Source organism: Enoplosus armatus, chromosome 16, assembly GCF_043641665.1.
Source record: "Enoplosus armatus isolate fEnoArm2 chromosome 16, fEnoArm2.hap1, whole genome shotgun sequence".
Taxonomy (NCBI): Eukaryota; Metazoa; Chordata; class Actinopteri; order Centrarchiformes; family Enoplosidae; genus Enoplosus; species Enoplosus armatus.
The window spans coordinates 9,617,099-9,668,667 of record NC_092195.1 but is presented as its reverse complement, the minus strand read 5'-3'; the positions used below and the strand labels follow the sequence as shown (position 1 = coordinate 9,668,667).

The 51,569-nt window shown below is 41.7% G+C and overlaps 2 protein-coding genes across 2 annotated transcripts; one reads left to right on the top strand and one right to left on the bottom strand.

Moving 5' to 3' along the window:
- The first annotated feature begins 1,495 nt into the window (after positions 1–1,495).
- On the top strand, positions 1,496–47,228 carry ctnnal1 (catenin (cadherin-associated protein), alpha-like 1). The gene is made up of 19 exons (XM_070921742.1): positions 1,496–1,670; positions 27,453–27,642; positions 31,794–31,981; positions 32,712–32,831; positions 34,218–34,307; positions 34,575–34,745; positions 35,700–35,900; positions 37,029–37,115; positions 37,428–37,586; positions 38,288–38,380; positions 39,911–40,061; positions 41,152–41,189; positions 41,278–41,331; positions 41,658–41,812; positions 42,171–42,219; positions 42,824–42,880; positions 44,203–44,322; positions 45,046–45,129; positions 45,603–47,228. The coding sequence occupies exons 1-19, from the start codon at positions 1,575–1,577 to the stop codon at positions 45,771–45,773; spliced, it is 2,274 nt and encodes a 757-aa protein (XP_070777843.1). The 5' UTR covers positions 1,496–1,574; the 3' UTR covers positions 45,774–47,228.
- Positions 47,229–47,330: 102 nt separating this feature from the next.
- abitram (actin binding transcription modulator) lies at positions 47,331–49,385 on the bottom strand. The gene is made up of 6 exons (XM_070922280.1): positions 49,258–49,385; positions 49,020–49,071; positions 48,420–48,549; positions 48,203–48,279; positions 48,050–48,119; positions 47,331–47,714 (listed from the first exon to the last, which is right to left on the bottom strand). Exons 1-6 carry the CDS (start codon positions 49,337–49,339, stop codon positions 47,577–47,579), a joined length of 549 nt encoding a protein of 182 aa, XP_070778381.1. The 5' UTR covers positions 49,340–49,385; the 3' UTR covers positions 47,331–47,576.
- Between the last annotated feature and the right edge of the window lie 2,184 nt (positions 49,386–51,569).

Here is a 51,569-nt window from a genome sequence, read left to right as displayed (position 1 = left end):
ATAAAATGTCATCCTGTCATTCCTCTCAGGAACATATAATGTTAAGCAAAAATAAACCTGTTTGCAAAGTCTTTATTGTGCATCAAAATACTCAACATCAACATAGACTCAAAGGTCCATTGTATTGCTGATGTGTTGGTTTTTCCCCTTTTGCATCAAGTTTCTTTTTAATTTTTTTCTCATCTTGAGATCCGTATTGTGGAAGTAGTTTGGGGAAATTGGGTAATGTGCGGGTGTGTCGACGGTTGGTAATGGGTAAACAAGGTGTACCGTTTGCATCACATCCTTCTGGCCATAAACAGTATGAAAAAGTAATAAAATAAAATAAAATAATAAAAGTCTACTAATCCACAACTCAAACACACGCCTCTAATTGAAATGATGGGTTTTATTGATGGCTTCATGCTCAGCTTTAGTAAAAAGATTTTCAGCACTTCTATTCAAAATCTGTCTGCAGAGGATAATTCTCTTTTAGTCTGAGCAGAAAAAAATCCAGATCTGTGTCATAAATAAACACTTACCACTATACATTGTCATTGTCATTATACTTTAAGGGACCCCTCCTCAGTTTTGTACCATGGGTAACCTGCAGAACATCAGATGGTTAAGATCATGAGAATGAATGCTTTCTCCAGACATGACAAAAGGTAAATTTGGCAACTTCTTTTAAGATAGGCTGTCCCATGTGGCTCAGTGCTGCCGGGTGTGATTGGCATATCTGGTGTGTATTTGGAGAGGATGATAAGGGATTGTCAGACTCCAGGGGATAATGTGGGATTCTTTGTCTCAGGGATCAAACCAGAGCTGTGCAGCGAGGAAAGCATCGCTCCTCTCTCTGGAGGGCACTGGATGCAAAGTCCTCTGAGATCTGCATGGATGGATGGATTATGAATTTTTAAACCTATATAACATCCTCTGAAATTTGCATGAAGGGTTGATTATTTTTTAAATCTTATACTCCTGTATAACACCAAAGCATCCTTTTTTTTGCATGCAATGGCAAAACATATAGAAGCTGATCCAAGAGCGTTTGAGTTGACGGATAGGCTAACTGTTTAGCCTTGAATTGCGTGGGGTGAACAGGTGGATTAAAATCAAAGTGATCATCCTGATTGTCAGTGTGCAAAATGATGAGCTGCACTGAGCTGCAAACAAGCAGCAGCCAGCAGTGAGAACCTGAAGGTGTGTGTGTGTGTGTGTGTGTGTGTGCTGTGGTGCGTGTGTGTGTGTGTGTGTGTGTGTGTGTGCTGTGGTGCGTGTGTGTGTGTGTGTGTGTGTGTGTGTGTGTGTGTGGTTGCCCACAGTGGTGTGCTGCAGTCCGCTCCCTGCCGCTGGTGAGTAACTACATGGACATTAGCGGGCGCAGCGGCACAACCACCGAGCCAGAGTGGATTAAAACAGAGTGCGTGCGCGGAGAGACGCTCGATACACGACTGTGTAACCAACTGAGAAACCCCGGTGTGTAACGGCAAGTCCGTTACACGAGTTTGCAGCCGCGAAACCGCAAAAGAAAGCCTCTTGGCGAACTCGGTAGTGCCGTGCATTGTGTGTCAGGCAGGGAGAGCTCGGCGGGAATGGCTTCATCTCCGTGCGGCAACAGTAACTTTGATTCCGGTCTGGAAATCAAAACTCGCTCGGTGGAGCAGACGCTTATTCCTCTAGTATCGCAGGTGAGTACCCCGTGAACGCAAAACAAGTCGCTATGTTGCTATTTGTGAACATGTTGTACTTTAAAACGTACTTTGGCTTCACAACAACAGCCGTGTTCGGACACATGAGGCTAACTTTGATTCTCGTGTTTACCTGCTCGTGTGCGGAGACTGCATGTTTCCTTCTCGTGCCGTGTTTAAAGTCTGTCCCACGTGTGGAGAATTTACTGTGAGTTGTTACATTGTAACTACTGTGATTGTTGTTATCGATATTTGTAATTCATTACAACATACTATTAAGTCGACGTGTTAGAAGTTGCACACAGCAAAGCCTTAACAACTGAGCTGAGCAAAACTTTCAACATGTAAAATGAGACTAAAGACACATTTGTTGTTGTTAGGCAGAAGTAGGCTACAGAATTACATAACAGACTATACTGTAATCCGAATGGGGAAGTAATTATGGGAGCAATTAAACCAATGATCAGCCATCCAACAAAAAACAATAAAACAATTGTTTAATCCCCTATTTTGCTTGAGATCACCAGAAACTCTCGTGTGAAAATACTTTTCAAGAGGGCATAAATGTTTCCCCCAGAAGTTGTGTGCCCCTCTTCGCCGGTCCTGAGCTGCACTGTGACTCCCACTTCTCTAATTGGGCCACTTTGAGGCACGTGTTTTGTTTTCCAATAAACAGAAGAAGATGAAAGACCCACTTAAGGCCACTGCACTCTTTCAACAACTCCTGTCTTGCACACTCCAAACAGTAGTCCCAGCTTTAAAAGCATGGAGTTTAGGTCAATTAGTTAATTAATCATTTTATTGTTGAACTATAAGGCTGTTTTGTAATGTTTTTCTTTTTTTTTTTTAACAATAATGCCACTTTAGACTTTTAATTTCCATTTTAGTAACAACAGCAGATGATTCCTTTTACAAAGCTTCTGCTTTTAACATGAGCTGTTTTTCTCTGTGGTTTCCAGCACTCTGCTTAGGACGGGAGGTGGGTTGCATCCCCTGAATAGGGGGATGACTCCCAGTCTTATAAATGCTAACATCCCTTTGCTGTGCAGGGGGCTGAAGTGCCAAAGACCTGTAAATGTCCTGTTGTTTCCACTTAGAGAGTGGGAGAGAAAGGCACCTCACTGCTGGGTTAGTGAGAGTCTGGACAATACCACGACGGAAGGTCCCTGACACTGTCCTTCCCCCTGTGAACGCTGAAAGCCTGCTTCCTCCCTTTCATTGCGCTGGCTCATTTGAAAGATATAAGGTCATCCTGTGCTGAATGACTATGCGTTAGTTATCAGAAAAGGACATCTGTCAGGGGATGTGCTCTCTGAGTAGGCTGTTCGTATAGATTTTCAGTCATTCATAAGTACACCAAAAAGAAATTTTGGGAGGAAATCAGGATTGAATCCATGTAAGGTTACAACAGCAGTCTCTGTAAAAATATAGTGGGCACTGCTGTAATAGTAAATCTGCTGCTCTGCGTTATCTTAATAATATTTACGCTGCAGCAAACTTATGGTGCACTCCTGCCCGCTGAGAAAGACTGGCTGAGCTCCAGTCTATAGCGTAGAAGAATGTGCTGTATACTGTAACGGCATTCAGCATATTACAGTCCACGGCTGAATCGTGGGCCTCAAGGACAATCTTTCCAAACTTTCTTTTTCTTTTTTTTTTCTCAGTGTGAGGCATGTCCCCATAGCAACAGAGCTCTGCAATGCTGAAAGAAACAACATTTCCAAGGACCGTTAACTGCATATGTTATGTTTTTGTTGTTGTTGTAATGTCATCAGAAGGACGGTCACTCAGTCGGTGCTGACCGGTACATTAGTTTCCCCTGCTGTGAGTACTTTTCATCTAGTGTGGTTACAAGCACATAAACCGCTCAATTACAGCAAATGTATGTTGCTAGAGCTAAAACGATCAGTTGATTGACAGATATAACAACAACTATGATAACTGAGTTAAGTTTTCAAGCAAAAAAAATTGTAAAACATTTTAAGATTTCTCCATGAGCTCTGGGAACTAATGAAAATGATCATTAGTTGTAGCCCTACATGTTTCATAGTAACTTGATTTCCCTAGTGACTTTCATGGATTTCACATGATAATGTATGATTGTTGGGTTAATATCCAGAAACAGGTGTGTACTACTGTGTAATGGGAATTCACATGAAGGGACTGCTATCTATTGCAGTTACAGAACAACTTAAACCTTATTACTAGTCGTGTTTGAGGCATGTGCACGGAATCAAAACTTCAAAAGAAATCTGTCTTACTTGTGTACATGCCAGTGGTCATTAGAAATATGGATGTTTAACTCAGCTGTGGTACTCCGATTACTGCCCTAATGTGAGTAAGATAACTGAGTTAAGGTGTTTATGTGACGGTTCTGAGTATCACTATTGGCTTACATGGCTTGTAATTGAATTATTATAGTCAGTGTAGATGCACTGACTGTGTGGGCTGTGTTGTGCGGCCTTTTTTCTAAAGGAGTATGTATGTATGTATGTGTGTGTGTGGGTATGCATGCTTGTGTGCTGTAGGGGTCATTAGATAACTATCTAGGAGGAAATGAAAAAGCAGCGTCAGTGAGAAAAGCTGGTGTTTGATAAGGTATCATGTTGCGCACTGTCCCCTTCTTATATTATGTATCTCCTCTTCTCTCCTTGCTATGACGTTGATATCCTCAGGCCTCTGTTATCAGCTTCACTCCCACCAGGGTGTAATTATAGGCCTGGGAGTCTCCCGGCCTTGCACTACGTAATACACGCACCAGGTACATACACATGCACGGAGTCCCACCCGCCGCTTCTCTTTTCATGCTAGTATGTTCACCTGTCTTATTGAGTCCTTGTGTGTGCACTACTCAAGAGTTTTTGCAGTTTCAATTATGTCTGAATCCTATTTTTCTAATGTGGCCACCTGGATGTTTTCTAGCTGCATCATTTTGACCATTCGCTTCCTTTTTCAAAACAGAAGGGGCTCTTACCTAATTTAACAGAAGCACTCTCCTCAGCCAGGAATTCACTAATGTGCTTTTGCTTCACCACTTCTGCTACAGCCATCTCCATACCAATGGACGTGCACTGTGAGGGGCATATTGAGGGTAATGAATTGCGCTAGTGGTAGTCAAAAATGTAATGGGCACCACACGTAGAGAAGGGAAACTAAGTGAATGTGTCGGCTGTTGTATGTGTGTCCTATCTGTGATGTGCTCCACAGCCAGCTGGAAGGCAGTTAGCGATAATCTGGCTGCCTTTTCCTTGAGATGTTATTCCTGTTTTGAAGTGGTGATTAGCGAAATAACAGTTCTGTTCCTGGGTTTTTATAATTGCGGTGTGTTCCTAGTAAAAACACACCAGCCCTGTCTGGGTACGGACATGGTGGTCCTCAGGCTGACGAGGTGTAAGGGTGTTGTTCTGAGGTAAAGATGTGTGGGAACGAATAAGGGCCAGGGAGTAATATCTGAGACTTTGATCAGATCGGTGAACATTTAAACACTTGTGACACATTGGCCTTGTGATTACACAGCTATGCCGGCACCATAATTTTTCTGCAGGGCTAAGCCAGGAGTTTCTTAAAAGATTTTCTACTATAATTGGGTCTGGAAAATCCGTTCTCTGTCCAAGTTTGTTAGCGTCGACTTTGTCATGCTTCCAGGGGTTCTGTGGTGCTTGCAGTTTTGCCTTCTGATGTGCTAAAATGGACTGTGAAAAAAAAAAAAAAAAAGTAGCAATTCCACATTGATTTTGCTCACCAACTGGATTGAGATGGCATATTTATTACCCAAACAAAAGCTCAGTGGCAGGTTTGTGGATATGATTTGCTCAGGGCATTAGCATTTTGTCACATAAATTCCACATTAAACAAAATGCTGACAAAAACAGCTCTCCATAAACACGCTCCTCACTTAACAGCTCTGTAAGCACGACCATCAGTCAAATTTTCACCCCTCTTTCTGGAAATATTGGAAATTGAGTTTTATTGAGGTACGAGGCACTATTCCCCTCTTAATGTCCCTGGTCCTGTGGTGGGGTGACATGACAAACGTCCAGGTAGTGAAGTTGTTTTTTATACTCAGACAGAGAGGCATTACCGTTGCCACGAGCCCTAACAGATCTGCTTCCTCCAGCAGCATGATGATAATGAAGACAAATAGGTCCCTGGCATGAAGGTGAAACCACATGAGGATTACAGTGTGCTACGAGCAGGCATGCGCGTGCATACACACACACTCGCAGACCAAAATATACTTACCTCCTGGGAATGAGACAAAATAAGCCTTTATTTTGTGTGTGTGGAAGAAGTAGGGGGGGGGGGTTCCAGTGTGTTTTGTGTGTCTTTGTTTCTGCATACTTTGGTATGTGTGATTGTTTGCTCATGGACGACAGAAACTAAATGAATCTGTGGTGCCGGTGTTTGAGGTTTCATGTGTTGTCACCTACATTTTTTGTGTGCTTTGTGCTGCCACCATGACTTGTCACCTTATCAGCCTTCAAGCCTTTGAGGCCTCGGCCAAAACAACAGTGTTTCTTATAACAAATTTTCAGCGCAGGTCAAACGGCACCGCAAGGCCACCATTATTCCTGTTGTGCCATTATCAGTGGAAGATTTTCGAAGAATGGCCAATGTATACCCTAACACTCACACTCATTCATTTTCCCATATACAGTAGTGATCTTTCTTCTTCTTGAGTTTTAGACTGGCAGAGTGTGTGGTTCAGTGTTTTGTTTCAGCCAATCCCCCCCGACTCAAACATCAAATATATGAATCAAAGTGAGCCTGACTCATATTATTGTTGTGTAAATGAGGATCTGAGGCAAGTTCTTGCTCAGTGGTAGGTAATATACACCGGCAGTCAACAACCCTGTGTCATCAAATTGAAATGAGGTGTAATTTCACTCAACTCCCCCTGTTTTCTATTAAAGTGGTTGGATTAGTCAGCTAATTTTGTCAGTTTATAGAATTCAGATTCTCTCTCTGAACCTCCCACCCTCATTCTCTCTCTCTTATATTTTTTTGTATCTCTCTGGCACACACACACACACACACACACACAAACACAAACGTAAACACACGTGCAAGGCTTGCATGACCAGTGTTTCCACCTTATCCTTCCTCTTACACTCTTCTCACTATTGCTATCAGGGGAGTCATTACAGATCGCTGTTCTCTTTAAGTGCCGATAAAAGGGTCTGCCTCACATGTCGATCCATTGACCTCTCCCTGGCTAATATACTTCCAGATGAGAAAGGTGTGTATTTGTGTGAGTGTATGTGATTGTACGTGTGTGCCCCTGAAACCTCCAAATAACCCAGCCTAAAGGGATCAGTCACCTGGGGAGAACAGCACAGTTAACTTAATGGTGAAAAAAGCTATCTTGCCCCCTGCCATTTAAGTTATCTGAAGGCTGTGGCTAATAGTGATAACTGCTTTTAATTGTCTCGAGGAAAGCTTCTGCCTCCAACCAAGACGTATTGCTATAGCTGGGAGGTTGATAAAGTATTGATTAAACATCCGTCCCATTATCAGAGAGCCTCATTGTGGTACTATCTGTGCTTACATAGCGCAAAGTCTTGAAATGTCAACTGAAAATGTAAAGCAATTTCAGGGACCTGTTCTCTATAAAGTAAGGTCCTGTAGTGGCTTTCGGTCACATAGATAGTTGTGGTTGAATTGTCCAGGTTTTGAGATATGTCACATTGAGATTTCTGCCAAAGAAGTAGTCCCTAAGAAATCTGTTGATAGTGAGTTTGTATAAAAACTAACCAGGACATTAACTCTGTAAAGATGCTATTGAATTTTTCAAATGTAATTTAATTCTGTTATCGCCTTAAACAAAATTAGATTAATCTCAACTACCTGTTTAAATGATTCTTCACCATGCTCAGCCCTATATGTATCCTATGTAAAGGGTCCTCTAAGACTGTAAAGGCTATTAGAGGCTTAGCATTCTTGTTTACTATCAAGTGACTGTTTGGCCCATTACCAGCCTTTACTTACAGTATATTCTTAGTTTATGATGATTAGATGCGACATCTTATAAGCGTGAGCACACAGGAAGAGATCTCTATCAGCGGGGATGTGGTGCCTAATGTAGCGTGATGTTTTGTGTTGTCCAGCCTCACTGGAAGCACCCTGTGGATTGAAACAGATGCATAAACACACGGCCAGAAGCACAAACAAGGTCATACTTATTGACATTAATTACTCTGTAGTCACACAGAGGCCATCTGTGAACGTCAAGGAAACAGCACAGCAGTTTCCCTGCCAGTCCTTCTGTAGCTGTACGTAGATAATATTTCAATAACAACAAGTCATTATAAAGGATGTACCAGATAAGATGGCTTCCTCCTTACTGCACTGAAAGCAGGTACAGAGATATGAAGATAGACAGAATCATGAGGCGTTACCGTACATGCTGTCAGGACTGAGGAGACTGAAGAGTGCGAAAGGACAGCCCACTTACTGTAATCTTGTAGACATGTACCCTCCCACACGTCTTGTCATGTATTGCCAGAGATATCACACAACGTGTCTATATTGTCTGCTGCCTGGACAACCACAGGTAAACAAATCAGCATTTGGCAGGCAGCTGTTTGTATCCCATTGCCTTTCTGTTGGCGGTTTCTTGGCTCGGTGGAGTGATAATTCCAGTCTTGAGCGCATGACATTGACTAGGACAGTTGTTCTCGATATGGGGTCTGGGCCTTGTTAGGGGAAGCTCTGCAAATCCTGGGGGAGACAGGAAACCTTGACAGTTGTGAGGTTGTCTAAAAATGATTCATAAAATTGCAGTAACGGTTCATCTTTACATAAAGCTAAGTCCCTTTAAATATCTTGCTTCACATTTTGTCTTCAATCAAAATATTACAGCACTGTGACTTATTCTCTCTAAGAGAATGGCTCCCTCAGACAAAATTGAGACAACCATGTTAAAAAAAAAAGGTGTGGCAATCAGGCTCTGAGGGTTTTAGTGCTTTAAAGTACCTTACTTGCCTTTCACCTCATGTAATATCTTTGCCTCACGTCTCTCACTCTGCGTCCCCCCCCCCTCAACTCTCCGGCGCCCCCTGGGTAGTGGACCTCACAGTTTGAAAACCTCTGCTCTATGAGATGGACCAATCCTATACTTTATAAATCAAAGGGAATAGCAACATTTCTAAGAGACAAAAAACACGGTTTTCTAAGATGGAATGAGGAAAAAGGTAGGGAAGCACTGGATTAGGATATCTGGAATGATACTGAAATAGAAACTTTGCTGTTGGTAAATACTGTTGTAGCTTTGGATATGAGTATAAATTCTTGAAGTATAATTGTCCAACGATTTCTATCTTTAAATTTTATACAAAACAGAAATATCTGATGTACATCCCAAAGCTCTCGTCATCATGTTTGTTCTTCCCTCCCTCTCCAGCAGCAACATTGCTGACTGTACCACAGAGGAATCCTTCAGTCTGGCTTGTATGTGTTAATTGCTTTCTTCGAGCGTCTTTGAACTTCTCCCCTCTCGATAATGAGTTCTTTTAAAGAGATGAGGTTTGACATGACAGAACAAAGAGAGTGTGAAGGACACAGAGAACACAGAATACCAAACGTTTTCTTATCTTCTCTAATTCTGAATAGTACGAAATTTCAAATATTTAAAGTTTGCTGTGTTATTACAACCTTCTTCCCATGGTATAACTTCTGTATATGAGAATGTATTATTTCTACACTATTGTTATTGCAAATGTTGACCAATGACACTACTGACCTTGTGTAACTGTATCACTTTCAGTGTGAGGCTGTAAAACTTAAAACTTAAAAGTACTAGTAATACAGAGCACACGCTGGAATCCTTCACTTTATGATGCGAGTTGCTATGTTGTTGTGAGGAAGAATCAGTATGTAAGATGCTATAGCACCTTGTTTGTATGCCTTCCACCCTTCCTCTGTTGCTCTGCCCAATTTCCCAATTTTGTTTTCTTGTCACACACTTTACTCTCTTGCTCTTTCGTTCTGACTTCAGCCTTGTGCTTAGTTTCTCCCCATCTCTCTCACCTTAGCCCCCTGTTTTCTCACTTTTAATCTCAATCTCTCCAGAGAGTGTCCCCGTATCACCTCATTAATTTTGCAGCCTACTGAAAAGTTAGCCAAAGGCTACAGGTACAGTAGTGCACAGAGCTGAAAAGTTCAGCCGCACAATTTCTCTTAGGATCTTTTACCTTTTTTTCTTCAGTGGAGTAAACTGAGACATAATCCTCAGCCCTGCACCTATTCTGAAGAACAGTAACAGGAACAGCATGTAACCAGCTCAGCCAGATTTGGCTGTCCCTTTCTTTGACATAGAATATTTGAGAGTGATCAAGAAGCTGGTATTCTTACCATCTTTTGTCTGATCGTCACATATCTTCAGGGGAAATGTTTTTGGAAGCCAATGCAGTGTTGAAAGCACAATTGTAAGCAGATATGATCTTAAACATTGTGAAAAGACTTACGGTGGTATGCTGTTTCTGAACAAATAGGTTTTGTTCTCAAATATTGTGCAAGATGGAGCTGTATTTAAAGTAGCCAGATTTCCACAGGCCATTTTAAAGTTGTCTTTTCAAATGACAGCTTCAGCAGGGGTATATCTAACAGGTCAGCAACTGTGAAGAAGAGACGCAGTGTTGTAAATCCTCGTTAGATTGTCCCATTATATAAACCAGATTATTTACGTCACATTTCATGGTTTGAATGCAAATGAGTCAGGAATATAAATTGTCCCAAAAAAGTCTATCAACCTCAGATTCAGCCTGTCGCTGATGTATTTGTCCTGTCGTCCAACCCTGGTGATGCTCTTCCCCGAAGCACCCGACACTTAGCTAGATACAGTATGGGGAGGGTGTTCTTATCTTGTCACTGTTTCTGGGTGAGTGGAGCTGGTGGGTGACATCTTGGGGCCGAAACACAGCCCAGTGGGGGTGTACTTACACACACACTCCCAGTGCCAACCCCTATAAATAAGTTAAAGTCACTCACCTTCTATAAATAATGTTCCGGTTGTTCTGGTGCGTGTCTGTTATCTAAAGGGCTGAAAGGACCTTTTTGAGTTGCTGATGAGATGAAAACTTTACTTTTGTTTGGATGTGAGAGTTACTGTTTGGGATTGTATGAGTATTTATTATGGGTGGGACTTTATTTTCCTGTTTAGATTGGATTGCTGCTTGTGAATGTAGAGGGTCCTGGTACTGGTTCAAATAAATGGTTTTGAAGTTTAAATAGAGGCCTACTAGAACTTCAAATATGTAGTACCAAAAAGTAAAAGCATGTTCCCCAAGCCCCCCATGAATGTGTGTGAGAGAGTCACTGTGTCACAACACAGGCCATTATGTGGTTTGAAGTCGGGGGGGTGGCTGCATTCCTTCACAGGGCTCATATGTCGAGCTTCTACAATGTCTATCGTGTGAATGCTGTCTGAGATTGAGTCTATGTATTCTTTATAGGGGCATCACGGCGACGGTCAAAAGTCAAAGTCTCAAAGACCTTATGCACTCTGTACTGGCTGGTATGCACGAGTTAGTGCCCGCCCTCCAAGGACTTGAACTTCGCCTCATTTCGTTCGCTCACCACTTTCATCAGTGAATCATCCTGCTCAGCCACTTTCCCTTTGCATATAGGGTTTTGATGTTTGGTTTGACACACTTCATTGATTTATTATTGAAGTCATTCACTTTTTAAAGTCCCTTTCTTCTCAAATGTCAAACCTTCAAGACCACATTCTTAGAAATACCTTTTTTTTCTACTTCTGGGTGAGGATTTGTCTTGCTCTGGGGATAGTTTGCAGTCATTCTGACTTTCTGTTTAGAATTTTCAGTGGCTCAAAAATTGTGGAGGTAGCTTGTGAGAATTATTTCTTTCATCAGGCACTTTTTTTATTTGATTTGTGCCTCCAATAGGTGACTCGGAACCAAAGCCCATTTTTCTTTGTCACTTTGCTTCTTCATTTAAGAAAAACAAGCCTCATTATTTTAGAAGCAAGTCAGTGCCTTTGTGTCAGGTGTATTAGCTCAGTGTCCTCCGAGCAGCCACTGCAGTCATTCTGTTTTTTTTCCTGCAGAACATGCTATCACTGTGGGAGGCTGTCACATAGCCTGGTTAAGCCACTTTCACACACTGTTCACTGCACACTATTATTTGTCCATTACTTGTAATTACCCATCATGATGACTGATGGAATGTTTTTCGAGGCTGAGTTGGCAAGCAGTTAGGATTATCCTGTTGAGGACTTTATATAATTACCCAGTCATTAAACACGGCTCTGTGTGAATACAACCTGAGGGGGGCAACATGCCAATGGCTGGGTTGTTGTGGTCGTACCTCCAGGTTGTGGAAGCAGCCTGTTGTTGTCATGCTATGTTGCATCCAGGAAAGTGACTCTAGGACAAATGTTGTTGGATCTATGGCTGCTGCATCGTGTCAGTGTGGTCTGCAGCCGTTGAGACTGAACTGACTGAACGCTTTTCTTTGGAGTTTAGAAATCTCCAACGCTGGTATTTTACTCTCAGGGAAATGCTTTGTGAAGCCTGTTTTACAAACCCAGCTGATGATGATGCTGACGAGAGGATGCAGGCTCTAATTGTCTTGATTGTTTTGGATTGGACTTGTGTGTTCATCTAAGTGATGCCGAGTGATGATAGATCTAGAGATAGTTCCGCGACAGGTTGCATCGATTTACAGTTCCACCTCTTTGGGTTTTACACAGGTACTCATCAGTCTTTACTGGCTGCCCAGGAGATCCTTACTGAGATAATTGAGGGGCAGAATGTAGAATACAATAGAGCCTCATCAGGAACTGGAGTATGCCCTTTTCAAGTGCTTTCATATCAAGTTTGAACAACACAAAGAAATCATGAAGAGGGACAATCAAAGTTTGGAGTCAGATAGCAAGAACAAAGTAGAACAGAGCTCTTGGCCACATTGTATTTTTTGGTGGGGTCCAGAGGTTTCAAAGAGAAAGATTTGTTACAGCCCATGCGCATTTTTTAACATTTTTTTCTTTGTTTCTTTTGAAGGTGCGTCATCTCAGGGTTAGGATCTAAATGATTCGACTCGTAGGAAAATTGTTTTCATGCTTGACTTTGTGGAGCTTGTCTGCACTGCCTGCTCAATACAGAATACCATTCACCTTGCAATTGTAGGGTTTAGTTATTCATTCTTTGCAAATTTTGGTATGTTTATGCGCACCAACAACAGGCCATGTCTGCTGATGAAACCTTCCACTGAAATGTTTTTGTTTGTTTTCTTTGCCTCTTCTCTTCCTGGATTGTAACCACTTGCCTAATACAATTATATGAATATTCTATTACAGAGCTGCAAGTCTCATTCAATTAGTGAAAGAAATATGACTTCAGTATCCAGGCAAAGGCCTTCTTATGAGGCGCGCTGTTTGGAAGTTATAAAACTTTCCCTGAATGTTGCCAGGAGCCGAATCTGATGGAGAGATTGGAGACCTCACATGTAGATGTAATATTTGATGTCTCGATGTTTTTCCTGCTGTGTTTTGCTTCCTTTGTTATGTTTCCTTGCCAAATTAAACAACTGCCATATCCCTGTAAAAGATTTATTCCCAGGCAAAAGTATGAAGGAGAAGTCTCTATGAAATAACCTGGTCTTCTATGGAACAAAGAGCCCACTGTAGCCTAGAGAAATGTGTAACTGCATACGGTGTACATTTCCAAATGGGTGGGATCTCATCTGCATTGCCCTGCTGCCTGGGCCAGAGATGTCTTTGATATTATGTCTTGGATGTTTTGCGAAAACTTACTTGGATCAAAGATGTCTGTGCTGCTGGCCTGGCTGTCTTGGTTTCAGTATGATAACAGTTAGATTCAAGTAAAAAATCTGTGTGTTGTCAGTATCCTGTGTTTTATTTTTATCTGTTTTAAGTTTGTTACAACTTGCTTCACACTCTGGGACCCTGTTAATGATGTATGATTTGCCTGCTGGCTATTTTCAAGGGGTTTGGGTTTTTGAGACATTAGTATTTTACATCTGTTTGAGATAAGCATGAATATACATGTTTTGGTAGCGCATTGCCTCTGAAATATTTGTTACACCCTTAGCGAGATGTTGTCAGTGGTATTCAGCTGCCAGCAGATGTCCACAATTCCAGGTACATCACTATTAACATCACCCACACACTGGTAGGAAAAAGTTGAGCCCATCTCCAGCATATAGGCTGGGGCTACACTAATGAAACACCAAGGGAAACATGTTTGATTTATTGATTTATTATTTATTTGACAGCAGAACCACTCCTGTATTATGTTTTGCTCAAAACAAGTACAGAAAAGATCCCTTTCAACCACACACTCTCAGATGATCTTGGTAGAATGAGAGCTTTTGAGCGTTACTGTAATGTTGTACAGGTTATGTTCATGTAATTAACATGAACTAAATCAGGTATCACATTTTAACGCACTAAAAGCCTTTGCTAGTGAGATAAATGTATTTACTTCTCACACTTTGCAGCAAAAACTAAAAATGAACTTGAGATGTTACAAGATATTGTCACGTATTTATGTTTGACCAACATTCACAATGAGATTAAATCAGTTCTACAAAAGAGGTACTTCGACATTATGGTAAATACTCTTGTTTTCTTTGTTCCCCAGAGTTCTTTTGTATACGGTAAATATGAAGCTAACAGCCAGGAGCATCTTAGCCTAGCTTAGCACAAAGACTGGAAACAGGTGGAGATAGCTACGCTGGCTCTGTCCAAAGGTGAAAAATCCGCCCACCAGCACCTTCAACACTTGCTATTCAACTTGTTATATCTCATGTGTTTAATCCAAACGAATTCTTGAGGTCACTGTGCCTGGCCAAGAATTAGTCCAGTACATAACCCCCTGTAAAACTACAACTTGGTGTTTTTACAATTGAGTTTTAGTTGGGATTAAACCAACAAGATAAAATTGGTCAGTTAGTGAGCTTTATAGGTGCTGGTAGATGATTTTTGTTAGATTTGGACAGAGCCAGGCTAGCTGTTTCCCTGTTTTCATTCTTTATGGTAACTGGCTGCTGGCTGTAGCTTCACATTTGACAGGCAGTTAAATGAGAGTCAAATCAATTTTATTTACAAAGCCCAACATAACAAATCACAATTTGCCTCAAGGGGCTTTAGAGTGGTGTCAAACTTCTCATCTGACGCTCAGTAAGAAAGTGCATAAGTGCATTTCTCAAAATGTTGAACTATTTCATTCAATAGCTCATTAATGGTAGTTGATACAAATTCAACTGTAACATCTAATGGCTGCATGTGCAGAGCAGTGGAGGAACTGCAAGTGACAGCAATGTAGGAGTCTTTTGATAAGACGTAGCGTTTGAATCATTCTAATAAAGGGCTTCGTCTCCCAGTGCCCCTGGGTTCTGTGTTAATTCGATATTGGCATTAAATTAGTTAAAGTCTGATTTTTTTTAAATTCACTATTCTCCCGCCAGCAACTGTACAGAGCTTTAAAGAGAAACAAGGTCGGTGAACCACAACAGAAGTTTGTATCATGGTCTGGTGCTCTGCAAACAGAAGAGATCGATTCCCTCTGCTCCCCTTCCCATCTTAGTTAACCTTGGATCGTGGTTAACAGAGCAAAAATTGATCCACAGCCATGTTGTGTTTGTCTACCCCCAAGCAAGGACCATTGAATCAGAGGTCACTCTCACTCACACTGTCTCCTCTCGTCTATCCCCAGTGTTACTCTTAACTGAAGGAGAGCAATTTCTTTAAAAGTTTGTACTGTAGAGAGAGCTGGTAAATACTCATTTAGCCTTGTTTCCTCTGTAGCTCCTCTTAGCCATGCCTTCTGGTTTTCTCCATCTTAGCTGTCCACCCTCTTTTCTTATTTACTGTATGCTCTCTGCCATTCTCCTGCCTAGCTCTCCATCACAGCTGTCCATCTGTTTTTCTCCCAGGTTTGTTATTATCTCTTATCAGCTGCTGCTGGTTCCTCTCAGCTTCCTGCACCTCATATCAGCCTGACTGATTACACTGTAGATTATTTGTTACTGTCAGTGTACTAACAAACCAGGTCAGTGGGGTCCCGTAATAACGTTTTTTACTCCAATGAGTAATACATCCACTCAGATATCAAGCACAGTTTTCATGCATATGGGAGCAAAACATTTGAATAAAAGTGTGTTATGGTCATTACTGATAAAAGATCAATATATATAATATTTATAAAGAATAATTTAATCTTCCTTGTCAAAATTTGTCATATGGTAAACTACAACCAGCTCAGGTCAGAGTGACTGTGGAGAGCGCGCTGCTCAGCACCCTCAGTGGGCCCACTTAAGACTTGATAGATTTCCTATTACATTTAGACAGCCATGATGGAGCACCAGGTAGCACACAGCCTGTTCTGCTTTTCTTTGAGCTTCTACTTCCTGAGTGGAAACACTCCCCTGCTATGGCACATGAGTGGTAAGCCAGTCTGCTGCCAAGCCCCAGAGATGAATACTTCTCTTCATGTGAAACAATCACAAATATGTAATCTGGAAACCCAGGGCCATGTTTCCATCCCTCTATTTGGAAATCTGTCTCAGAGAGGCTATGAACACTTGAACCGTGGCAGAGCACCAAGGATCGATGCCAAGCTGTAATACCAGGCAATAAGTGGGATTATATTTGTCGTTTATTTGACAGTGAATGGTCCCTTGGAAAATATGGGGCGAGTTTATTGGTTCTGTCTACCGTGTGCCAACCTTACAATCTATTCTGTTTTGTCTTGGATTCTCCGCATACATGTGGACAGGCCGAGCCAATTGACTGTCAGAGCCAACAGCCAACTGCCCCTCATAGTCATACTGTAGCAGTAGCAGAAGAAGCAACTGAAGGCAGAACAGATTCAAAATATGTTTAAGTAACACAAGCAACATTTTACTTGCTGTAGCATTGTATGATTTATATTCCATTCAACAAAGTCTACTACTAAGTGCTCTGTTAGGTAAAACATATCTGCATTTTTCATTATATTCAAGGGGCTCCTTGGTGAGTCAGCTAATCTGACCAAGCTTGAATTCCTTACACAAAAATGATGATGCACACTGCAGCAGTGCTTGCTGTTGTGCCGTGGTGCGACAAAATCTGGAACAGGAGAGAAAGAGTATAGTGTTTGACATGTTGCCACGCTGTGAGTCATACGAAGAGCCTGGAGCAAACATTGCAGTTGACTACTCAAGGGTTAGGTGCCACCTCAGCTTTAATGGGAAAGTCACGGTCACCTGCAGAGATTTAACTGCAAAGAGAACAAATACGACAGTTTAGTTAGCAAATCTTGTTATTCCCCTGACCATGAAAATACACAGTGAAAGCAGCTGAAATCTCAGTTCTGTACTAGAATAGTGATCAAGAATACGAAAAAGAGTGTCAAGCTGGTTTTAGAACCTCAATACTATTTCAGTATCAAGTAGAAATGTCTTATCATGAATATCAAAAGTTGGCATTGAAAGCTTGGTCAGATTCTTCTTAAGTCCTTACTTATTTTCTGGCGTAAGCCAGGAATCAGGAACAATTGCTAATTTTAGTATAATTGTTGCTTATGTTAAATAGGAACAGTTCAACATTTTGGGAGTTATATGAGAGGATCTTAGCTTAGTTTAGCATAAAGACTGAAAACAGTATAGACATGTGAGTGGTATCGATCTTCTCATCTATCTCTCAGCAAGAAAGCAAATGAACGTAATTCCCAAAATGTCAAGACAACATTAAACACATGCATTTAGAAATGTGGCATATTTTGTTAAATGAAAAAATGGTTTGTAGAAAAACATGCTTATATTCTTCAAACTCGGGTATCATATATATATATATATATATATATACATATATATGCCCTAACCATTGACTTTACACACACACACACACACACACACACACACATATACATATATGTGTGTGTGTGTAAAGTCAATGGTTAGGGCACAGAGAAGAAGACATTGTCAGAGCATGAAAAGCTCGGTGCATGTAGGTCTCAAGGCCCAGGTGAGCCACCGCCTCGGGGTGCTCTGTATCTGATGCTGACCCCCACAGTATATTCCTAGATGCATCCCCGGGTACACCGGAGAAGGGGCAGGTGAACAGTTGAGACAGCCAGAGGCAGTTTGACCCGGCAGTCACGTTGTGTTCAGGGCACATCTCTCCTCTCCTTGGTTGACCCCCTCCCTGACTTTCTCTTTGTCTGTGTCTGTCTCTCTCTCCCTCCCTCCCACTTACTATCCAGAGAATTACGTGAGCAAGAAGGAATGAAAAGCGGTATTGTGCTCTGTTGACTGCAAGCTGTGTGTGTGTGTGTCCCTGTGTTTCAGTGGCTGTCTTTACTCGAGCGCTATGCAACTATGCAGACATCACGGCCTTGGCATGCCACAGAGGTCAGAGGAGCGAGAAACATGTTTTAACCAGTGTTATATTTACCATCTTTTCCATATGCCAGGTTCCAACCTCACATGCAGCGTACACAGAGCATGCCTCTCCAACATCAGTGGCATACTTTACTGCTAAAAAGCTTTTCTGAAGACAGAGGTTCCATTACAACATTTTTACTCATACACAAACGGTTTTATTCGCTGAATAATGTAGATAGTGGAATGTAGCCGTGTAAAAATAACACATTGCCTCATAGAACTGGCTTGGCATAATGTTTTGGAACAGAGCCCAGGACCACAATACTTTATCCCCTAACGTACTAGTTAGACAGCAATGCCTATCTCTGACCTCTTTCTGTGCAGCACGCAAGTGGAGGCACATGTGATTGTTCACAGTGAGAATGGAGACATATTTCATCATGCCCCTAACTGGATTTAAAAACAGAGTTTCCCACAGAGGGGAAAAAAACAGATCGATGTTTGTGTTTTCACCACTTGTAATGTGCAGTTAACAGTTTTTTTTAGTTAGGAAACGTGAATGGCATGCAGTGGCACTATAGGGCTGGGTATCGAACTCTCAGTACTCATTTAGTACTGATAGAAAGTATTGGAAAGGTGGCTTTGAATGTCTGGACAAATTTGTAATCTTGCTTACTTATTCTTTGATCAGATAAATCCTGATTTGAATTAACAAGAAATTCAGTTAAAAATTCAGTTACTATTTCATGTAAGAAGATTGCCTCTTTCGTTGAACACATCAAAAAACACCACTCACCTGTAAGTGGTACACAAGTAATTGTGTTTGCATTGAGTATTTCTTTCAGCTCTTGAATAAAAGGCATCAGCAGTGCATCTATAACAGACCCACTGTGTGTCATTCAGAGTCACTGAAGAGACATGACACTCTATTGTTGCTCATTGTCCTTTTTGAGTAGTTGGTTATACGCACTGGGGCACAGCTAGTTATTATTCATCAGCTAAAACCTTCTCGCTGATGTTTGCTGTGGATTCAACCTGCCTGTCCACATATTCAAATGTCAGCTGTGATTGCTGAGCCAGAGCTTGAAGGCCAAACAGTGCCCTTTTCTCATACAACTCCAATGGGGTACAATCTGATAAAAATCTAAAACTCCAAACTCATTCAACTGATAGTGTGTATGCCGTTCAGGTTTTCTTTACTGTCGGTCAGCCCTCGTCTCTGTTCGCCTGTCTCTGTATCTGAAAGCCTCAGTACGCCCCCACTTCTCTGTGTCTACCCCCATCAGTGTCTGCTTGCTTGTCTGTCTCATTGGCTGCGTGTCTGTTGGCATACATGAGCGAGTGGGCTAAGGTTCACGTCATGTGCTCGTCTTCTGATCTGTAACCTTTGTCACATGTCATCCGCTTTCTCTGGGTGCCCCTTTTCTGTGTGCTTCTCTCTTTGGCAATCAGCTGGTATTATCCCAGTCATCTTGTGGTCGTATAGGCACACAGTGATCTTTTCTCTTGAATTATCTGTCTTGCTGGGTAAAACCATCTGTGTTCAATCACCTTGAAGGGCCACAGCTATACTGCCAAATCACTGCACTCTCTATCTTTATCTCTGGGAAGTTGGATGTTTCAGCTGTGTGTGTGTGTGTGTGTGTGTGTGTGTGTGTGTGTGTGTGCGCACAAGGTAGAGAGAGAAAGTGGGCTTCACTAGTTGGATGCATCCTTATAATGTCAGGCTACAGGCTGCTATCACTGGTTTAGTGAGCCTAGATAGGGCTCCCGAATCAGACTGATCTGAGGACAGTTTGTCTCAGGAAAAGATTTAGAGGAGCATGATGCTTTCTGTGTGACCCCCACAGGTTCATTACAACAAGCATAGTCTCTGCTGATAAGACATACTTTCTCTTTCACTTTCTATTATACTCTCTATACTATCTTTAATCGGCTGTTTATAAGTGTGCATCCAGACAGGCTTACCGTGTGTGTGGATGCTTGTGTGAATCTACTTTCTTAAGTGATAAAAATAACTACATATGACTTAAATAACAGCAACTGTGTCTTTGGGATGTCTCAGGTTTGATTCCTTACTTCCTTAAGCAGCAGAATTCTTGGGTTTCTGCCTCTTTCTGTTACTTCTCCCACATGTAGAAGTGGTTTTGGTGTGGTGTCAATGCCTTTATAAACTGTATAAAGATTGAAATGTACCCTTACTCCTCAGGGTGGCAGCTCAAACAGACTTGTGGTGTGTGTGTGTGTGTGTGTGTGTGAGAATGTCTCTGCAGGTGTGTGTGTGTGTGTGTGTGTGTGTGTGTGAGGGAGTACTGAATGAAAAATGGCTCTGCATATGCAATCTAATTCCTGAAGAATGCATGACCAGTCGAGTCCACATATGGATGCGGTTCAGCTCAGTTTTTATGCTAAATTGAACTGCTGCCCTGTGGTTCTAACTTAACAAGGTACACCAGCAAACTCCCATTAGCTGACTCTGTAACTCTTTCCATTGTGTCTGTAGGCAGCAGAAAGAGCATAAAATGAATGCAGCTTACATTTGCTAGATGAGGGCATGACTGATTGTTGCAGAATATGGGTATAAATTGGCCGCTTGCCCAGAGTGTTTTACGAATGTTTTTGTTCAGTAATGACCAACTGGTGGACAACTTTGTGTTGTCCAGAAGATTGGCCACATTTGTTTGGACCAATTTGTCAAATTGGTGTCAATGTGTGCGTTGTGCACTTGACATTAGGACTAGAAATTAACTAATTTCATTGGGAAATTTCTTTGCAGTGTGAGAGTTAGATGGTGCAGCAGCTCTACTCTTTCTTATTTCTACTGTTCTGTGCACATGGTTTTAGAGTATACCCCAAAGGATACAGCTTAAACATCACAAGCTGCCACTGTACTGTATCACACTGTACTCTACCGCTGCAACCTGGCTCTGGGGACAGACTTGAAGCACTGCACACAGACGACTGCTAGAGGAGAGGATGAGGATGAAGGTGGGGAGAGAAAGACAGAGACTGCTGAAGTCACAAGGGAGGGAATTTTGAAAGGGAGAAGAATGATGCTAGATACATGGTGAGGAAGAAACAAGAGGGTAAAAGTGTGATGCAGATGTGACACGTCCTGCTCTTTATTCTCTCACTCCCTTCACCTCTCCCCATCTATCTGTATCCACTCTCCTGCTAACTCCCTTGTCTCTCTTTTCATCTCCTCATATCACTTCTCCAGTCTGGCTGACAACCAGCGCAGCATTGAACTCCCATCTGCTCGCGGCCAATTTGGAAGGAATTTGCTCACCCATTAAAGTGCATGTTCAGTTCGACTTTCATCCCTTTCCTCTTATGTTTTTTCTTTTTTTCCTCTCTCTCGCAGTCCCTAGAAAACAGCCAGCCACGACTCTCCTTGCATCAATAAACCGAACAGAAACTCAGATTCTGTGGAAGGCAAAAAGAAAAATGTCTGTGAACCTCTAGGAGAAATCCACATGGATAAGACAAACATTCAGTGTCCTTTCGGGTGCCGTTCCTCCTGCAACAATGATCCCTTTGTGCTGTAATGAGCCGAAATGAGACCTGGAAGTATTCTTTTTCCTGTTTATTTTAACAAAGTGATCCATGTGCTGTAGCGTGTGTGTAATGAGCGCGACAATCTGAGGTGTACAAGGACAAACACGAAAACTCACTCAGACAAAAGAACGCAAAGTTTCATCTGATCAGAAAGTAAACACGACCAAGACTTTAAACCTGTCTTTTTGTCTCTGTCCTCCTCTTCTCCTTCTCTTCCCACAAACTGCAGTCCAATTATTTCTTTCCCATACATACAGCACACACTAGATAGATGGATAATGTTTCTCCTTTGATTTACACCCCCACATTCACTCATGGAAATCCTTGAGCTTGACTGCTAATGGCTGAATGTGGTGTGAGTTCCTTTGCTACGATTCTGTTTCTAATCTAAACTTTACATTCAATCTTTTTGTTCTGAAAAAAGTGTTGGAGTTGTTACTCTCGCCAGCGGGCTTAAGAAATTCAACAAATAAGCTTGCCAATATACCACTTGCCAAGCAAGCAATTATTTTGATGAATGGCTACAATGTGTGTTTAATAAAAGCCCCGTCAGGCCTCCAGGAGGAGCTTGTTCACACTCACTTTTATCTCGCTGCCTTTGTTTGTGAAGGATTTCTTGCAGTTATTAAATGACAAGAATGACTCAAATTTGCCAAAGAGGCTTTGAATTGATCTGTTTTGCGTAAACTGAATTTTTCTTCCACAAACGCACCCGTTTATTTTCACATGTATACAACTGCACAATCCAAGAATCAGAATAGAGAAAAAAAAAACCCTGCAGGGAGAAAGAATGACTCTAATAACACCAAACTTTCTCCCAGCACAGCCATTCAAGGCAACTCAGTCAGTAGCCATGGGAGGCAGCCACAAATGTTTCCAGCTTTTGTTACCGTCTGATTTATTGTCGGTCACTGTGTCCTTGAGGTGTTAGTCTAGATTTCCCGCTAACCAATGGGTGGGCTCTGTTTGTGTATTGTGTTGCTCAGAGTAAGCTGTTGATGTCGCTTTTATGGCCTTTTAATTGTCCTAATTATGGACAACAAAGAGATGAGAGGTGGATGGCTGGGAATTGACTGGTCGTGTACCAGGGGAGAAGGTAATAAGAAGGGGATGGACAGGCTCTGCTGCATTAATGTGAAAGAGAAAAAGAGAGACTTTATAAGAGATTACATACAGATCTGTATGTGTGTAGGAGCAGGAGGAAGGTTCCCACTGGTCATTTGAAATATGACGTTAGTAGATGTTTTCTCCCATATCAGGGACTTTGATAAATTCTTCAGTGACGTACGAGTGTAAAAGGGTAAAATGGGCCACTTGTCATGAATATATCAGCATGTGTTCCAAGTTGACCTCCACATTTGTTACATAAGATAGTAGATTAAGATTACCCTTCTGTATCCAATCCGATGTAACACCAGGGACACAACCAAACCAGGAGGGAGTTGTGTTTTTTTAAGTTCATGGAAGTGTCCAATTAGCCCTGTTAATAAACAAATCTGTTGGAGGTCTGACATCTGAAGCTATATTTGTGCTTATTTCACGGATTTCATATCGGGTAAATCCTTGGTGGGTTCTGGAGGCTTTGGACCGGATGCTGCTCGGTTGGTAGTGCTCATTTGCATTCAAACACTGCCGGAGTGCAGCAGAGCGCAGCAGCATGGTATGGCTAGTGTGTGTGTGTGTGTGTGAAACAGAAAGATGAAGAATGAACTGAGAAGAGAGATTTTAAATGAGTAGACTGCTGTGAATTGTACAGTACACACCTAACCTTTGGCCGAAAGGCAGCTTTAATGATTGAGCAGCTGTCTATGAGGAGTGAAGCTGGGTATCGAACCTCGATACTTTTCTGGTATCGACCGACTTGTGTCCATAGAGCAGAGTATCAAAACCTGTACTGTACGTACTGAAAGAAAGAAGTTTGGCTTCTTTTGTAAAGTCATATTTGCTACGGTATCAGAACATTTCACTCGATACCCAGCTCTAATAAGAAATACTGTTTTTCTGAACTTAAGAATTTAGAATGAATGTGCACTGACACAAGTTCCTTTGATAAGCACACAAACACAATGGCCCCTTCTGCGATGGCACTGTATCAATATTATGTTCTCCCCACCCTGCCCTGTTCCTGTTTGCACAGCCCAGTAAATGTACCCACCTAGTAATCCCTAGTGGAGGAAATCCCAGGCAGTGGTTATTCTCTGCTCCCTCTCCCTGTCGCTCTTTGTAATTCACACAGACTTTTTCCACTCTGTTTGTCTTTCACAGACACACCGCGTTAAACTTGTTAAACTAACTCTCACTCTCCGCTCATCTGCTGCAGTGTGGGAAAAGCTTTTTCACACACGACGATCTGTTATCAGCTTTTCTCTTGGTGTCACTTTTGACCCCCTTTCATTTCCCTCTGTCTGTGCCTCAATCTCTTTCTGTCACTTTCTCTTCCTCTCCTCTCTCTGTGAGCCTCAGGTGCTGGTGTTTGTATACGGACACACAGGCTCGCTTACAGGTTCCTCTCTCATGCTTCACCCCACTTAAACACTGGTATCTGGATCAGTGCCATGCTGAGGGTTCACGAGTGTCACCATTTGCTTATACAAGTCCTATAGGAAAACAGTCATGCCTTTCCCTGCATTCAGACGTGCATGCACCCTGCAAACACGTGCAATACTGTGCATACACAGTCGTCCAGAAAAGCCAGGGACAAATGCTTCAGCCATCAGAAACACATACTTTACATCACAGAGATGTTTATCAGGTCTGTTGTATAACATGAATGCCACCTGACGTTGAACAACAGTCTGTTTTGTGACGTAGGTCTGAATCATGTGTCACCGTGCCCTAATTCCCTCTGTTAGGCTGCATAATGTTCAGCCAGCCGGTGTTTTCTAAGGAGTAGCCTACTCTGTGTGGGTGAGTCAGTGAGAAACGCTGGGCTCGCAGGAAGGGAAGCTCTATTACTGAATGATGCATAAAGTGACGAGTGACGGACAAAAAGAAGTGCTTTATGAGCGGGGTCAGGATCTTTCTACAGAACAATGGTCTTTCAGAGTCAGAAGCTACAACTTCTTTTAACATATTAGAGAAATGTGGAGACAGTCAGATGGGTAATGACAGAAGGGGAGTTGCAGAGAGAGCAGCAGGGTTATAGTACGTTTATTCCAACCATGTGCTTTTGCCTTTAAAGCAACTACTCATCAGAGCAGCAACAATGATACTCACATACATGCATACAGTGATTCAACTCTAGTCTTTCATTACGCCTCAGAGCGACTTCATGGCCTTCTGTTGTTGGGTGTGTAATTTGTTCAAGGCATGTTAAGTTCTTCGTGACGTAGAAACAAGCATACCCCTTTATTTGGTACACTATTGAGCGATTTTCTTTATTTTCTGTTTTCTATATTTTCTTTGCCTCCTTACATCTCAGCTTTTTCTTTATGTCCTTCTTCCCTCGTGTGTCTTTGTCATGATTTATGTAACTCAATCAGATACTTGACAAGTAACATCTTTGTAAGGCTTGCGTGTTTATCAGAAAGCCTTGATGAGTGGCATTATGAAAGTGAATGTGTTTTTTGTGATTGAACCAAACTATCATTGAGACTTCAATACAGAAGAGATATTGCCTTCATTGTTCAAGGAATTTAAGCAATGCCATTTTCTGTATTGTGCAGAATTTATGACAAACCAGGCTGCAATCTTTTTTTTTTTTTTTTTTTTTGCACATTCCCAGTTTTTTTCAAGGTATTTTTCAACAAGAAACCTATTTGCCCTGACATTGCTAATGAGCATGGAGGCCTGATTCAGTGAAACAACTTACGCAGTGTTAAACATGTTGTCAAAATCACTTCAAAGAACTTTGAAACTCAGTGATACTTGATGAAACTGTCAGTGTGGGTGATGTGTGATGTACAGTCAGTTTTAATGTGGGTCAAGTCTCACAGGGCAGCAGCTCAAGGGGTTTGCTGACTCAGGCTAATTGTGGCATTCAGAGTCAGACGGCATTTGTAGCAGGTTTATAGGCTCTCTTTTGTGGAGCTTGCATGAATGAAGACAAATCATTTTTCACTATTTTATTTCACCAAGTATTTCAGAATGTTCTTACATTTTATACTTTATATTTTTTGGTCTCACATTATAGTAAATTGAATATTTTAGGGGGTTTTGGACTTTTGGTCAGACAAAACAAAACATTTCATTACATCATGTTGTGCTCTAGGGTATTGTTTTGTGTTTCACTGTTTTCTGATTTAAATGAGATAAGAATCGACAGATGAATCAATAATAAAAATGATTACTGAAGGGTGCCTTTTGGTAGTCGCCTATGCTGTTGGGCTGAATAAAGAACAAAAATGAGCAATTAGTCAAATGACAGAAAATTAATCTCCCTCGCTAATTGCATCATTACAAAACAAGTCAAGGACCCAGATAACAAAAACCTCAAAGTCAGTTTCTGTGTGTGTGTGATCTCTAACAATCTTGTCAACTTTTCATGACATCTGAGGGTTAATTGTGTTATAGATTGTCAGCTATACCTTCACACATTTCAAAGGAAAAACAATGCAACGGCCCGGTGTGTTACATTCCTGTGTCAGGATGCTGCTCGTTCAAACAGCCAGCGTACGTTCTGTAGCCCACAAAGACCGGGCTTACTGTAAAAGATTCACCACTTGGACCACCTGCAGCTGTGTACCAATTAAATTCACCACCCACTACTCCCTGACCCAAAATGGCTTGACACACATACACACACCCACAATGATAACAGCTGGAGAGAGTGGAAGCTATCAATAAATAATTGATGATAATTGGCTCTACCCATTCATAATTGATACCCTCAATTACTGCTAAGAGGCCCCACCTGAGTTTCGTGTGTGTGTTTCAGTGCACCCAGTGGTCTTGTATATGACACAGAAGGCGTGCGTGCATGTCCCATCTGCTGTGTTTTGTTGCTGTTCTTTTTTCAAATTTTATGAATTTATCTTGTAAGGGGTGTTGGAGATTGGGCGCATGCCTGTGCTGTCGACATGTTCTCTCTCTCTCTCTCTCTCTCTCTCTCTCTCTCCGACACGCATAGTAGGTCATCCACGTGTTGTCTCCCAAAATGCTATCTCCACTTGTAGCTGTCCAGGCAGGAAACTCCTCTCTCCTGATAAGCAAATGGAGTGCGTGCTCCAGATTCAACATGCTCCCCCTATCAAAGATGTTGTTTGGATATAATCGCAGCATACTTTCACCAATGGACAAGATGCTTTGATTCTAGGTTGGCCATGTGCAGCTGTGCAACTTGTGCATTCATTTATCTTCCTTAAGGCTCTTAGATGGGTCACTGGAAAAGTAAATACGAAGTACCTAACTATGCAATAGTTAAATAACTGGCTGCAACAAATGGCATGTTTTTCTCTTCCTCTATGAAAATGTATCATTACATTGGTGCTACAATGATTAGTCCAGCCATATTTCCACAGAGTTGATCAACTATTTTGATAATCAATTGTTTAAGTCATTTATCAGACAAAAATGCTAAATATTCTTTCCAGCTCTTCAAATGTGAAGATCTGCTGCTTTTATGTGATTTTGTTTGTTTGTAAATGACAATAAATAGTAAAAGAATTTATGAAAATGAACCATACTTAAAATAATATGAGTTGCAGCCCTTTTATAATTATATGGTCATGGGCCTTATTTTTAGTTTTTTTTCTTAAGAATATTCATGGACCATTACCTTGAAACCTAGTAATACATTTGCAATGAACCCTGCAGGTAATCCAAGTAGTCACTTGTGTTACCTGCAAGTTTGTAATCATTTCCTTAAAAAGTGTAAAGTATGTGTCTTCTTACATACAAATAATGGCTGACTCTTTCTCTCTCCACACATTCCTGTAGATCACCACTCTGATTAACCATAAAGACAAGCCAAAGAAGTCGGAGCGCACCCTGGCAGCCATACACAGGGTGGGCCAGGCAGTGAGTGTGGCTGTGGGACGTTTTGTCGCCGTTGGGGAGGCCATCGCCACAGAGAACCAAGAGCTGAAGGATGAGATGGGTCAAGCCTGCTTCGAGGCACGCAGAGCAGGTAGGCGCCTTTGGCTGCATCTTTTTATGTAGTCTACATTTCACTGAATTGCTGTAACACATTGTCAAGTGTTTCTCTATTGGAGGAGGTATGGATATTTAGTGGTCACTGATTTATGTTGTAAAACTATGTGAGGGTGCTTCATCCTAAAGGGGATGCTGTATCTTCCTGTCATGGCCGTGGCTTTATGATGTTCACAAATTGCTACTGAGGGTGTTATAGCTGGCCAGCCAATAAGACTTAATGTCTCCTCATCAGTGTTTATTTGTTAAAGACAAACTGACAGTTTCATAAAGCATCAGGCATCACCTTCAGGCTTCACAGTGTTATCAAATTTTAGCAAATTTCGATTTGTCTGGACGGCCTGGCTGTCAAACTATATTAAACCAGAGGACTTCCAGAGTGTTCTAAAGACATTGTTGTTATTAGGTTGGAAGTAAAGGCTGGAAAAAAGTGCGTCTTCACTCAATAGTGCTGTGTAGAAGGAGGGAATGAATGTGTCTCTGCTGGCTTGGAAAGAACTGCATAATAGATTGTGATAGAGGGCTCCTGGAGACTTTATGCATCAGGCTGTTGGCGAGATTGAAGGAGCTGTAGTTTGTCCAATATTCACTGCCTCATAGATTGCTTCTGTGTTACATCGAGAAATATTTCTGAACCTGAGGTCAAGACTCCTAATTTCTTCTAGGGTTTGTAATCTGCTGGCTGGGCCTTTCTATATGAAGTTTTTTTTATATCTCTCCATGTCTGCATTGCTGCAGCTTCCTTCCCCTTCAAAAACATGCAGGTTTGGTGATGGACTGGTGACCTGTCCAGGGTGTAGTCTGCCTCTCTGTCTGAGAATCTGAAAAGAGAATCTGTTTGGATGGATGTGTGGATACATCAAGTTTAAAATGGTAAACAACTCAGAGAGACAAAGTGGTACAGAGGGTGGAAGGAGGGGGGGAAACAGTGACAACCAGTGTGAAGAAACAAGAATGTGTGGATCACTCTTACGGGACTGTCAGCTTTTATTGAACCCGAGAAAGAAGAGGTGATGGTTTTGTCAGAAATGTGTTTCCCTCAGTGTTTCTACACTTTCTTGTAACATTTTGCTGTTAAAACGCTGTCTAAAAATATACCCTGAAGACACTCGTCAACTCTGTATCTTGCAGTCTGTTCAAACTTTCTTAAAATTCTTTGTTTACGTAGTTGTCACCACTTGCTTTGTGAAACACTTCTTTATAGCTGAAAACTTAGTTCCTATCAGGCAAAACAAGCACCTCATTTAGCCTTCTACAGAGCAGAGCGGAAACAATATCACATTGGATAAGAATTTAGACACAACACCGTGATAATAGGTTTATGTTGGGGGAGCCAGCATGTGTAGCAAGGCGTTTAATCCTCACACAGTGCTGATTTGTAAAGACGGCTAAAACTCAGACAAAGAGAGTGCTGGTGGGAGGAGGAGGAGAATGGACTGATGAGAAAATGTGCGTGTGAATGGGTGTGTGTGCAAAGGTAAGGCCAAGTAAAGTATATGTGTGCATTGTGTGTGTGCTTGTGCAAATGTCTGGATGTGTGTTGTCCACTGTGACTAATTTATTTCAGTTCTCACTCTCCTCTTAGGGAGGTGTTTTCACAGTTTTCCCTTGCACTCCTCCTGACAGATACTGCACAACTGTTCCCTGATTTACAAAAATGATTTTTTTGCCTCGTCTCTGACCATTTTTAAACAAGAAATGATGGATACATCTTCAGGGATGAAAAAGAAATACTTTTTTAGAGTCTTTAAGTCTCCGGGAGAAAGAAGGGCTAGTTAGTGAAGGATTGACATTTCTCTAATACCTAGCCACAGGGAGAGTTTAATCAGGCAGGCTTCAGCCTTGTGTGCTATAATGAATGAAATAAAGGCAGACTGAAAGCACTAGTTTAATTAGATGCTACCCATCATCAGAGCGGTGGAGAGATCCAATGAGGCAGGTCAGTGAAGGCAATCTGCGTTGGATCTCTGTCTCTGTCTCTTTCACTCAGTCTCTCAGTGTCATTCTCACATTCGGGTGCTTCTGTCTCACTTTCTCTTTCTACCTCAGAAAGATTCAAGATAAGATGGTGGAATTAAAGTAAAGTCATATAACATACAATATGTGAGTGTTTAGATACTGGACTACATGTGGACTACAGGTGCAGGGCAATATGGTGGTAAAAAAAAGAAGGTATAAGCCTCTAAGCGTACCAACACTTCAAGGATTTCTTAAGCTTACACTCATGAATGATATTTGAATGGCACAGAAACAAGTCCACAGCATTGTTAGCAGCTCTGTACTGTGCCACAGGCTGTGATTTGAGCGAAATGCTAACATGCTGATGTGTAGCAGAGATATTGTTCACCATCTTAGTTTAGCATTGTTAGCATGCTGACACTTGCTAATTAGCACTAAACACAAAGTACAGCTGAGGCTGGTGGGAATGTCACTAGTTTAAAGGCATTTGGTCATAAACCTAAGTATCAGACAATGCCAAAATGTTTAAGTGATGATGGTGGTAGATGAAAAGTTAAGGGATCACCAAAGTTAATACAATTTATCCTGATGGGAACATGAATATTTGTACCAAATTTCATCGACAGACATTGCCATCCATTGAGTCATCCAAGATTGACTGCCTGCAAGTGCTGCACCAACACATCAAGGATCCGCCTTTCAAGTTTTCACTTATGAATAATAAATTTATCATACAGAAAAAAAAGCAGACTTCACTACACCTGACACATGATTTTCCATGTAGGAACAAACCCCTTTTTTCACACTAAACAGAAGATCAAAGGTCATGAGTACATAATAACTAAGGGGCCAGTGGGATAGCTCTGTTTTTACATTTAAGGTCATGAAAATCCATACTCCAGTCCATGCCATCCATATTCTGGGATTTAGAGGGGTGAGTTGGCTCCCTCTGCTTTCCACACTGGTAGTGTCATGGGGGTTGAGCAGCATTCTTTGAGAGCCAGGCCTAGATGTTTTAACTGGTTAGCGGAGCTGGCACAGAAAAGCAGCCTGTCGGATGCAATCAGTTCGTCAGTGCTGCTTCCTTTTTAAAGGACCAGCCAAACCAAATAGACAGCCAAGCTGCATGGACGGATAGAGACCTAGCTATCTCCCTCCCCCCCTCCTTTCTGAGCTCTCTCTTTTTCTGAGATTTCTCTCCTACTCCCTCTTGCTCTTAACTCTGGCCATTTTCCTCTTGATGGGTATTCAGCCTAAAACTCTGTGTTCTTCCCTTTTTGGGGCTAGTATGAGCAGGTTAGAAAGAGAGAAAAAGGGAAACTTGGATTGCATTTGCATGTTCCCTGTATGTATGAATGTACTCTGGCATGATTGCCAATTGTATTTGAGGGCCATAGTTTTTTTTACCCAAAAATGGCTCACATCATCCAGAAAGCATGCCAGTGGTGTTTGGGTCATGCTGGCATAGCTGTCGTACCACTGTGCTGAATATAGTGCTATTGTGTTTCATCCTGTCCAGGACGATACGTTCTCCCAGAGGTTAAGAGAGGCAGATTGGGAGAACAGTGTGCCATAGTGTCGTCTGAGCTAACTTAGAGGGCATTTTGGAAATCAACAATTGACCGTCCATCCTTCAGTTTTCTCAGTGGCAGCAGGCAAAGCAAGGTAGCCTAAAGGTCTTTCTGGCCAGCCACATCCTCCAGCTTTTCCAGGGAATCCCAGGGCGCTCCCAGACCAGATGGGATATGTAAACCCCCTCCGGCATGTTCTGGTTCTGTCACTCCAACTGGGAGGAGACTCTTCCTGAATCAATCCTTTTCCATTAGGCTCTCCAAATTTAGTTTTTGTTTTTTCCTTTTCATTTTTGAAAAGCAATACATTCTTTTAGATTTGTACTGAGCAGGACATTTTGCAGTTGAAAAATAGAGTGTTTTAAGTCCTTTTAAGTGGAGGAAATATGTAACACTGTTTCTGAATTTCTAAATGCGCTTAGACACATTAGACACTGTTTTCTTGTTACTTGTCACTATATCTTATACTTTAAGAAATGATGCCGATGTAGTTGTGTTGTTTGGAAGTTATGTTTGATAATATCAGACAAGATATTGGCCTGTACAATTTATAGCTCTGTTGCTGAACCAAACTGTATCCTTATCTCCTCTCTCGCAGGTGATGCCATAGCCCAGCTGACAGATGTGGGATCAGCCTTGCCATCTCAGTCAGACGGACGTGTCACTGTGTTCAGTGATAGGACAGGGATGGTGAAGGCTGCCCGCTTGCTCCTCTCTTCAGTCACTAAAGTCCTGGTCTTAGCTGACCGCATCGTCATCAAACAGATAATCACATCACGCAACAAGGTGAGATATGCAAATACACACACACACCTCAGCAAACTCCATCCTGAGTCCTTTATTTCCTAATAGGTAAGCACTGGCTCTCTGAAGAGTACTCCAGAGGTAATTGAAGGGGAGCAGCACATTGAGCAACCACATAAAAACACTGAGCAAGAGACTCTCTCTCTCTCCCTCTCCCTCTCTCAAACGTACCTGGCTATGCTCTTGGCCAGACAGTGTGATATGGATGCAGCTGTAGACTGAGCCAAGAATGGAGACATGGGGCCTAATCAGGACTGGTTAGCCTCGTTTGGACGGACAGTCGACAGCCCCCTGTTCTCCATTACTGGCAAACACAATTACATTCCTCCTCTTTGTCTGGCATGGATAAAATCTGCTGCGTAAGCTCTGCCAGCTAGCCTACCCTCAGCAGCTCAATTAGCAGCCACATAGACTACTATTAACTTAAGTGCAGGTTACTTAATCTGCTGGTTTTATTTTAGGATATAGCCAATGTAATTTCATCACATTGAGCCATTCATACTACAAAAGGAGCTAGTATTAGTAATATTGAAATATATTACACATCCAGTTGGAGTTAGTCCAATAACTTTTTCACTCATTTCACTCTTGAGATATTAACATGGTAAATGATGTTCTTGGCTGTTTTTGCTTGTTTTTGTGGAGGGACTAGAAGACCACAAACCATATGTGGCCATTCACCGTACTGCTCTAATTTTTTCACTCCTCTCAGGTCTTGGTTACCCTCGACCATCTGGAAAGAGTCAGCACCTTCCAGGAATTTGTACAGATTTTCAGCCAGTTTGGCAATGAGATGGTGGAGTTCGCCCACCTCACCGGAGACAGACAGAATGTGAGTAGCATGTGAAGAAAGCTTTTCTGTTTTTTTAAGAGTATAAGTAATCATCAGCACACTATCAATTAAATGTAAATGTGGCAGAAAGCTGCATATGGATATAGTGATGTTTATGAACATGCAGTAATTTGTTTTTCTTGGATGAACACTACATCAATAATTTTGTTTATTCATGTAGATGTAATCATCTAACGGACACGGATTTTCTGAACATGGTATTCTGAATGTGCAAGCAGGTGGTGGAATTAGACTGTGAAACCTGCAGTACTTGAGCAGGCAAATCAATAATTCAAGCACAAATATTTACACTTCCCAACAAATCAAACAGTGAAGTAACAAGGCTTCTTGAGGCGTCTCTTGTTTCTGCAAAGTTTCCCCTCTGTGTCTATTCATTTCTAATCCATGTCTCAATCCATAACAGAAATGTACAGGTCAGTTATGACTCATGCTCCTCAAACGCTGTTCACATCACGATTCAGTGTTGATATGAACTGACCTATGCTTCCAGCGACGCATTCTCTCTGCAATATATCAGCTTATACCCTAGCAAATTTGCAAAACAAAACTTCTGCTCAAAGTTTTAGAAAAAACAGTCCAACTTAGGGCTTCTAACTTTGTTCTGTCAAAGACTGCTAATCCTACTTTGATGCATACATTCAGCCTCTGCAACTAAAGCGCTTTGCCTGCAGAAGCTGATGTAAAGTGCAATGGCTGCGATATCTAGACAGGGAGAGAGGATCGACCAGCCTTCATTCTGAGTTTCTTCGAGGGCCCGTGTGTTTTACACACACATCATGTCTCTCTCTGGCGCTCGTCATTGCAGCTAATGCTCTCTCTCCTCATTTGCCACCCTGTTTTACTCATGCACTCCCATGCACACACAGGCACAAGCACAGAGCCCTTTAGAAAATCTACCATCTTCATCTATGGAAGCCAGGCGAGTACAGAGGCAGAAATAATGACAGATAATCACATTGTCTTTGTAATCTATGGCGAAGTGATGGGAAAGGAGTTGATGCAGCTGCCTTTTCCCATATCTACCTAATTCCAGCTGTCTATTTTCATTTGGAGTACACGAAGGGGGATGCAGCATGTCATACACACTGTGTCTTCTTTGCTATTCTGGTAGCATCTCTTTTTATTAGATGACAATTAACCCGGGAAGTTTCATGTGTGTGTAGACTTGGAGAGGAATCTGTGTCACATTTGTGTGTCCCTTCAAACCAGCATGAAAGAGATTTGTTGCATACTTTTGATGTCCCTTGGGCACCCCAAGAGTTCTCAGAAGTTGCAACTGGAGTAAAGCCACCCATTACCATCTGGTGTGTGTGCGCGTGTGTGTGTGTGTGTGTGTGTGTGTGTGCGTGTGTGTTTGTGCTGTAGGACTTGAAGGATGAGAAGAAGAAAGCACGGATGGCAGCAGCCAGAGCAGTGCTTGAGAAATGCACCATGATGCTCCTTACAGCCTCCAAGGTAAACAGCTACTGCACCAACACTGGACCTCTGGGCAAGGGTTGTGGATTATGTCCAGCTTAAAGATTTAAGGCCCACTCAAGTTTATTTAATTTCAAGGTTTCTCAAATGCTCCTATCAATGGTAATATTCAAAACTCAGTCATGTAATCATAAAAAAAACAAAGAGAGTGAATAATTGTGGTTGAAAAACATGACAAGGGATAGAAGTTGAAAAGGGTAGAGGAGGGCACGAGCTTTGACATTTCACGTGGAATTCCTTCCAAAGACTTGCCTGAGGCATCCAGATTGCGAGTCGGCGCGGATCAACAAAGACGCCGTGTTCCACCGAATGCGCTGTGCCCTGGAGCAGGTCATCGAGATAGTCACTGAGGCACGGAGCTGTGGGGAGAACAAGATCCTTCCTGCCAGCATCTACAACGGCATCAAGGACTTCAAGGTAGGATCAGAAATTAGACTTGGTGAAGGAGTCGATATATATCACGGTAAAGGCTTAAGATTAGGGATGCTCGTCTGACAGGTGTTGGCCCGTGAAGTTAAGTAATGATCCTCTTGTGGATGAAGCATCATGAAGGAAAAGTATTTTTTAGCTGTTTAAAAATGATTGTAGCACAGCCTTGACAGTAAAATGGCAGTATAATAATCTATTCATATAAATAAGAAAGAATAAGTTTGAAGCAAAACTGTTTGCAGCATTAACATTTTTGCATTCACTGTTTGAAAGCTTCAAATGTAACTCAGAGATTCAACATGGAGGACCAGACCTATCTATTTTATAATTTGGGTCATATGGTTGTGTGAATCACCATTTAAACCTACATCATTATGACTAATCTCCTCCCTCTTCCTTGGGCACTGGCAGATGAAAGAAATGAAAAAACAAAAAAAAATGTTTTGAAGGGGTCTTTTCCATTGAGATAAAAGAAGAAGAAAGCATTTTAATGAAAGGACCTGGAGATGCGTATTGCTTTTAATAAATGACTTCATGGCTCTTAATGGCAGAGTTTAACTAAAAGCTTATGTAAACTTATCATCTTAGGACACATAAGCAGAGACCATTATTTCTCTTAAAAACAGATCTTTGTTGAAAAAAACATAAAAGAGATGCATAAAACAGGAAAAATGCATTAGCTTTTATGTTTGTGTACTTGAGATGCTGTTTGCAGAATTTATTGGGTACCTTTGATAGCCGAAGGTGACTCTAAGGCTAAACCCATATCCTGCAATCCTTGTTATTTAGTGATGAGGTCAAGTGCATGATGAGGAGATAGCAAATTATGTTTTTTCCCTCACAACATTTGTCAATAAAACTCCTGTGTGTGTTGCCACCTCAGTCTTTTTCTCTTCTCAACAATCCTTCCCAACCCTCCTCTTTCTCCCCCCTCTCCTGCAGTCCAGCGTGGAGTGCCTGCGGGAGAACCTGTACTCCTTGTCACCCCAGAGCGTGGGCAGTCAGCTGGAGGCGCTGGTGGAGCGGACAGAGGACTTCACTGATTCGGCCTACACCAGCCACGAGCAGCGGCAGGCCATCCTAGGTTTGTGCCAGCTGGCACGCCAGGACACTCAGCAGCTGGTACACGCCTGGGTTGAGGCGGTATGTTGGCACAAGCAGGCACGCTTGCACAGATGCACGTACACCTACAGGAATATTCATAAAAAACATATGCTACTATATGAAGAATAATATCTCATCTGGAAGAAACTTGTAAAAGTATGATAATAAGATGCAAAACAGAGTTATCCAAGCAAAGAGGAGGAGATCTGGGTTGTTGTTGTCACTGTTGTTAGTGTAAGGAATGATGGGGAGTTGGCAAGGTTATAAACAGAATATAATATATTTCTAAATACAAGTGGGAATGTGTGGCATGCAGTGTCTGTTCAACACACACACAGACACACACAGCGTGCTACACAGACAGAAATCCATACAGACAGACATTAAAAGTCCCTCCCTGGCTCACCCAGTCATTCACTTTGCCTACTCACTTTCTTTTCACACATCCCTCTTGGAACAACAGAGCACAACAACTCACCCGAATAACTGTTTTTTACCGAGGCTCGTTCAGCTGCGAGAGAAACGTCACGTAGTGTTCCTCGTCTTACTGCCATTCAGCAGAGTTTCCTTGGCCTTCAAAATTGATGGACTTATGAAACACAAGTCATTATGTTGCAGTTTCTCATTGTAAACTTGTTTCAGTGTGTTCACGGAGAGAGTGCTGCCACATAATTGTACAGTAGTGCCTCATCTAGCCTTTGCAATTGAAGATCATCTGGAGAATTGAAAAGACCACAATGTTTTAAAATTGCAGAGAACGCGTCTGAATGTGCAAACATTCTTGGGTGTTCTGCCCAGTCTAATTTGTGGTCTTGATTCTTGTTGTGGCAAGTTTAGTAAAATATATATTTATGGGTCAGAAAGTATGAAATTTAGAAAACTGTTGAATATTTAAATGAAATAATTTGTTTAAATCATTTTAGTTTGATTACACAAACTTGCATGTTGAAATGCCCACCTTTCTTTGCATATTCAGAACATAATAGGTCACAGATGTAATTGGAAAGTCAAAAACCATGCTATTAAGACAAGTACATTTTTCAATTCAGTCTTTTTCCAGTGTCATACTCTTCTAGATAAGAATGTGGGTTTGTGTGTGGGCCTGTAAAAACCACATTGGGCCTCATGTTTTATTCTCCTCTTCCTCTCTCTGTCTCACCGGAGCAGCAGTCTGTCCATGCCAAAGAAGCCACAGAGGACATGGAGGTGGCCATCCTGAAGACATGCCAGAGCATCAATGACCTCAGACGTGAGGTGAGCAGCAGTCTGTCTCTGCTCTGCCCATCCGCCCCCTGAGTCTGAATGGATGTATTCAGCTACAGACAGACACAGACATGATGTCTCTCGCTGGATGTCTCTGTAGCTGGTTTCCTCACTTTTCTTTTTCACATCACTCTTCAACTCACCTGTCAACTCAACTATGTCATTGTGTCACCTCTACTCTTCTTCTTTTTTCTCAAAATCTACCCTGTCTCTCACTCAACTTTCTTTCTCTTGTGTTTCCTTCAGCCTCCATAACTGCTTCCTCTTCTTATCCTGCAATGTAATCTGTGATTCCTCCTCCAGCTCCATAAGGTGGCCGTCGGTCGTGCCTCAGACTTGCTCAAGGTTCATGGGGAGCAATTGCCTCTACGGGCTCTCAAAGCTGCAGGTGCCGAGGGAAACCTGGAGGCAGTGGCGGAGTATTCACGAAAGCTCACCGAGCAGAAGGAGCAGCTGGTGGAGGTAGGCAGAGGGCAGGGGCAAAGGGAGCAGAGAGGCTGGGAGAGGTTTGGTGGTAGGGCCACCTAGTAGAGGTGTACAACTGGTAAAACCGCACAAAAAGCTGGCATGCCACAAGCACTTGTTTATGCAAGCAAGCACATACAGCTTGAGATGAATGAATGAATGAATACACCTCTAATCCTCAACCAAATTCAAGTCAACATGTGGTTTTGTTATGCAAACACTGAGCGGAAAAATACCATGCAGGCTTTGTCATGTCTTTGCTTGTGGCCCTGACAAACAAAACTTACAGTATAGTTTGAAAAGAGACATTGTGTAAAAGTAAAGGTGCTCTTTTTGGGAAATGTATAAGAAGTACTCAAAAAATTGTTTTGGTCATTCACTCAGTTTCCACCCACACTAAAAAAAAGCTATTAAAGTTAATTTTCCTTCCTGCTGAAAACATACATTTCTACATAATATTTCTACTTACATTTCCAACCAGAAAAGTTAATGTGGTTACTGTATAAACCTGTAGAAATATATCATTTGTCCACTGTGATACAATTAAGTATGATCACCTATGATTGTTTTTTTTTCCAGTAAGAGTTAAATCAGTAGTGTATACAGTCAGGCTTAGCATTTATCCATTCCCTGCAGAATAACTTTTAAAAGTCAGAAGCACCTCCAGTCAATAATTTTTTCCTCCTGTGTCACCTCAGACGTGTCGGCTGCTGTGCCACGTGTCGGGGACAGAGCCTCTGGAGATTACCTGTGTACACGCCGAGGAGACTTTCCATGTCATTGGTCCACAGGTAACAATAACCCTCCAAACATCCTCTGTATGGATTTCTGTTTTTGTTCATTTGATATTATACCCCATTGACTTGATGTGTAAATGGCAGCAAAGAGGGGAGACAGGATCAGTCTACAAAGACATACAGGTTAACTTTAATTAAACCTTAGAGCCACTTTGTTCCATCCAACACTTTTATTGTATGTCAATAAAGTCAAACCGGGCTCACAGTGGTCGGGGAGTGAAATCAAACCTGAGTAATATTCTAGTTAGACGCAGTGGGGAGGGAAAATAGACAAATTACCTCACGTCTCCTCTGTCTACCTCCTACACCTGCCAGCCATTCAAGATGGCTGAGAACATGCCGTCCACCTAGTCCCCCTATCCCAGATCTAATTATGTTTGCTCTTGGAAATCGTCCACGCCAGTAATTATCCAGCAATGTAGAATGTCCACGTCCTGCGGTGCTAATGTCAGGCCCCGCATGACTCTGCAGTAATGACTCCGCTCCTAAGTTCAAAGGTCAACCAATCAATAACGTTGCAGTATGGAGTGGTGCTGGTGATATGTCTCTGTGTGTGCCCAAAGTAATAGAGGGGTGGCCCAGAGGGTAATTGGCTATTAAATACTACACTGTAGGGAATGGGCGTGGGGTGTGTGTGTGCTGTGTGTGCTTGCACACGTGTTTGTGTGTGTATTGTTTTTTTAAGGTGTATTTGTCAAATGTAGATGAAATCGTATTTCCATTGAGTCCATTTTTGTATCAGAGATGTAGAACTGAGCTTTAAAGGCTCAATGCTTAATTGTTATCATATCATTCATATCATATCATTACCATATAGATTTGAGCTAAATTCACAAACAAGTTTTTCTTAATGTCTTAAAAGTCTGCTTTCCTTGTGGCAAGTAGTCACTTTGTTGTCAGTAGTCAGTTACTTTAATTACATCTGTGTGTCTGACTAATTTACGTTGTGTAATTAAGCTGTGTGATATACTATGGGTTTTCTTGGACACAAAGTTGCAGAATTACATTTTAGTATTATTACCCCGATAGGTATTATTTCATTATAATTTATAGCACTATTAATATTATTGTTTATGTGTAGCATTTCAGTTGCTTATCCATGTCCTTTGCCTCAGGGTAGTTTTATTTCCTACCTGTTTTGCTGTTGCTCTGATGTGAACCCAGAGAGAGTAAAGTCTGTGTTTCACAGTTTTTCCGTGTTGAAGATTATTTCAAGAGGACTGTAGCCCAGTTATTACCCACAGCCCAGAGGGATGGGAGAAATCAAGAAAACAGCCTTACAAATCTTTTAACATTCTTAAACAATAATATGAATGACTAAAGCTTCCACTCTCGTCGGTAGAACGACCATTTGTTTTACTTTTAGATCAATAGTGGCATCTGATAAATCACCACAGTGAGTTTGCCAGTTCTGGACAAGAATTACACCACATTTTGTTCCTCTGTCTTTTACTGCACTTGCAAAGTTTTTCTGCCTGCTTACAGACCAACTTTATTTAAATATTACTTTTCTCTCCTGCTCAGATCATCTCGGCAGCCCAGACACTGGCCCTTCACCCGTCCAGTAAGATCGCTAAGGAGAACCTAGAGGTGTTCTGCGAGGCCTGGGAATCGCAGCTCTGTGACATGGCCCTGCTGCTGAGAGAGATCAATGACGTCTTTGAAGGCAGACGAGGTGTGTTTTAGTTCAGTAAATGGATACTCTCGTGCATTTGGGTACATACATGAGGAACAGAAAGCCTATCAGAAAGAGTGAGAAGCACAAGCGAACACAGGCAAAATGTGCTGTCAATGGCATTTTAGCCCGAAAGAATGCAATTCGCTGATAAAACCTTGTGAATCATTTTGACCGTGAACATTTCAGTAGCCTTATTGAAGGTTAAAGTTGAGGCAAAGCAAGAAGCATGAGCATATCTTTTAAAAATTATCCACCATGGACTGTGGGAAGTATTTTGTAAAAGGAACAATGTCAATGCCATTAAACACCCCTGCATTCATTCCTCTCTCTATTCATTATTGTACCAGTTACCTGAAGTATCCAAATCATGGACAGCCCTTCTTACAAAGCAGCTGCTCGTATCCTCACTGGCAGAGACTCAGACAGAAAATACACGTAAACACTCAGGCCTGTGTGACTGTGTGTATGTTTGCATCGACTGTACATTTGCCGTGCACACACAGACGTATGTTTGTATCAGGGAGTGTTGGATGTAAATGTTATCAACCCCGTGCGTTCACACACTGTAAAACTGATTAATCTCAAAGTCAGGGGAAAGATGTTTTGGAATATTTCCAAGACGTGGCTGCCCTCAAGAATGTGACTTTCACATATAACGCAGTAAATATTTTGAAGTGCAGCTCAGCGGGTGAAAGGATCACATCCATCACACGTTTGTATTATCGTGAAGCCAAAGTGCTGTGTTAAAATGTAGAAACACGGACACTGTGGAGAGATTTGCTTTTATTATTTTCTTCTAATCTTCCACCGTGAACATGACTGTTCGTCCCTATAGTCGATTGAAGCGAACCATGCTGTTTGTGATGAAAGATAAAAATGTGTCAAGGGTGGACAGCGATAAAAGCAAAACTATTTCTGTACCCTAATTACAGTATAACTGTAATTACCACCCTAATCGTCTGGAAAGGTGTGGATATCTGCACACAGTAATTCAAAGCGAAATAACAATAATGATTATTGTTGTGTTTTGTTTTTTGTTTACTTGTGACCTTGTGTTCAGATAATCACAATAACTCTCTACTCCTAGGAGACAAAAGACCTTATTTGTCACTTCCTAGACCCGGGGTGAGTATCACTCCGTCCATCCTCATCAATATTCCTACGATCCGATGGTTTGTAAGCCTGAGATTAATGCCACTCTCTTTTCCCACAGAAACACTCACTCACTAACTTGAAGACTGCCAAGGCTGTCAAGTTGGATGCAGAGGTAGCACACACCATAAACTCCTCTGGCTTTCAGCTCAATGCATCACGTTGCGTCTCGTACCCCGTTCTGACAGCAGTATATTCATCTCCAGGAAACTTTGTGTCACTCGCTTGAAGAATTGATAGGCAATTTTGCCGGCCGGCAGTTTTTCACATGCTGTAGCACCACAGGAAGCAGGATTGTGCTTATTATAGAACTTCTCAGTGTGTTAACAAATGGAAATAACCCTGTTTGCTGATGTACATTTCTAAAATGACATCCATTATATTTCAGTCTTTCCCTTATAGATTTTGTATGTGTGTGTCTTTCTCTGTGTGTGTGTGCAGGAGCAGACAAGCATGGCCAAGCTGGGTCTGGAGCTCCGTCTGCTGTCGTCAGATGTGGACACAGAGGTGGAGAAGTGGGAGGAGCAGGAACATGACATTGTCCGACAGAGCCAGAGCCTGGCCAGCATGGCCTACAACATGCACCTGTTCACCAGGTACCCGAACAGTACTGCACTCTACACAGACGCACACATGCTCCGATTTTATATCTGCAGCCTGCTGAACTGTTGCATTAATTTCAGAGCTCAAAATTGTAAAGCCTCTTAAGCATCCACATGCATGTCTTTAGAGGCTTAGTGTTAATGAGAGCCCCCCAGCTATCGATATTTACCAGGCAAAGCTTGAGGAAATGATGGAGTTGACATGACTATGACTCATTCTGACAATAAAATGGTTGCGATTCATCAAAGTTACAGTGTTTGTTGATTGCTGTGGATGTATTTTGTCCTCATCCATCTTTCTCGTCCATGTTTCCCTTCCTCATTTTCTGTGTTTCCCATATTGATTCCTAAGAGGGGAGGGGCTGCTGAAAACAACACTAGACCTTTTTCATCAAGCTGAGGTATGTGCATCCATATCCACTAATCTTTCCCCCTCTCTCCACCCTCTGTTCTACTTTCCTCCCGTTTTATCGAAGCCGCAAATGAATGCATCTGTTGTTTCATTAAACCGATGACACACTGGGGCTGGCAGATCAATAGGTTAGTAAATGTCAGCATCCCTTCGTTCACTTCCCTCTCACGGATCTGATAGAGAATGACTAGGACTTATCACTGGGATGGAAATAGAGTGCTGTATGTTCCTGACCACATCAGACACATGCGGTGATAACAAACAAAAGGTTTGCATGGAGGAGTGTATCCTACTGAACTGGGATCATTGCCAATAATGTGCAGTAATTTGTAGAATCGGGGCCCAAAATGTCAGCCAGGATTTATTCCATTTGGAGCGAGTGAGGGAGATAAGAGAGGAAGAGGAACGATAGGAGAAAGAGACGGGAAGGCATACTGATAATAAGAGCTGAGAAAAAATAAATTTTCATAATATTTACTGACTGTGCTTTATTGTTTGTTTTTTTGCTATTGAACGGCTTCCTGGTGGAAGTTAGAAGGATTACAGTTTTGCTTGTATTTGTCTAAGTGTTTTTTTTCTGACTCACTCTTAAGGTTCTTTCTGAAGAGGGGCTCCAGCTGTGCTCATCTCTCCGCACTTTTTCCACTCAGGTATATACTAATAAATAAGTCTCTGTCTCTCTTGAACACACACAGGCACAGTTTAAGGCTGAATACCAAATCACAATGCGCTCACGTGATACCATTTCCACTTTGTTCAGCACTCTAGGAAAATAAATCTAAGGCGTATTATAGAAAAGAAAGACATTTTGTATTAGTAGCAATAAAATTAAGAAATATATATTTTAGGTGGATTCTGATTGACTACAGTAAAGTGATATGAAGCTATAGAAATCAGTATATAGTAAGTAACCAAGCCAAAGAGAAAATAAAACAGTTAATTTTCTTTTGCACAGGCCAAGCTGCTAACCCATCTGTATGCAGACACACACACACACACACACACACACACTGGCACCTGTGCCCCCACCCACGTTCTCTCACACACATACACACCCATATCACCCATTCTGGCATGCCACGGTGCCAGGTCCGCCTTATAAATCACACAGCGAGAGCAGGAAATTAAGGCTGTCACACACTTTCCTCGTCCTCTTTTCCTCTCTTGAGTTGAGATCCAACAAACAGACGTAGCCTTGGTGCCTTCGTTCCACTTGCCCTCCGCCAACTTCTTCTCTAGGTCCTCCAAGTTTAATTAAATGGCTCTTTTTGACAGCCATTAACGACTGCCATTTGTCACCGCTGCATCTGCAGGGGTGTATGTTTGCGCACATGTGCACGTGTGGAGGGAATGAGGGCGGGGGAGTTGACTGCAACCGCCCGGGACTAATTCATAATCAGGAGGCCCAGCTCTTCAACTTGCCTCACGCTTTCTGATTAATTACATCAAACAAACTGGTGCTAATGGAGTCCCTCTGTCTCACCCTCCACTCCCATACTTCTTTGGCACCAAACACACTTGTGGCACACCTGTGTTGCCCTCATTGAAATTCTGTGACTATTTATGCAAATTAGCTTGCTTTAGCATTTTTAAGAGGTTTTGTGTACTTTTGTCAGTCCTGAGTAGTGCTACCCTGAGTGAAAGAGTGTGTGTTTAGGTCGATGGTGGCATGTAACTGGAGTAGATTGATGGCCCCCGTGACTGAGATCTAGGGATTTACTCAGCTGGATAACAGACTTAGATCATGACCTGGCTGTTGCTGAGGGATTACATCAAGCAGCACTAAATTTGAATTTATTACATCCTCCTTTTTCATTTTTGTGATACTTGATTTGTGTTTGACCAAGAGCATCCAGTAAATCTATCATTGTCTGTACATATTAACCCAGTGTCCCTGGATAATACCATCATAAACCACCTCTGCTGTCCTGAAAGACATCTCTCCCTCTCTCCGTCTTTCTCTCTGTTCCAGCTGGTTGATGAGGAAAAGTCTGTGGTGATGACAGAGATGGAGAAACTGGTGGCATTATGCCAACAGTTGCAGATGGGGTCCAAGACTCCTGTACAGGGCAAGACTGCCACCTTCCAGAAGGTACCCATACTACGCTCGTTTGTCTCTCTATCATATTTTTTGTTTTGTGTGTACACTTTTTTTTTTTTTAATAAAAAATGAATTGATGACTTGTTTTTGCCCCGAGTCTGTTTTGTCTGGTAGACATTAAATTAGTAACATCACAGAGTGAACAGAACAGACTTTCTGTAGTTTTTTCTCAAAGGCATAATTAGCTTTGACAGCATCAAGACTACATACCCAACAACAGACTGGCACTGAACACACAATAGAGCATGACTAACCATGTTACTTCATTACTGACTACGGCATAATCTTTGAGTGATCTGCGAGTAACACCATTATCGAACACAGGGCGCTAGATTAATGAATGTCTGCGAGGAATTAATGAGCATCTTGGGCCGAGATGAGCTGCCTTAGGTCACCTTGCAATAAAAGGGAAGGTTGAAATCAAAAGGACAGGATGAAGAATAGCGTGTCCTCTGCTGATTAATGAGCATCTCTTTGATATGTATTGGCTCCCATCTCTTTGTCTCTCCATCCTGATGTTCACTGTGTCATTCATCACAAATAGGAGAGTGTGTGTCTGTCAGGGGTTGGCACAGTAGAGCACTGATCAGGAAGTGTTAAGTTATATGCTGAACACAGTTTAGATGATGATGCGTTTGTGCATTTGTATCCAGTGTGTATCCATGCTACCCCTCTTAAACTAGTCTTTTTATCATTTTATTTCTTTGTCTCTAGGTGGACTCATCCATTCAGACAACCCGAAGCATCTTGACCGTGGTCCTCTCCCTCCTCCCATTCTGTAACAAGCTCAACAGAAAGGTGAAGCCCCTGAACAGGACTCATGACTGGCACTAGTGTTGGCTTGGCAAACTACATGGAAATCTACCAAAGCTCAGAAAAGTTTATGTAGTCCAAGAAAGTATAATTAAATTTCCAATAACTTTTTGTTTGAACGGTTTGCTTGTTAGCAAGCAGTTGCCTATTTACATATCCAGCAGATGCAGACCAACATAAGCATTCATTTGGAGTCGTGTTTCTCTCCACTTGGCAAATGTTAGTCCAATATTCACTCTCTTTTTCTGGTCTCCACCAACTCCTGAGGGAAATATTTGGCTCTTTAGCTGCTAAATGCTCCACTATGTTCACCTGCTTGTCGCTAACTGTGTCTGCCTGCTGTTCGGTGCTGAGCAGGTAGTGTGCAGTGGAAGTGTTACATTTAGAAACAATGAGAGATAGACAAAGAATTGAAAGAGAGAAATTCAATTACCTCTCCATGCTGTGTCCATTTGCAGTACAAGTCAGAGAGGAGTAGCCTGGGCTCCCCGCAGGACTGGAGAGAGAGGCAGGATGCATCCACACCTGTTAAAGAGGAGGGAGCTCTCAACAGCAAGAGCAGCAACGGCTTTGGTGTCAAATCCTTGGAGCAGCACATGGCTGGTCTCAACCTCCTGGAGAGCAAATAATCCAGGAAACAGTCACCTCCTTAGTCCACTATTCTCCCTTGGAGCAGCACATAGCCAATCTCACCTTTCTGGAGGACATGTAATCCAGGAAATACTTCACTCCCCTCATCCCCTATGCACCCACCAGACAGTGGGCCAGAGCCGTGGGGTGAAGATGGTTGCCTGGGTCAGTCAGTTTGTATTTGCTGTCTGGATGATGAATTACAAGGTTTACAGAGGAAGAAGTACATCCAAGCTCTCTGTGCCCAGGGGCAGTTTTACCCCAGGGTAACTTGTTACCTGAAGTACCAGTTCCACCCCAGTCCACAAGATGGAGACAATCAGCCAACACTTTGACTTTGCCATTTGCAGTGAGCAAGGGGGGCCTGACACAGATATCAGGAAAGAACCCCTCTTGATGCCCAACTCAGCCATACATCTGTCTTCACTATGTGCCTCTGTGTAACAAGCCTATTTGCTTTGTGGTGTACTGTAAACGTGTTGCACATGTTAGCCAGATTGGGGGGAAAAAAACAACAGTGAAATGGCTGAAAACCCACCATGCATGATGCCATCATCACCAAACCCTTGTGTTTGTTTATGGTCAATGTGTCATGTGTCATAGGTTTGTAATGTTAACACTTGTTCTGTAATATTAGCCATAGTGATACATTCTGTCCTTGATCACTGGCATTGTAGTCAGCATCTCACCTGGATAAACAAGTATTTTAAAAGTCAACCACACCATATGATTAATGTCTACTTTCCATACAGTCTGCTATGGAATGTTCCCCATGTGCCATGTTAGTAACAAAATGCAAAAATCACAATTTTAATGCCAAATATAATTGTCCTCATGAAGACGCAGTGATCTTCAGCTTGCTACTCGTATGAAATATAAAAGCTCTTAGTCCTGCAGTGTACATCACTGAAGATTTTTGTTTTGGGCCTGGTTTCTCCCAAAAGTCAAATGATAAAGATACATCTTATCACCAAGATGCTTTTGGGATGTCAGGACCTTACTTTATACTGTCCTGAGTATTAAATCATTTTCTGTGTATAGTTTTTTTTTTTCTCACAAAAGAAATGAAAGATAATTGTGAACTAGCCTTGAAGTGTACTTGTTATGAAGACTATCATTGTGAAACTGCCTAGTTGGCCAGTATGTATTAAATGGTATATGGTATGTATAAAATGGTACTTGAAGCATATATATATATACACAGTAAGTATCCTAAGGTAATGAATTTGGTACTAGGTGAGGGTGTGATAATGTCTGAAATGAAAAACTTACATGAAGCTTTAGAGATGCTTTGTACAGTGTGAGAGCAGCTAAGGATGCTGGGTATTGTGGTGGCACTACAGATGTGAAGAAATCATAGATCTAGTTTTGGACCATCTATTCTTTTGACAATTGAAAGGTTAATAAAAGTGACACATAAAAAAATAAACAATATTTTTCTTAAATCACTGTCAGTTGTGTTTATTGACATTCTATAAAAATAATTCAAACTGAATATTAGTTAGGATATTTAACAAACAGACTTCAAGTAATTTGTCATGCTTTCCTCTATTTCCTCATTTTTCAAATTATAAAAGCAAAACAATAAATAAAGAACTTGAATGAAAATGAAAAGCAATGTGTAATAGTCTAGAGGCACAGTGCAGTGCTTGCATTATATGCAACAGTCCCTTTGAAGTGACCACATAAATGTCACTTTCCAGGATAATGTCCTCAGTCTTGACCCAACTGGTGGGAGTGGAAAGAAGGGAAGCTCTCCCAGAACAGTTTCCACTTAAATAAGGTAAGGACGTGGAGCTCCGTCAAGTGGGCTGTGATTGGTCAACAGTACGTTTGGAGACGAGACTCTCGAACTCTTCTCTGCTCAGAAGATTCTCTGTTATGCTCTTGCTCTCTTCAAACTTTGGCAGGATGACAGCGATGTATCCTTCAGTCGATGGCTGTTCAGATTTGACAGACAAAGCACAATTAAAACATTTGTATTGATAAGATTAGATGAAACAAATGATTGTGGTAGAGAAACTGACAGCTTTCCCATATGGACCATGAAACTGTCATCTTGCAGTCATAACTTATACGAACAAAACGCAACATACAGTATACATGGTGTATACAAAGTATGCAAATGTGCAACACTAACGAGGAGTTACATTAATAGATGCACAAATGTGAATTCTTAAGAACACGCGATTAAATCTACAAATGGCGGAACATATATGGTACTCAGATGTGCAAATGATAATATTAACATTACAGTGTAAAAATGTGTATTTACCTTTTCCAGCAGGAGAGTAGGTGTTTCTAAAATACACTCATTGACCTCAAGAAGACGGCCCCGGATGCAGCTAAAAAGATGATAGATTTGTGTGACTGATCATGGCATGCAAGATGCAAAATGTACGCCTAGAAAAGCAAACTATTGTCTCACCTGTAGATTGTGTATTCAGTTTCATCTGTGCATGTTATCCTGCACAGAGGTGCGAAATCAGTAAGGAACTGACCCCCCTATAATGGGAAGAAAAATGATTGATAGGCATTTAAGGCCATGCTGACCACTTAGAAATGTGAGAAGTGAAGATAAACAAGTACAAATTTATGCACATAGACCAAACTTTAAGTAGCTTTATGAATTATTATGAATTTACCCGCTTGGACTTCCCAGACACTTTATTGTTCAGCCGACTGCAGCCATTACTGATCTGGTAATTGATGCTTTTGATTGTCCGCCCATTCTGAAGGATGGGGTGAGTGTCTGCTAACGTGATAACACATATTCTGCAGAGAACAAAGACAAATTTACACATGTGCTTTTAAAAGGAAAAAAACAATATCAGTGTATGCAAGTCAATTATACTGAGTGTGGATTAAATCACCTTAAAAATAAGATAATAATAATGAGTGTTAAACTATACTTATTCAGATAGGGTTCAGGAAATAAAACATCAACTAAATATACTGGGTGACCAGAAAAATAGAAACCCCTGTATGCAATGTGCAATCAACTGTCCTGTAATGATATCGCCTGTGTTGTGAGGCATCTACTTCTTTAAAGCTGTACTTTGTGTTGTTGTTTACTTGGTTTGCATTAAATATTTATGGAAGGTGTTTCTAATATTTAAGTTCACCAGACAGGTGTATAATAATGGTCACTCATACCTAATTGCCATTTATAAAAACGACTATTCGTTTTGTAATTATCACCACCTGGTGTTGACTTCACTGTTTACCCATCACACCGCTGTTACCTGTTTGAATGCTGCAGGATGCAGTGGTCCTCACACGGTTTCCCCTTCAAGTCTAAATAAAACAACGACAATACATTTAACGTATTTGTGACATTTTAATTAATTGCATCATGCTGGTTAATTATCAAAATATTTAGTGCTCTCCCTCCCTGAGGTCTCAAGTTAAACTAACGTCAGCGGACTTCGTTTAGCCACCGGACAGCTAACATGCGAGAAATTCCAGTGAGGTGTTATTTACCGGCTCTGAACCATCGGGTGTAATATCGGTCGACAACTGAAGGCGCCTTTGCTTCTGTGTCTTTCTGCTCCACGCAGTCCATCAAAAGTATTCACAATACCAGTTATAAGAAAAAGACTAATTTGCAGCAGTGCCTACGCTTGTTCACTATAGTTTCTTTGCTTGCCGTACAGTAAAGGGTGTGACACTGGGCGGTCCGTCCTTCGAACGATTCCCGAAAGTTGTAAGAGAGAAAGGGTTCCGGCGGAGATTCTTTCCGCTTCTTTGGGGATTGAAGAGAAGACGTGAATTTGAACGTGTAGAAAAGTATAGTACATCAAAGTAAATCTTCATCTAGTACAAACAATTTCCTATAAATTATGTGGTCATTTTCAAAAAAAAGGCAGCATAGATGCACAAGAGAAGAACTGACTGATCAGAAGTCGACTGATGCAGCTACAGCTAGCTAACTCATTTAGACCTTGACAAATAACAACATCACCATAATAATAATAATTTAGTTCATTTGTCTCAGTTGTATTCACACCTGCCTTGAGGACATTTGAAGGCTCTACTCATCTGCCAAAATCACTTCTCTTTTCTCTGGACAGGTAAGCACACATTTTCCCAGAGTCAGGTTGACTTTCAATAACTGAGGATTTCCAAAGCATCTCTCGCTCTGCCCTTTTCAACTTTTACAAACAGTTGGGAAGTTTTCGAGTTGTAGACCTTGTCACACTGATTTATCCCAGGCTTATCATGCTCAAGGCTGCATGAACAGTCATGCAAAGCAGGCATCTTGCACCAGGACTCCAGACACTCAGGGGCCCCAGACCTCATTTGTTGTGTGTCACTTGATTTGTGGTGAAAAAAAAACACAATATTAAGTCAAGGGCTGCTCCTACATTATTACTTGTCTGGCGCCTGTCTTGTAGAGGGGCTCTCTACAAATGTGTTTTAACAAATTACCAATAACCTTGTGCTCTTTGCATTTTTTTGGCTCTGTTGCAGGGTCATGTGGTCATGCTCACGCTAGTGGAAGCTGTCGTGTTACCTGGGACACATTGTGAAAGCAATTTTTCACATTGCCCACTAGATGTCAGACTACTGCAGTACACTGTATAGTCGATGTGATTAAACGCTACACACGCAAACTCAACCAAAGTTTAATCAAATGCAAATCCTCTGCGGGGTACATCTCCAGCTTAACATTTTCATATTTAGTTGTATTTGATTGATTCAAGATGCATTTTTTTATGTGTAAACCAGTTAAACAATATACAATATTTGTTATGTGCCATCTCACAGTGTCTGTGATCGTCAGTTGTTCAGTTTCCATACTTTGAACTACGTGTCTTATTTCCCCCCACACTTTTCTCTAATGATTCTCACAGATGGCAGATAGACATATAAGTATGTTGAGTCTGCATCCTAGTGGATTATGTAATGAGGAGGTCTGGGAGAGAATGGATGCAGGACTGAAGGACTGTTCCCCTCTCTGGATCTGGCAAGTAGCCCCTCTCTGACCCAGACCAATCACATACCGAACATATCTAGCTGGACGTGCTACTTGCACAATGCTGAGGGAACATTTTTTCTGGGATTGGTATCGGCACGAGGCAGATTAAGTAATGATGACTTCATATTGGTCACATAATTGAGAGACAGGGAGCGCAAGAGCGAGCGAGAGAGAGTCAGCTGACGTTTGGAGGCACAATGAGTTTTCCATGTATCTACTCACCACGACCAAGACTTGGAAAGTTTTGCTGTCAAGACCCATCGTAATGAGTTTTCCATTACTTCTCCATCTGTGGTAGGCCGTGGTCTGCAATTAATTCAGAGATGAAACACAAAACCATTGTGGAAACAGTGGACACAAAAGGAGTATCCCATAGATACACAATCATGCATCAGGCATTTCCAATAAACAAAGCCATCCTTAATATGAGTCAGCGGCTTTACCTGTGATCTTTTTCCAAAAGTTTCCCACAACAAACTGTACAGCTGCTGCTGTTATGAACAACAAGTAGATGCTGGATACCAAACGTCAGGGTTTGTCACGTCACGTGGATCGGGTCACATGCAGTAGATCTTCAGTCAGAATACATTCTGTGAAAGTGTATGAGGACATTTGAAAATTTCTCATTTCAAATTGTTGTGTCAGAGGGGAAAAAGGGCCTGTTAGCCAACAGGTGACCTCCCTGCATGTTGGTATTTGCAAGAGTGTGTATGAGTGTGTATGAGTATGAGTGTGTGTGTGTGTGTGTGTGTGTGTGTGTGTGTGTGTTTGTGTGTGCATCTGTGTTTATGAGTCTGTTCATTGCCTATATGTA

Coding starts and splice junctions, on each gene's coding strand:
- abitram (XM_070922280.1), bottom strand. CDS start 49,339: ATGGACTGCGTGGAGCAGAAAGACACAGAAGCAAAGGCGCCTTCAGTT. Junction 48,550..49,019: donor ATCCTGCAGCATTCAAACAG/GTAACAGCGGTG, acceptor TGTTCTCTGCAG/AATATGTGTTATCACGTTAG. Junction 47,715..48,049: donor CTACTCTCCTGCTGGAAAAG/GTAAATACACAT, acceptor AAATCTGAACAG/CCATCGACTGAAGGATACAT.
- ctnnal1 (XM_070921742.1), top strand. CDS start 1,575: ATGGCTTCATCTCCGTGCGGCAACAGTAACTTTGATTCCGGTCTGGAA. Junction 38,381..39,910: donor TCCATGTCATTGGTCCACAG/GTAACAATAACC, acceptor TCTCCTGCTCAG/ATCATCTCGGCAGCCCAGAC. Junction 41,190..41,277: donor TGTCACTTCCTAGACCCGGG/GTGAGTATCACT, acceptor CTTTTCCCACAG/AAACACTCACTCACTAACTT.